The 70932-nt window shown below is 39.0% G+C and overlaps 6 protein-coding genes and 1 long non-coding RNA gene across 8 annotated transcripts; 5 read left to right on the forward strand and 2 right to left on the reverse strand.

Moving 5' to 3' along the window:
• Positions 1-13590: 13590 nt before the first annotated feature.
• On the reverse strand, positions 13591-16046 carry LOC131007693 (G-type lectin S-receptor-like serine/threonine-protein kinase SD1-1). Its single transcript, XM_057934625.1, has 5 exons — positions 15932-16046; positions 15651-15861; positions 15332-15569; positions 15120-15270; positions 13591-15045 (listed from the first exon to the last, which is right to left on the reverse strand). The coding sequence occupies exons 1-5, from the start codon at positions 15998-16000 to the stop codon at positions 14752-14754; spliced, it is 963 nt and encodes a 320-aa protein (XP_057790608.1). The 5' UTR covers positions 16001-16046; the 3' UTR covers positions 13591-14751.
• Positions 16047-16126: 80 nt separating this feature from the next.
• Positions 16127-17641, reverse strand: LOC131007699 (S-locus-specific glycoprotein S6-like). Its single transcript, XM_057934631.1, has one exon. It carries the CDS (start codon positions 17136-17138, stop codon positions 16560-16562), a length of 579 nt encoding a protein of 192 aa, XP_057790614.1. The 5' UTR covers positions 17139-17641; the 3' UTR covers positions 16127-16559.
• Positions 17642-20942: 3301 nt separating this feature from the next.
• On the forward strand, positions 20943-22363 carry LOC131007701 (uncharacterized). 2 transcript variants are annotated; one of them, XM_057934634.1, is made up of 4 exons: positions 20943-21029; positions 21519-21599; positions 21781-21855; positions 21936-22363. In XM_057934634.1, the coding sequence occupies exons 1-4, from the start codon at positions 21002-21004 to the stop codon at positions 22241-22243; spliced, it is 492 nt and encodes a 163-aa protein (XP_057790617.1). In that variant the 5' UTR covers positions 20943-21001; the 3' UTR covers positions 22244-22363. The 2 variants fall into 2 exon arrangements, with proteins under 2 accessions (XP_057790617.1, XP_057790616.1); XM_057934633.1 differs by lacking the exon at positions 20943-21029 and having other exon boundaries at positions 21389-21599.
• A 1435-nt stretch (positions 22364-23798) lies between these two features.
• On the forward strand, positions 23799-24937 carry LOC131007698 (uncharacterized). The gene is made up of 2 exons (XM_057934630.1): positions 23799-24265; positions 24346-24937. The coding sequence occupies exons 1-2, from the start codon at positions 24151-24153 to the stop codon at positions 24831-24833; spliced, it is 603 nt and encodes a 200-aa protein (XP_057790613.1). The 5' UTR covers positions 23799-24150; the 3' UTR covers positions 24834-24937.
• Positions 24938-27977: 3040 nt separating this feature from the next.
• LOC131008215 (uncharacterized) lies at positions 27978-28691 on the forward strand. The gene is made up of 3 exons (XM_057935107.1): positions 27978-28016; positions 28102-28245; positions 28326-28691. The coding sequence occupies exons 1-3, from the start codon at positions 27978-27980 to the stop codon at positions 28689-28691; spliced, it is 549 nt and encodes a 182-aa protein (XP_057791090.1).
• Positions 28692-51641: 22950 nt separating this feature from the next.
• Positions 51642-53193, forward strand: LOC131007717 (uncharacterized). Its single transcript, XR_009096216.1, has 2 exons — positions 51642-52281; positions 52402-53193. It is a non-coding gene; the product is annotated as an uncharacterized LOC131007717 (long non-coding RNA).
• A 4112-nt stretch (positions 53194-57305) lies between these two features.
• Positions 57306-59196, forward strand: LOC131008216 (uncharacterized). Its single transcript, XM_057935108.1, has 5 exons — positions 57306-57702; positions 58006-58040; positions 58120-58188; positions 58719-59089; positions 59193-59196. Exons 1-5 carry the CDS (start codon positions 57306-57308, stop codon positions 59194-59196), a joined length of 876 nt encoding a protein of 291 aa, XP_057791091.1.
• Positions 59197-70932: the final 11736 nt, after the last annotated feature.

A 70932-nucleotide genomic window follows, 5' to 3' on the forward strand; every position in this document is an offset into this window, starting at 1 on the left:
AAATATTAAACACTAAACCCGAAGTACTTGATTGATTGAGTTTAGAAATTCAAATAATTATTACTTTTGATTACACCAATAATTATTTGATCAAATAACTAAAAGTACAAATTCTCATAAATAAAAGTAGCAAATGTCGTGAACAAATGTAATAATTTAGAAACATCAATAATTACTTTACCAAATAGTTAAAAATAAAAATACTAGCGAGTGAAAATAGTACTCCCTCCGTCCTAAATGAAATGTCTTGTTTCTTTTCAGCACAGTTATTTAGAAAAATGTTAATTATATTATTAAGTGGTGTGGTGTAGAGTTAAAAAGGTTGTTAGTCAAAAAGTTGCAGGCAGAGGCTTCAACTATTGTGGCTAAAGTGTCAAAAGATACTGCCATTATTTTCAACTACATTGTCAAAAGTTGCTGCTAAGTTTTCAACTCTTACGGCTCAGTTTCCCTATAAATGGAGCCTTGCAGCAACACAACTAATACACCAAACCAAAGCAGAAAATCTTCTTCTGTTAGTAGAGAGAGCAAGAGTGGGTTTGAGACAAAAGCTTAGTTAGAAGCTTTTGGTGTGAGAAAATTAGATAGTAACTTTCTCGGGGTATAACGGGTTGTGAGTTGAGTGTTGTGAGTGTTGTAAACACTGTATATTTTTCTCCCTTTAAATAGATCTGCAGCAGCTCCGGAGACGTAGGCATAATTGGCCGAACTCCGTTATCAAATTTGTGTCTTTATTATTCCGCATTTATTTCGCTCTCGCATATCTGGTTAGAGGGAAATTGCACATAATTTCCCAACAACTGGTATCAGAGCCACGTTGGTGGCAGATACTTTCTGATATATTTTTCGCTGTTACTATTCACGTGAATAGTGAATTCCGTGAATAGTGAAATTTGTCGGTGGTTCCGGTTTGTCGACAAAAGGTGTTCTAAACACAGGTGGTTAGCTGAAAAAAATCAGAAACGATCCAAGGAGTCCAGATCGAGTGGGAGCGATGGCTGCAGATGAAGGAAAGGTGAAAATCGAAAAGTTCGATGGTGCGGACTTTGGCTTCTGGAAAATGCAGATTGAAGATTATCTGTACCAGAAAAAGTTATATCAACCTCTCTCAGGAAAACAACCAGAGGGCATGAAGGATGAGGACTGGATCCTTCTCGACAGACAAGCCCTCGGAGTAATTCGACTGACGTTATCCCGTAATGTTGCCTTCAACATAGCAAAAGAAAAGACCACGGCGGGTCTTATGACGGCTCTCTCCAGTATGTATGAAAAACCATCGGCCTCAAATAAAGTCCACCTGATGAGGCGATTATTCAACCTACGGATGGCGGAAGGTGCATCGGTGGCTCAACATCTCAATGAACTCAACACAATAACAACCCAATTGAGTTCTGTGGAGATTGAGTTTGATGATGAAGTTCGAGCTTTGATTCTCTTATCATCTCTACCAGACAGTTGGAATGCTACTGTTACAGCAGTTAGCAGTTCATCGGGAAACAACAAATTAAAGTTCAATGATGTTCGGGATCTAGTATTGAGTGAAGAAATTCGGCGGAGGGAATCGGGTGAATCGTCAACCTCTTCGGCTCTACACACCGAGTCTAGAGGAAGAACTTCAGAAAGAAATACAAATCGCAGTAGATCCAAATCTAGAAGAGGCAAATCTAGATCGAGAAAGAAAGATCTTAGCTGCTATAATTGTGGCAAGCCGGGTCACTTCAAGAAGGATTGTCGAGCACTAAAAAGAAATGGTGGTGCTCAAGAATCTGCCAACGTAGCCGAGGAAGCAGGTGATGCTATGATTCTAAGCGTCAACAGCCCAATTGAATCATGGATTTTGGATTCAGGGGCATCATTCCATGCTACCCCATGCCGAGAAATCATGGAGAACTACGTCACTGGTGATTTCGGGAAGGTTCATCTAGCTGACGATGAAGCTTTAAAGATCGTGGGAAAAGGTGATATACGTTTGAAGCTGCCAAATCAGACTACTTGGAAGCTGCAAAATGTAAGACACATTCCCGGTCTTAAAAGGAATTTGATCTCGGTGGGTCAACTTGATGGAGAAGGTTATTGTACAACCTTCTCAGATCATGAATGGAAGATTACCAAAGGAGCACTCATCATTGCTCGTGGCAAGATGAATGGTACTCTCTATGTAACCTCAAACTTAGAGAATATCGTTGCAGTAGCAGACGCTGAAGGGGAATCCAGTTTGTGGCACCAACGGCTTGGCCATATGAGCGAGAAAGGGATGAAGACATTGCTGTCAAAAGGGAAGCTGCCGCATCTGAAGAAAGTAGATGTCGGGCTTTGTGAAGATTGCATCTTTGGCAAACAAAAGAAAGTTAGCTTTGCAAAGATTGGCAAGGAACCCAAGACGGAGAAGTTGGAATTGGTTCATACAGATGTATGGGGACCATCACCAGTTCCATCTCTTTCAGGCTCAGTGTATTACGTCACCTTCATTGATGATTCCACACGGAAGGTGTGGGTTTATTTTCTGAAGAAGAAATCAGAAGTCTTTGATACTTTCAGAAAATGGAAAGCGATGGTGGAAAATGAAACCGGGTTGAAAGTCAAACGGTTGAGGTCTGATAATGGAGGAGAATACAGAGATAGCAGATTCAGAGAATTTTGCGCAGAAAGTGGAATTAAGATGGAGAAAACAATTCCCATGACGCCGCAGCAAAATGGCGTGGCAGAGCGCATGAACAGAACTCTGAATGAACGTGCCAGGAGCATGAGGATACATGCCGGCTTGCCCAAAATGTTGTGGGCTGAAGCTGTCAACACCGCGGCCTACTTGATCAATCGTGGCCCATCAGTCCCGTTGGACGGGAGAATACCAGAGGAAGTTTGGAGCAAAAAAGAGGTAAACCTTTCACATTTAAGAGTGTTTGGTTGTATTTCGTACATACACATTGATTCTGCTCAAAGAAGTAAACTCGATGCAAAATCTAACAAATGTGTTTTTGTTGGATATGGCGGAGACGAGTTTGGCTACCGATTTTGGGACTATGAAAATCGGAAGATCATCCGAAGCAGGGATGTCATATTCAATGAGAATGTGATGTACAAAGACCGGATGACAGCAGAATCAAGAAGCCCAAACAATGATGCTGAAACAAAGGAGGAATTCGTTGAGTTTGAGGAGATTTCTGAAAAAGATGTTCAGGTCAGTCCTGAAGCAGTCGATGGCGAACCAAGCACGCCATTACTAAGACGCTCCTCCAGAGTTCCCAAGCCAACCCAACGCTATTCGCCTTCTTTGCACTATCTGTTGTTAACTGATAGTGGAGAACCAGAGTGTTATGATGAAGCCATGCAAGTGGAGAATTCAGCCAAGTGGGAGTCTGCCATGAAAGATGAGATGGACTCACTCATGTCAAATCAGACATGGGAATTAGTTGAGTTACCACCTGGCAAGAAAGCACTTCATAACAAGTGGGTTTTCAGGATCAAAGAAGAGCATGACGGGAGCAAACGCTACAAAGCGAGATTGGTTGTCAAAGGCTTTCAGCAGAAAGAAGGTGTTGACTACAACGAAATTTTCTCTCCAGTCGTGAAGCTGACTACAATCAGACTGGTGTTGAAAATTGTAGCTGCGGAGAATTTACATCTTGCGCAACTGGATGTAAAAACAGCTTTCCTTCATGGTGACTTGGAGGAGGAAATCTATATGAAGCAACCAGAAGGCTTCATAAAAGCAGACAAGAAAAGCCTGGTGTGCAGGTTGAAGAAGAGCTTGTACAGTTTAAAACAAGCTCCGAGGCAGTGGTACAAGAAATTTGATAGCTTTATGGGTGAAATCGGTTTCACTAGATGCCAAGCAGATCATTGTTGTTATATTAAGAAGTTTGACAATAGCTTCATTATCTTATTGTTATACGTAGATGACATGCTTATTGCAGGTTCAGACATGCAAGAGATTGATAATTTGAAGCATAAATTGTCAAAGCAGTTCGCAATGAAAGATCTGGGTGCTGCGAAGCAAATTTTTGGCATGAGGATCAAGAGGGACACAAAGTCGGGGACTTTGATGTTGTCGCAGGCCGAGTACATCAACAAAGTACTCTCCAGGTTTAACATGCAAGATGCTAAACCAGTAAGTACACCTTTAGGTGTTCATTTCAGGCTTTCCAAGAAACAATCAGCAAAGACGGAGGAAGAACGTGCACATATGGCTAAGGTGCCATATGCCTCAGCAATTGGAAGTCTGATGTATGCCATGGTTTGTACCAGACCAGACATTGCTCAAGCAGTGGGAGCAGTGAGCAGGTACATGAATAATCCAGGCAAGGTTCACTGGGAAGCAGTCAAATGGATCCTCAGATATCTACGGGGTACCACTAACAAAGCACTATGTTTCAAAGGTGGAGATACGACATTGACAGGCTATGTGGATGCTGATTTAGCTGGAAATGTTGATGTCAGAAAGAGCACTACAGGGTATATCTATACTCTGGGTGGAACAGCAGTGAGTTGGGTTTCTCAGCTGCAGAAGATAGTTGCTCTCTCCACAACAGAAGCAGAATATGTTGCTGTCACAGAAGCCAGCAAGGAAATGGTCTGGCTACAAGGTTTCTTGGAGGAATTGGGCAAGAAACAACAAGACAATGTCTTGTATTGTGACAGTCAGAGTGCTATCCATCTAGCAAAAAATCCGTCCTTCCATTCCAGAACGAAGCATATACAGGTGCGGTATCATTTTATCCGGTCACTTCTGGAAGATGGGATTTTGAAACTCGAGAAGATAAGTGGAGCTCAAAATCCAGCAGACATGCTAACGAAGACGGTAACCATTGATAAACTGAGGTTGTGTTCAAATTCAGTTGGTATGCTTGAGTAACAAGACCAGAGGAGCTGTTGCATTGATCGGGGTGTGAAGACAGATTGAAATCAGTCTTCAAGTGGGAGATTGTTAGTCAAAAAGTTGCAGGCAGAGGCTTCAACTATTGTGGCTAAAGTGTCAAAAGATACTGCCATTATTTTCAACTACATTGTCAAAAGTTGCTGCTAAGTTTTCAACTCTTACGGCTCAGTTTCCCTATAAATGGAGCCTTGCAGCAACACAACTAATACACCAAACCAAAGCAGAAAATCTTCTTCTGTTAGTAGAGAGAGCAAGAGTGGGTTTGAGACAAAAGCTTAGTTAGAAGCTTTTGGTGTGAGAAAATTAGATAGTAACTTTCTCGGGGTATAACGGGTTGTGAGTTGAGTGTTGTGAGTGTTGTAAACACTGTATATTTTTCTCCCTTTAAATAGATCTGCAGCAGCTCCGGAGACGTAGGCATAATTGGCCGAACTCCGTTATCAAATTTGTGTCTTTATTATTCCGCATTTATTTCGCTCTCGCATATCTGGTTAGAGGGAAATTGCACATAATTTCCCAACAAAGGTGATGTGGGTCCCAAAAATTGTACTTTTTGAGGATAATTTTTTTTCATAAAAGAAAACAAAATATTTCAAGTGGAACAACCTAAAAAGGAAAACAAGACATTTCATTTAGGACGTAAGGAGCATTACTTTTTTTCACATCAATAATTACTTTTACTTATAAAAATAATTACATTAGCAAATAACTAAAAGTAAAAGTTTTTATCAATAAAAATAAACATTATTAATATTTCAAAAAATATTATATTTCTTTATAATAATTATTATTTTTTATCATAATAATAGTTACTTTTATTACATTCAAATTAGATTATCTCTTTTCGACATGAATAATCAAATTGGAATCGATCGATTTGTAAGTGCTCCTACACATTATCAAAAGAAACAATCAAACCCCATAATTTAAGAAAGACAATTTTGATTAAGTTAAATTCCACATTGCCAATCAAATGGTGCTACACACACGCTCACGCATGAGTATTGAACTTGCAATTTGCATGCCACCCAACCATTAATTAATCTACCACCTACAGTCACCGAAAAAGCAACCAAGCAGCTAAATCCTATCACTCTCAGATTAATAAAACCAAAAATCACCAAACAATAAGCCCAAACATACACGCCGCCTCTCAACCCAGATCTACTGCATCTTTGCCTCCCCAAAATTTGAAAATTTGTCTCTGAGTTAGTATTAAATAGAAAGTGTCGGCGGACTTTGGTCTGGGTTTCCCGCTTTGGCTGGAACTTGAGGGCAGGGCCGGCCCTGACATTCCGGGGGCCCTGGGCGAAAAGGAAAAAAAGGAGCCCCTATAATATTAACTATAAAATGCAATAAACTAGAAATCAATGATGAAATAATTACAAAAATAGCTTAGATCTTCTAGCATTTTGAGAAGCAAAATCATCAATAATTTCTTCAAGATCAAGCTTTTCTTATACCTCATGTTCAATGCACAAAATTGCTAATCCTTTCAACCTTTCTTGAGACATAGTAGAACGTAAATATGAGGAAACATCTTATGAGGAAACAAAAACCCAAAAATATCTTCAAAAATTGTCAATTGTTAAAATCTAGTCTTTAAAGATAAAATAGCAATATCCACGATAACAAGAAAATAATTGATCCTAAAAGACTCCTCATCAGATAATGGAATCTCTTCTTGACAACTTTCATCAAATTGTTTCTTCCTACGAATAATACATTTTGGTGGAAAAATAGGATCAATTTCCATCTTAGATGCAAGCTCCTTAGCTAATGTCAAGGCAGCGTGAGAGTCATTGAGAGAGCGTATTTCTTTTTCCTACCGTTAGACTTAGTATTTACTAACTTAGTGAAATAAAAAAAAAATCTAGTTGGTGGGCTGCACACTTTTTCCTACCGTTAGTAACTTAGCACAATATATATATATATATATATATATATATATATATATATATATATATATATATATATATTTTCTAATTGCTGGGCTGCACAGCTGCACTGTTATGGGCTTAGTAATTTTTTTTTTTTACTAGGGTATTAATACTTGGGCCCAATATTTTGGGGCCCCCACAATTGCCCCACTAAAAACACAGCAAGGCCGGCCCTGCTTGAGGGAGAAGAAGGGGAAGAGAGAGAGAGAGAGAGAGAGAAAGCTAGGGCACAACACAAACCTCCGCCACAACGCAATTGAGCGTTTCAGACGCGCACAGCGGCGGTGCACGGAGGCGATGGCGAGACGCAGCGGCGGCGATTCTTGATTTGGTACAGAAATAGGGCTTTTTCGATTTGGTGCTCTTATCGGACTGGAGCAACTCGCGGCGGCTCCTTAGAACAAAGGCCGGAGCAGAAGGAACAAGGTCGGAGGAGCAGTGCCGTGAGAAGTCGAGCAAGAAGCAGAAGGCCCCTTCTCCACCGCCAAAAATTGAAAACTCCAGTGCGTTTTAAAGCTGAGTCGACTCCGTTGCCTCTGCTTGAATCACCGGCGGGAAATCTCAAGAGATATAGACAGAGGAATGGAGAGAAGGGAGAGAGAGGAAGAAGGAGATTTTTTCGGTGGTGAAGAGAGAAGGCTAGAGCGAGAGGAGAGAAATCGGAAGGAAAAAAGTGATAAAATGAAAAGTAAATCAGAAAAGGCTTTTTATATTTTCTCATTACGAGTCAGGTCGGGTCTCTAATCGGGTCGGCGACCCGGCCACATACAATGCGGTAGACCGCATGCAATAATTTGCATGTAAAGAAGGTGGGTATTACTCCCTCCGTCTTAGAATTAATGACCCGTTTCTTTTCGGCACAGATATTAAGAAGAGTTATATTAGGAGATAAGTTGTATGACCCTTATAGTTAACTAGTTTTAAATATTGTAAATAAAATAACATTCTTCGTACTGCTGCTGCCGCCGGCGCACTCATCACCGGCGAGGCCGGCGCCGCCGCCGCCTCCCCTTCACATCGTCATCTCCCTCCAATACAAATCCATTTACAGATGTGAGTAAAGTATCTACATACAATTAGTCTATACGTTTTCTCTGACCTTGCCAGAGAAATGGGTAGACAGCCGGATGGTGATTTCGCTGCTCTAACTCTGATTTCTCTGGTGATGCATTTCGCTGCTCTGACTCTGATTCCTCTGGACCTGATTTCTCTGGTGATGCATTTCGCTGCTCTGACTCTGATTCCTCTGGCGTCTTGATTTCTCTGCTCTGGCATTCGATTCCTCTGACTGGTAGAATATGCAAGGGTGGTTAGTCTATAGCTGAGGGATCAGTTAGCAAATATGCAAGAGTTAAGGGAGTTCAGTTTTAGGTTAGTTAAAACAGATCCAACGGATCTGTTCCTTCATTCCAGAAGTCGGCGCGCAGCTCAAATCTTCTCAACTGCTATTTTCTCTTGTTTAAATACCTAGATTAGTTGTTGAGTTGTTGCTTAAGATTTTCCATTACTGTAAACTAGTTGAGAGTGAGGATACATAGCAATCTTGATAGATTTGTAGGCTATACACTTCTTCTAGTGTTGAGAGTTCTCAATTGTAATTGTAAAGTTCTTGAGTGTTCATAGTGAAATAGAGTGGATCGTTTCTTCTCCGTGGATGTAGGATTGAAAAATTCGAACCACGTAAATCTCGTTTGTGTTCATTTCTTTTCTGTTCTTGCTGCATTGATCATTCAAGCAATTCCACAACCAGTGGCGCCGCCTGTGGGAAACGAAATATCGACGCACACCAACTGTTTGAGTTTTGAATCGGAGGAAATTTGAATCGGAGGAGTTCTTGATCGGTGGAGGAATAGCCATTCTTTTCACTACTATGACGTGCTGAATCTCAAGACTGGAGATCTACCAAATATCGATTGCTAAATTCGACACCGAGAAATTCACAGGGAAGAATGATTTCTCCCTGTGGAGAATGAAGATGAGGGTCGTTCTCATTCAACAAGGCCTTGATGATGTTCTTACCACAGAGAAGGCACCTAAAGAAGGAGATGGGAAGGTGAAGTTCGCTGAAATGCAAAAGAAGGCTCATAGCACTATCATCCTGCATCTGGGAGATAAAGTGCTGAGAGAGGAGTCAAAAGAAGACACTGTAGCTGCAGTATGGGCTAAACTGGAGAGCCTCTACATGACTAAGTCTCTGGCAAATCGGCTCTTCTTGAAGAAGAAGCTGTATTCATTTAGAGTTTCAGAGGAGAAGAATCTATCTGATCAACTGGATGAATTCAATAAAGCCGTTGATGATTTGGCTGACATTGATGTAAAGCTAGAAGACGAAGACAAAGCAATCCAGCTCCTTAGTGCCCTGCCCAAATCCTATGACAACATGAGGGATGCCATGCTGTATGGGAGGGAGACTGCTATCTCCCTGGATGAAGTCATGAATGCCTTAAAATCTAGGGAGTTGCAAAAGGCATCTGATGGCAGGCAAGAAACCGCAAGTGAAAGCCTCAATGTCAAAGCAAAGTCCAACAAAGGAAAATTCAAGAAGCCTTTCAAAGAAAAGAAGGGAGGATCAGGAAAGAAGGAGGATGATGAGAAAGAAAACAAGAAATGCCACTACTGCAAGAAGCCAGAGCATATCAAGAAAGACTGCTACAGCTGGAAAAGAAAACAAGCTCAAAAAGGCTCAGACACTGCAGACCTTGCTGAAAATTTCCAAGAAGCTGAAGCTTTAAACATCACATCTTCTAAAACTCAGAATAATTGGATATTAGATTCAGGGTGTTCTTTCCATATGTGTCCTAACTTGAATTGGTTTGTTGATTTGCAGATGAAGGACCTGGGATCTGTAGTTTTGGGGAACAACCAAGTCTGCCCTGTCAAAGGCATTGGTGCAATCAAGTTAAAGCTACATGATAATTCTATAAGGCTCCTAACTGAAGTTAGATATATTCCTAGTCTAAAAAGGAATTTGATATCCCTTGGATCTCTACAAATGAAAGGCTATGAGTTTAAATAATGTGTTAATGATATATATGTCTTAAAAGAAGATAAAGTTGTGTTGAAAGGAACCAGAAAACAGACTTTGTATCATTTAGTTGATGAAACTATTGTTGGTGAGTCTGAAATTGCCTCTACTTGTGATATTGAATTGTGGCATGAGAGACTTGGGCATGTTAGTGAAAAATGATTAATTGAACTAAAGAAACAGAGTATACTGAGTTTATTTGCTGATGAAAAAATGAACACTTGTGATGCATGTGAATTAAGTAAAAGCAAGAAACTTCCATATCCTGTTGGCAAACATGTCTCATCTGCACCACTTCAATATGTTCATTGTGATCTGTGGGGTTCATTCAAAACCACCACTATAGGTGGAGGAGTATATTTCATGTCTCTAATAGATGATTTCTCTAGGAAAGTCTGGGTTTACATTTTAAAACACAAGTCAGATGCCTTTGATAAATTTGTTGAGTGGTGTAATGCTGTTGAGAATGAAAAGGGATGTAAGTTGAAATGCTTAAGGACTGACAATGGCTTAGAATTCACCTCTGAAAAATTTCAAGAATATTGTAAAGATAGGGGAATTAAAAGACATAAATCAGTACCTGGAAATCCCCAACAGAATGGGGGTGTAAAGAGAATGAATAGAACTCTCCTTGAGAGAGTTAGGTGTATGCTCTCTAGCTCAGGTTTGCCACCAAAATTTTGGGGAGAAGCAGTCACCACTGCTGCTTATCTTATAAATAGATGCCCTTCTAGTGCTATTGAGTTTAAAACTCCTGAAGAACTGTGGACTGGTAGGGCTGCTGATTACTCAAACTTGAGGAAATTTGGATGCTTAGCATATATGCATGTTAGGCAGGATAAGTTGGAACCCCGAGCATTGAAATGTGTTATGGTGGGATATCCAACAGGGGTTAAAGGGTATAGGCTCTGGTGCATAGAATCTGGAAAGGGAAAACTTCTAGTCAGTAGAGATGTAGTGTTTAAAGAAAACATAATGCCTCTAAAAGAGCAATCTACTACTGAGTATACTAATAAAGGAGTTGAAGTAAACACTGATAAAACTAGTGATAACACACCTATTAATGATGAAATGTCTAGAGTATCAGAAGTGACAGGTATAAAACAGGAGGGAGATGATCAACAAAAGGACAACACTGAGGATCTCAGTGATTATCATCTAGCTCGTGACAGAGCTAGGAGAATTACCAGACCTCCAGCCAGATACTCTGAAGCAGATCAAGTTAGCTTTGCTTTATCAGTAGCTGAAGAGGTAAATTACAGAGAGCCTAAGTCCTATAAAGAAGCAATTCAGTGCTCTGAAAGCAAGCAATGGATCAAAGCTATGGAGGAGGAAATAGAGTCTTTATTGAAGAATAAGACTTGGATCCTGGTGGACAGACCTAAGAACCAGAAATGTGTAACATGTAGATGGTTATACAAGAAAAAGGTGGAGGTTCACAAAGGCATTGAGGTAATCAGGTATAAAGCCAGGTTAGTTGCTAGAGGTTTCTCTCAGCAAGAAGGTATAGATTTTAATGAAATCTTTTCTCCTGTTGTTAAACACTGTTCTATTAGACTTATACTTGCTCTAACTGCACACCTAGATTTAGAATTGCAACAGATGGATGTTAAAACAGCTTTTCTAAATGGTGAGTTAGAGGAAACTATATACATGAATCAACCAGAGGGATTTGAAGTAGCTGGCTGTGAAGGTCAGGTATGTCTCTTGAAAAAGTCTTTGTATGGACTGAAGCAAAGTCCAAGACAGTGGAATAAAAGGTTTGATGAATTCATGATAAGTATAGGTTTCAAGAGAACTTTGTATGATAGATGTGTATACTTGAAAGAAGTTGCTAAGTCTGTGGTTGTTTACTTACTCTTGTATGTTGATAATATGCTTATTGCTAGTAGTTCTAGTACTGAAATTGATAAATTAAAGCAATCATTGAGTGCTGAATTTGATATGAAAGATCTAGGGACTGCTAGAAGAATTCTTGGTATGGATATCAAGAGAGATAGGAAAAATATGAAACTTATGCTTGTTCAATTTGATTACTTGAAGAAAGTATTGTTAAAATTCAATATGAATGAAGCAAAAGTTGCTCAGGTTCCTATAGCTCAACATGTTAAGCTGTCTAGTAGTCAATGTCCTGTTACTAGTGAAGAGCTTAAAGACATGAGTGTTATTCCTTATGCAAATGTGGTAGGAAGCATCATGTATTCTATGCTTTGTACTCGGCCTGATTTGGCTCATGCTGTTAGTCTTGTAAGTAGATTTATGGCAAATCCAGGAAAACCACATTGGCTTGCATTAAAAGGAGTATTAAGATACTTGAAAGCAACTGTTAATAAAGGAATTATGTTTCAAGGTGGAGCTACTGATATAAGTCAAGCTCTAGTTGGCTTTGCTGATTCTGATTATGCAGGAAGTATAGATACAAGGAAGTCTCAATCTGGATATGTATTTACACTTTATGGAACAGCAGTGAGCTGGAAATCTACATTACAATTTGTAGTAGCTCTTTCCACTACAGAAGCCGAATTCATGGCTGTCACAGAAGCAGTGAAAGAAGGTATATGGCTAAGAGGTATGCTATCTGAGTTAGGTATTAATCAACAGGTAGTCTCTATTCTTTGTGATAATCAAAGTGCAATTCATCTTGTTAAACATCAATCTTTTCATGAGAGGTCAAAACATATAGATGTTAGATTTCATTTTGTTAGGGATTTAGTTGACAAAGGTGAAGTTATAATAGAGAAAGTGTCAACTGATGATAATGCTTCAGATATGCTTACCAAATCTTTACCAACTGTTAAGTTCCAAAAGTGTTGTTCTTTGATTGGTATGAGCTCTCTTGAGGAGAGCAAGTTGTTTGTCTAATCTATGCAGGTAGCTCGGTGTATTCTAATTGTATTAGATAAGGTGAAGAATTGTGAGTAAAGTATCTACATACAATTAGTCTATACGTTTTCTTTGACCTCGCCAGAGAAATGGGTAGACAGCGGGATGGTGATTTCGCTGCTCTAACTCTGATTTCTCTGGTGATGCATTTCGCTGCTCTGACTCTGATTCCTCTGGACCTGATTTCTCTGGTGATGCATTTCGCTGCTCTGACTCTGATTCCTCTGGCGTCTTGATTTCTCTGCTCTGGCATTCGATTCCTCTGACTGGTAGAATATGCAAGGGTGGTTAGTCTATAGCTGAGGGATCAGTTAGCAAATATGCAAGAGTTAAGGGAGTTTAGTTTTAGGTTAGTTAAAACAGATCCAACGGATCTGTTCCTTCATTCCAGAAGTCGGCGCGCAGCTCAAATCTTCTCAACTGCTATTTTCTCTTGTTTAAATACCTAGATTAGTTGTTGAGTTGTTGCTTAAGATTTTCCATTACTGTAAACTAGTTGAGAGTGATGATACATAGCAATCTTGATAGATTTGTAGGCTATACACTTCTTCTAGTGTTGAGAGTTCTCAATTGTAATTGTAAAGTTCTTGAGTGTTCATAGTGAAATAGAGTGGATCGTTTCTTCTCCGTGGATGTAGGATTGAAAAATCCGAACCACGTAAATCTTGTTTGTGTTCATTTCTTTTCTGTTCTTGCTGCGTTGATCATTCAAGCAATTCCACAACAACAGACATTTCAAACAACTCCTCCACCACAAATCCATTTACCGACATTTCAAACAACAATAGATCCATCCACAAACCAAAATTAACCACAAAAGAATTTTACAAATCTGAAACCTCCTCCCTCGTCTGTCCATAAGAAAATTTTACAGAACAAAGCTTCATCAAAATTCAAACTTGATCCCTATCTTCACATGAAAAATTATCGGAAAGCTTCATTTCCAAAATCAAATTATGGAAAAGACATCTCAATGTTGCAAAACTAAAAGGAAAATCCCCTATAGAAGCTTCAAATCTGGAGAAGAGTAGAGAGAAAGAGGCGGCACCGCTTCTATGACGCGGAAGAGTTGAGCCGCGCTGCCGCGCCTTCGCCTTCGCTGCTGCTACTGCTATGAGTCCGGCGAGCAGTCATCTCTTGCTTTCGTCGCGCCTTCGCCGGAGGGTGGAAGGAGGAGATCGAAGGCGACACGAGGGCGGCGAAGGTGGGAGCGCGGAGGCGGCACACCAGTGGAGGAAATGGGAGGCTGGAGGCGAGCAAACTAGCGGGAGGGCTGAGGCCGGAGGCGACACGAGGGCGGCGAAGGTGCAAGCGCAAAGGTGATACGTGCCCGGCGGGAGGATGGAGAGGGAGAGAGAGAGTGTTGAGACGTTTTTTTTGGTTTAGGGTTTAGGAGTGATTTGGCTTTAATTAACAATTTGTCCTTTTTCTTGAATCAATTAGTGTAGCTAATTACACTCTTATTATTTCTAAAATAGGAAATAGGCCATTATATATGGGACAACCCAAAAAGGAAAACATGCCATTATTTATGGGACGGGGGGAGTAATAAAGAAAGAATGAATGCATGAATGCAGGAAACGGTTCTGATCGGATGAGCAGCCGGCGCAAAGAGAGAGATGGGTAGATGATGTTGTAAGGGAGAGAACAGAGTGGCCATTTTTTAAAGTTTGATATAAGGGATAATTTTATACTTTTATACAAAAAATGGCCAATTTTTATTTCATAGGCTATTTTTTAAATTTACAATAGGAAATAGGCTAGTTCTATATATTACCTCTAATTAATAAATACATTACTGCCCTTAATTAAATATATATAAAAATAGGGACATAATAGGTAAACCAAATTTTATAATAAATTAATTAAAAGCTCATTTGACCATTGAAAAACATTCATGGGAAACAAAATGAGAATGAGATTTGAATGTCATTTCCACAACAATTGTCCAATTGGAAATAATTAGATGACTATCTTCAATTTTATTTTTCTAGCGGAGCTAAGAGATCAAAGTATGTGAAACCAACTTATCTAGCTTCCAAATCAGTGATCGTGAGTGTTTCTTGACATGTACTTGTTCTGCAATTCCGACTCGGACTCCTTTCGATGAAAAATCCAGGTTCCTTAGGTTCTTGTATTATTGCTCCATCACTTCCTAACATGGAAACCACAGATGATATGGCTGGCCTATCTTCTGCAAATTTTTGAACACACAATAACCCCATGTGTATGCATCTCTTCACTTGAGATTCGATAAATGTATCGCTCAAGCATTCATCCATTAGCTCCACAATGTTGTTTTCCTTCCACAACAACCATGCCTGCAAAAATATATTCATTAGCTTCTCAAATATAGAATGGTTACTGTGCATAAGTAGAGCCTATAGAATTTTACATGGCCCAATAGGTTATGAGAGTGATCGCAGTGGTCGAAGCCTCTGTTCTTCTTTCCACTCACAATCTCTAACAGTATGACTCCCAAGGCAAAGGTGTCAGATTTCACCGAATACTTCCCATCAATAGCGTATTCTGGAGCCATATAGCCACTGCAGATACATACTCATTAGTAGAAGGTAACTAAAGGAAATTTAATAGAAGAAAGCTTACTATGTCCCAACAACTCTTCTTGTGGTAGCAACAGATTGTCCCTCTCCAAAAATTCTTGCTAACCCGAAGTCTGAGATTTTGGGATTCAAATCTCCATCTAATAGAATATTGCTCGTCTTTAGATCCCTATGGATAATCTTTAATCTGGAGTCCTGATGGAGATACAACAGTCCCCTTGCGATTCCCATGATTATGTCAAAGCGTTTTGGCCATGTCAAAACTGTCCTTCCATTTTGATCTGCATGTAATGAGAGTAGCTTGAGATATGGCTGAATGGTTTACTAATGAAACAATGAGAAATATACATGTTAGCAAGTACCAAAAACAAAGTAGTTGAGGCTTTTATTCTGCAGGTATTCATAGATGAGTATTCTTTCCTCTCCTTCAATGCAGCATCCCAAAAGTTTGACGAGGTTCCTGTGCTGAAGTTTGGCTATCAGGATTACTTCATTCTTGAATTCTTTGATGCCTTGTTGTGAAGTTGTTGACAATCTTTTGACGGCAATTTCTTCTCCAGCAGACAAGTTCCCCTGTTATTACTAGAATTTAAGAGATAACTAAATTTCATGATCACCTACTAATTCTGATGCAGTAGGTCACCTTGTAAACAGGGCCAAAACCTCCTTCTCCAATCAAGTTGTCCCAAGAAAAACCTTGGGTTGCAGCCATAATAGTTGCAAACTTGAATAATGGTAATTCCAGATCTTCACTGTTAGCTGTAAACAAACAAGGCAAAACACTAAAACCTCAGGTTCAGACCACTTTATAAAAGTGAGCATTGATACCTGTTTTCTTTCGTCGTGTTATCAAAAGTATTACTCCCGTGATAAGGCCTGCTAAAAGAATTCCACATGTAAGTAATATCACTATTAGTTTTGTATGCCTTCTCCTTCTCTTTTTCTTCTTCTCCTCATTCTTGTCTGACTTGGTGGTATCACCTACATATAACAGACAATAAACAACAACAAAAAAGAAGAGGAATATTCAAGATTGAAAAAATAAACTTGCCTAGTACTGAAATTGGTAATCGAATATACAAGTTCTGGTTTTCATCAGCTTCAGAAATGTGTCTGATGTCGATGAGATCCCCGAGCCACATCACGCAGCCACTACCTCCATCAGTAACATACGGATTAGCAACCGCGGTGCAGCTGCAGTTTTTGAGGCACTGGGCTTTACATTCTCCGAGGCTCATGCTAGTATTTATCCAGAACTTGAGCATATCAGGCTATTTCAGTCCTTCAACTTTCAGAAAATCATCCCCGCCCTCGCAATTCAACGCCTCAACTCTCCTGCACCCACCATACCAGTGTTGACGCTCCCAATCATTCTGGGACACGGGTTTGAATCCCGAAAAACACTCGCACCTCTGCACCTTCTCGATCCTGCAGATTGCATAGGGACCGCAATGGCCATATTCGCCACACTTGTCTTGTGGAAATGACATGACGTGAGTCCACATAACTCCTTTCGAGTTCATAGTAAGCCGCTGGAGTTCACCGGATGCGTCTAGCTTCGACCTCACGACAATGGAGCTTTCATAAGACCTAGTCATAGATATCAACCTGTCTCCCCTAAACTCAAACTTAGCTTTGAAAATTGTGTTGTCGGAAGGTGGCGAGCTGCTAAAGCGAATCCCGTTCCACTGTCCACTTCGGAACACTTTGTTCTCCCCTCTGTAAGCCACCAGCTCCGGCATGCCCTGATTTACGATCCTGAAAACAATATCGCCAGGCGAAGGATCGTCGGAGTTTCTCCATGATGTCAAATATGCCTCTCTGCCGCCATCATCCGCCACCAGTTTCATTCCTGGCAACCATGAGTCTCCTGGATAATCAAAGCTCTGCCATATGTAGCGCCGCGTCGTCTCGTCTCCTGTAGAAGTGGATTTGATGCCACGCCTGATGGATTTCCAGACCAGATAATGCTTCCACCTCTGCTTATCACAACACTTCCATTTCCAGAAATAGCCAACACCACTCCTTGTGAAATAGTGATGGGATTGTTTCTGTTTGCTACCCAAACTACAACATCTGGTGTGCTTTTGTACCGTATTCCCAAGAACACATTTCTGGATTTTCCAGGGCTGAAAAAATGCAACTCGAAAATTTGGTTTTCACTAACCAAAGTCTGCCCAATGCCAATTGTTTGGTTCGGGAGAAGTGTATCTATTGAAAAAGTGATTCTTAGAAACATGATTAACAAAGACAGCAAATAGATGATCTTGGTGAACATCACATTCGCCATATTGTTCAAAAATGAAAAGAAATTAAAACGGAGGAGCTCAAGAGCCGTAAGCATCATAACAAAAAAATCATGTTTGGTTTCAGTTCTTCCTTGAAAGTTGAATACATTGTATTTATAGAGGTAAAAGTAAAAAATAGTACAACTAGAGTGGTGGATGACTGGATGTTATATTTGTTTATGCACAAGTCTTGAAAAATTGCAGAAAAGTTCAACAATTTTGCAGCTGTAAACGTTGCTACTTTCAATGAATGAAGAAGACATGAAACAATATAATACGAGGAATTGGAGATGAGCTTTTTGAATTTTATATTCAGCTACGTCTATTTTGGAGGCTGCATGCCATTCGAGCCATGGTCCAAAACAAGCAAAAACTCAAAATTCTCTCTTTATGTCGCCGGTTCTCTCCTAGTTCTCCCGTCTGTCCTTGCTCCTCTCTTCCCTCATTCACGTTCTACAGGCTGTGGGGGAGGTATTTCAAATTAATATTGACTCAAAATTAGTTAAACAAATGACAAAGCTAAAACCCAAACAAAAATATGTAAAGATTTCCACCTCGTTCATGACTGGAATATACAAGTGCTCATGACGAAATCTCATTTATAGTATGATGTGATAATATACAAGTGCTCGGCCAATCTATATTTTGTGTCAAATAGTATTGATAATATTGTCTGTTTTCGAAGCGTACTAAATAGATTATATCCCCATGTTAACTAGGACTCCAACAAATTAAGTGAGCGAGCGTAATTCTAAATTAAGGTAAAGAATATTACTCTCAACACGGCTATCATAGCATTTAACTCAATTCCGACTTCATATATGCTCACATTTTAATTAATTTGAGTACAAAATCTTGCAACACAAAAATGCACAAACTTGATCCAATTTAATCATGGCTCGTTTGGTACGCGGTATGGGATAAAGTGTGGGATATGTGTAACTGGGATGTCTTTTACTATATATCATATTAATAACATGTTTGGTAGAAAGTAAAAAAATATCTGTAAAATATAATATTTGTTTGATATGATGTATTAAGATTATATAAAGTTAATAATAGCTATAATTAAGATTTGTATTACGTATACCATCTCCGTAAGTGGTATACAAAATACCTCAAATCAGTATAATACTTTCGGGCTTTTATAAGGGCCGTGTGTTTCGTATTACTTCTTACCAAATAAAATATTAGGATGTCATACGTATATTATACACCCTAATCATCCGTATCAAACGAGCCCTCAACTCTCTAGTAAACAAGATTAATTGGTCTAGCGATAGGTGGTTAATGCCCAAGGCCTGAGGTCCTAGGTTCGAGTCATTCGTGGTGCACTAGGAAATCATAACAATTAAGCATCAAACAATATATATATAGGGGTGCACTCCAGTGAGATTGCTATTTTTCATGAGATTATGAGTACAATGAATAAGGCAATATAAAGTGTTGAACAAGGTAGTATATATTGATGAATAATGATATTAAAAAAATTGGTAAAATTTTCGCTCCCGCCAGGATTCGAACCTGGTAAAAATTTTCACCCTCTAAGTAAATATCAGTCATAGGATACATAAAATCAACACTCACAAATCAATCTAAGATCTCACCACATTAGGGGATCTCATTGGAGCGCTCCCATATATATATATATATAGAGAGAGAGAGGTTCAACAGAGAATGCTAAATATCTAGAGAATAGAGAATTCGTAAAAATAAAAACGAACAGATCTACAATTTTGACGAACAAATCAATGTACCGTATGAACAAGCATTTTGACCTGGGTTCGAGTCCTGATGTGGGCGAGATTTTCACCCTTTTTACTAAATACATCTGTTCGTTAGTTATGTTGATCTGTTCGTAAAATGTATAGATTTGTTCAGAACGAAATATATAATAATTCTCTGTTGAACTTGACCATATATATATATATATATATATATATATATATATATATATATATATATATATATATATATAGGGGAGGGCTAGAATAAAAACACTCTTAAGTGTATAAAATATAAACGTGTTTTAATGTACGAATTTTATCCAACAGGGTTACGAATTCATCCAGCAGGGTTACGAATCAACTGTAGATCTTGATGATCTAAGGGCTGAAAATCATTTATATTTTATACACTTAAGAGTGTTTTTATTCTAGCCCTCCCCTATATATATATAAGGGTTAGGTTCAATGAAAAAGACCTAAATGTAAGAAAGAAGATAGAAGTAATCTCATACGTTGATCTTATCTAATCTAACGGACATGATTTATTCACGTCATGTTCAACGAATTTTTTCGTTGAACATATACAATATTTTTGGGGGTTCTGGGTTTCGACCCCCATATGTTCAACGAAAAAATCCATTGAACATGGTGTGAATAAATTATGTCCGTTAGATTAGATAAGATCAACGGATGAGATCACTTCTCTCTTCTTTCTTACATTTAGGCCTTCTTCATTGAACCTTGGTCTATATATATATAGGGGTGGGTTAACGTAAGAGCATATCTTAAAATAGGAAATAAGAGCAATTTTTAATGTATGGATTTTATGTAGAACACGTATGAATTCGCTGTATAATTAAAGGTATGAATTGTGAAAATTAATTTTTTGCTACCTTTGGGATTCGAACTCAAGACCATAAATCCATCCAACAGGATTACGAATCAACCGTAGATCTTAATGATCTAAGGGCTGAAAATGATTCTTATTTTATATCTTAAGAAATGCTCTTATTTTAGCCCTTCCCTATTTATATATATATATATATATATATTTTCAGCCCTTAGATCATTAAGATCTACCGTTGATTCGTAATCCTGTTGGATGGATTTATAGTCCTAAGTTCGAATCCCAAAGGTAGCAAAAAATTATTTTTCACAATTCATACCTTTATACAACGAATTCATGCGTGTTCTACTTAAAATCCATGAATTAAAAATTGCTCTTATTTCTTATTTTAAGATGTGCTCTCACGGTAGCCCACCCCTATATATATATATATATATATATATATATATATATATATATATATATATATATATATAGGGTCACACTTAGCAAAAAAGTACTCCTTATATATATAGGGTCACACTCAACAAAAAAGTACTCCTTAGATGAAGAAAGAAGAATAGATCCTAACCACTCGGTTCATCAGATCTGACGGCTAAGATTTATCAACTAATTACTGCTTAATTAATTATATGATATCGGAATGAGTGTATATGCAAGAGTAAAGGATATAGATGTAAAATACATTGTTTCGTTATTTAGGAAATTTCATCAGATCCCGAATTTTTCTCAGTTCTTATTGAATATGATAATCGAGATGGATTTCTACGAATTATTGACACATCCCAATTCATCTGCTATTATAATCTCATATCTGTTTCACCATCCGGTTCGTTTTCACGGTAGGAAGGATGGATCCCAAAAAGCTTAAAGCTCCAGGTTCGATGAATTTTTTCCAAATTAATCGATTGATTGTGGGTTTTTTGTTGTATGATTTCAATTTACTTTTGTTTGCAGTATTGGAAATTGCTTTTTTCTTTTTTCTTTTTTGCAGTTTGTAATTCGAGTAGATGTTTAGTTTGTTAATTTACTTTGATATTATCATGGTCGTCACCTATATAGTAGTTCATGTGCCATCTTCGACGAATTTATGGCATACGCATAACTGGATATTATATTGAATTATATGACTATAAAAAACATGGCTTGAAAAATGTTATAGATTGTAGTATTGATAATATTATTCCAGATTCTCTGAACCTTTAACTATACTTGTAAGCCAACCAATGCTTTTTGTCTTTTGGTAGCAGTTTCAATAGTGAAGCAAGAGAGCGACTGCGTTATTATCGTACCCGATAACCTATCGTATATTTGTATATCTTATGCGTAAACAAGTATTTATATATCTTGTTTTATGTGTTTTAATAGATTCACCAATGGAGAAGCTCCGCTCTCCTGCCAAGAAGCGGACCAAAGCTATGCACCCACGAGTTTCTGTTAGTGATAAAGGTATTCACCAAATAACGTTTAAAATATTGTCGCATAAAATTTGTTGAATTATCTGACTAAAATCTTCTAGTATCCAGGCACCTGTCGTTACTTTATCTTATGTTGTATACGCTGTTCATGTACCTATGTGGTAAATAATGTATGTATTACACAAATATTGAATGCCATATTGGTTACACAGGGAAGTCTAAAACTAGCATGGTTGCTACTTTTAGTGGGTCATCTTCCGTGGGTGCGAAGAGGAATTTGAATAAGGGTACGCTACAATAAACTGTTTGCAAATTGTGACATATATATTCATATAGCTTATACCTATTACATTTGTGATTATATTAGATATGTTCCAGTTTGTTCCCAGAAATCCATCAATTAATCTTGTTGACTTGACAAATTCAAACGAACGTAGTTGCTCCACTGATGTGATAAAACCACCTGTTATGAAGGTGAACTCCCGAAGGAACAATAAAGGTCCAAAATTCAATACAAGAACCACTCCAGCTGCTTTTCATGATTCACTACGCAAGTTAAACGAAGCTCAAAAGAATGCTGTTAGAGAGATTGGCTTCGGAAGGATATTGGACTTGAAATTGAAGGATCTGCCTCGTCATTTAGCTTATTGGATACTAAATAAGTTCAATTCTTAGACTTGTGAGCTTGAAATCGATCCTAGAAGGCGTGTTAGAATCACTACTAACGATGTGTACCGAGTATTCAGATTTCCTAGCGGTAAACAAACTATAAAGATTTTTGGGAAACAAGCTAATAGTGACCTATTTGAGACTAGTGGTTCTCATTTTTCGGAGTGGATAACAGAGACAAAATAAAGATAGGGCTTTTGTTGCATGAGATGATTCGTAATCCTGTTGGATGGATTAAGATCAGTAAGATCATTTTCAGCCCTTAGATCATTAGATCATTAAGATCTAACTTTTGATCATTAAGATCTACCGTTGATTAGTAATCCTGTTGGATGGATTTATGGTCCTGAGTTCGAATCCCAAAGGTAGCACAAAATTATTTTTCACAATTCATACCTTTATACAACGAATTCATGCGTGTTCTACTTAAAATCCATGAATTAAAAATTGCTCTTATTTCTTATTTTAAGATGTGCTCTCACGGTAGCCCACCCCTATATATATATATATATATATATATATATATATATATATATATATATAGAGAGAGAGAGGTTCAAGAAAGAACCATAAATAAAAGAAGACCGGAGAACCATTTTCAGCCATTCGATCATCAAGATCTACGGTGGATGCATCATCTTGTTGGATGAATGCAGATCCTGGGTTCGAATCCTGAAGGGAGCATTTTTTTAAAATTTTTTTAGTGCATTAATTTTAACAGCAAATGCATTAATTTTTACAGTGGATGCATTAGATTTGATGGTTCTCCCGTTCTCACAAATAATGTAGTTCTCTCTAGAACCACACCCACACTTAGCAAAAAAGTACTCCTTATATCTATAGGGTCACACTCAACAAAAAAGACTCCTTAGATGAAGAAAGAAGAAGAGATCCTAACCACTCGGTTCATCAGATCTGACGGCTAAGATTTATCAACTAATTACTGCTTAATTAATTATATGATATCGGAATGAGTGTATATGAATGAGTAAAGGATATAGATGTAAAATACATTGTTTCGTTATTTAGGAAATTTCATCAGATCCTGAATTTTTCTCAGTTCTCATTGAATATGATAATCGAGATGGATTTCTACGAATTATTGACACATCCCAATTCATCTGCTATTATAATCTCATATCTGTTTCACCATCCGGTTCGTTTTCACGGTAGGAAGGATGGATCCCAAAAAGCTTAAAGCTGTTCGATGATTTTTTTCCAAATTAATCGATTGATTGTGGGTTTTTTGCTGTATGATTTCAATTTACTTTTGTTTGCAGTATTGGAAATTGCTTTTTTCTTTTTTCTTTTTTGCAGTTTGTAATTCGAGTAGATGTTTAGTTTGTTAATTTACTTTGATATTATCATGGTCGTCACCTATTTAGTAGTTCCTGTGCCATCTTCGACGAATTTATGGCATACGCATAACTGGATATTATATTGAATTATATGACTATAAAAAACATGGCTTGAAAAATGTTATAGATTGTAGTATTGGTAATATTATTCCAGATTCTCTGAACCTTTAACTATACTTGTAAGCCAACCAATGCTTTTTGTCTTTTGGTAGCAGTTTCAATAGTGAAGCAAGAGAGCGACTGCGTTATTATCGTACCCGATAACCTATCGTATATTTGTATATCTTATGCGTAAACAAGTATTTATATATCTTGTTTTATGTGTTTTAATAGATTCACCAATGGAGAAGCTCCGCTCTCCTGCCAAGAAGCGGACCAAAGCTATGCACCCACGAGTTTCTGTTAGTGATAAAGGTATTCACCAAATAACGTTTAAAATATTGTCGCATAAAATTTGTTGAATTATCTGACTAAAATCTTCTAGTATCCAGGCACCTGTCGTTACTTTATCTTATGTTGTATACGCTGTTCATGTACCTATGTGGTAAATAATGTATGTATTACATAAATATTGAATGCCATATTGGTTACACAAGGAAGTCTAAAACTAGCATGGTTGCTACTTTTAGTGGGTCATCTTCCGTGGGTGCGAAGAGGAATTTGAATAAGGGTACGCTACAATAAACTGTTTGCAAATTGTGACATATATATTCATATAGCTTATACCTATTACATTTGTGATTATATTAGATATGTTCCAGTTTGTTCCCAGAAATCCATCAATTAATCTTGTTGACTTGACAAATTCAAACGAACGTAGTTGCTCCACTGATGTGATAAAACCACCTGTTATGAAGGTGAACTCCCGAAGGAACAATAAAGGTCCAAAATTCAATACAAGAACCACTCCAGCTGCTTTTCATGATTCACTACGCAAGTTAAACGAAGCTCAAAAGAATGCTGTTAGAGAGATTGGCTTCGGAAGGATATTGGACTTGAAATTGAAGGATCTGCCTCGTCATTTAGCTTATTGGATACTAAATAAGTTCAATCCTCAGACTTGTGAGCTTGAAATCGATCCTAGAAGGCGTGTTAGAATCACTACTAACGATGTGTACCGAGTATTCAGATTTCCTAGCGGTAAACAAACTATAAAGATTTTTGGGAAACAAGCTAATAGTGACCTATTTGAGACTAGTGGTTCTCATTTTTCGGAGTGGATAACAGAGACAAAATAAAGATAAGGCTTTTGTTGCATGAGATGATCAGTTGCAAGTGTGGGGGAACGTGGTTCAAACGAAATTTCATGATTGCAATGGCGTTCTCCCTTTTTGAGAGTTGTCCTAGTTAGGGATGGCAATCGGGTACGACAGGTACGGATAGTGACTATCCATACCCATACCCACGAACTAAATGGATAGTGGTTTTTAACCACGAAACTATCCATGGATATCAAATGGTATCCAAACCCACTACCCGCTACCCGTCGAGTATCCACGAAGCCGCTATCCGGCGGGTATCCATCACCTTCTATTCACCGGATACCTACTATCCGTCGGATACCCGCCGGATACTCACAAAATAAAATTTAAATATAAATTTACTACAAATTTAATAGAAAAAAAAAATCGACACAAATAACATATTCAAATCCATATGTTGAAATCCACAAAGAACAATGTTTAAATTCAAATTCATCAACTAAAATATAAAATCCAACAAAATTCTATAATTGCTCAACAAAATTCAAATTTAAATTAGACTATTAGGATTTGGGCCTTAGTTCAGTTTCTGTTTGGGCTTATTTTAAGATATAATATGCTAGTCGATAATCTCAAAATATATATTCAAAGCCCATATTTTATGGAATTTTTTGTGGATATTTGACGGGTAATTCAAGGATAATTGACGGGTCATTGGCGGGTATTTTTCGCGGGTAAATGGGTTTCGCGGGTATGGATAGTAAGTATCCAAACCCATACCCACGAACTAAATGGATAGTGAATTGCAACCACGAAACTATCCATGGATATCAAATGGTATCCAAACCCACCCTAATAGGTTCGGGTTTTCGCGGATATCCGTTACCCGCGGGTAGATTGCCATCCCTAGTCCTAGTGGTACTGTGCACCCATTCATATTAGGTTGTCTTTCGGATTTACGTTCGTTAAGAAACTGGAACTGGGGTGAATACATGATTTATAGCTTAAAGCATCATTCAGGAATTTGGAAGGGCGATATCAATAAAGTATATGTTGGACCCTCGCTTTTCGTAATTGTAAGTATAGTTGTTGTTATTACATTCATGGTGCATAATCTATATTATTAATATAATTGCTTAATATATATATATATATATATTTTTATCTGGTAGTTGTGTTACGTTGATCGTCTGAGTTTTGATGAAATGGAAGTTAAGAGGGACTTCCCAATACATAAGAACTGGTCCAGCAAAGCTTTGAGAAAATGACAAAAAATCGAGCTGGACCCACCTAATGTTGCGAGCGGCAACCTACTGGAACCAATACAGCTGCCCGTTGGATATCCTAAAGACGTTTCTGAGTTTGATATATCAGATGATGAGAGAATTTTGACTTCCAAAATACTTCAACAGGCAACTGAAATTTCAGAAATGATGAAGAGGCTATGTCTTGATGTTGATATTGCATCAGTTGGTGTGAAGAAATCACCGTCATTCCAAAAGATTGTAGGTGACGCGTCCAAACTAACAGGAATAAGTATTGAAATTATAATACCAAAGTACAAGCCTTCATCGTATGTTATTGAAATTGATGATGATCCAATAGACTATACAGAAGAGTTTTTTGCTATGGTTGATGCGTGTTCTGTTGAAAAGTGCACTGAAACTAAAGGAAAGAAACCTATATCCTGTGATATTCCCAGCTTCAACCTTATGATAGCAGATGAGTACTGGCCAGGTGACTCAAATCAAAAGGGACTTGACATTCTGGAGGTAAACACCACACAATAAATTATATAGAAATCCATACATATTCTTATCATATAATAATACATATGGGTGATGTTTGTGTGTTTCATATTTCAAACAGGAGTGTCAGTCTCCAGTTATGGGTTTAGTTAGCGACGATAGACCAACCAGCAGTCATGCACAGGTTTGCGATGTTTGGAGTTGTAGTTACTATTTATTACGTTGGTCGAAAAACAAATTTATCCAATGAATGTCTCGAACCAGGGCTATGTAGGTGCGTCGAAAGGAGTGTTCATCCCGGGATTTGATGAAAAGGTTAACACACATATGGTGTAAATATTGATGGTTATCCGTTAGTTCTCTATCTGCTGAATAATATATACTCCCTCCGTCCCATAAGCTTAGGCTGATTGGGATTTTCACAAAGATTAAGAAAAATCATTGGAAATGAAAATATACAAGTAAATTCCCTAGTATGCCCATATTTATTATTTAATGATGTATTAAAGTGGGAGTAAATTAAAGAATTAAATAGGGATGTAATAGTAAATGACTAAAAAAACATTACTTTTTATAGAAACAAGCCTATATAAATGGGACATTCAAAAAAGGAAAACAAGCCTAAGCTTATGGGACGGAGGGAGTATATATTTCACTGTACAGACTAATTCAGTTGTTGCGGAGCGTGAGCCATTGATGAATCTTGACAATAATGTATTTTATTTTTTTGTATATTGTGTGTTGCAATATACGTGACTTAAAGTTTGTAAATTGAAAGTGTTTTAATATTATACACTAAGTATTGTTAGTTTTCACCTCTTTTAGGTAAATATTGTTAATCGCAACCAACGCCCAGCAAAGGCAAAGAGGTTCCTAAATCTGAAAGCTTCGAACTTCAGAACAAACCGTTTTCAAGTGGGGATTTGCACAAGGTTGAAATTGGGAATACAAGAAAGGCAAATTGGGATGTATGTCTTGCATAAGGAAGCTGGTGAAGAGTACGTAAATTGAACGTGATATATTTGTTTTATATTTATATACGGAAAAAAAATTGTATGGTAACTTGTTTGTGTACATTGTTATTTGAAAACATGTAGGTTCAACAGACTTTTTTCTTTTAAAGATGTTGAACTTAGACGTTATGAACTAATGTCTCTGCGAAGAGGTCAACCTGTTCACCTATCTGTTATAAACGCATGGTGTCTAATTTTGAACGGTGACGAACCTGTCCGTTCTGATAAGACTCCAGCACGTTTTTTTGCATCGGCCGACATATATGTGAGTTTTTTATTGTACGATTATTTGGATGATTCAACTAATCCTTCTTCTTAATCCGTGTGTTTTATGTTGAATATATAACTAGTCTGACTGCATATCACCAAAGGGTCAATCGTATGAAGACTTGAAAAAGTCCTTCTTTTTGTCTATGAATATGGAGTATGAACGTAGGCCGCTCCATATGGTAGACATGGTAAGTAGTGTGTGTATTTTATTTTTCGGTCCACACTAAATCAAACGAAGTAAAGTATATTAAATAAGACCTACTATGTCTGTAGTTTTTCTTCCCAATCATGGTGGATGGTATGTATCATGCCGTTACTATTGATACAAAGAGGGAGAGAATCTTCGTTTTGGATAGTATGCTTGATGTGGGCACAGCTGATGAAATTCAAAAGTATGATGATTTGTGCAGCATGCTTGTAAGTTCCAAACTCTTATTGCTTAGAAGTATTACATGTACTTCTATAATTAATAATTGTAACATCCATATTTTTTGTAGCGTCGTCTTTTAGCTGATTACTTATCATATGAGCGTGAAGAACAAAAGGCAAAGATAGTATCCAAAACAAAAATTCATCTGCTTAGGTTGAAATGGGCAGATAGAATGAACAAGGAGGACACGGGAGTTTATATGATGCGTCACTTGGAGACTTTCATGGGTGATTGTTCGGCATCTTGGAAGTGTATGTCAGCTTTGTCGCGAACACGTCAACTTCGAGTGATGAGGGTGCGATATTGTGCAACACTAATCGCTTGGGAAAGAAATGAGATTGGGGGAATGTTAGGACTTACAGCAGCTGATCATTATAAAGAGATTTGCAAGGATGAAAACTTGAACATCAACTTGACGTTAATTGGTTCGTAATATTATTTGATAGATCATTTTACTCTATTGTTTTGGCTTTTACTATGACGTTTCCGATGGGAATATTGCAGCTCAAATTATTTATTTTAGTGATTATTATTCTACAGAAATTCGTTATTCTCAATCCAAATATTGAAATTACTCAATTGTCATTGAGCATGAGATTATATAACTAACTAACATCACACTCATGTCTATAATACTAAATCTGAATATTGATGAAGTTTGCAACATAAATATCGATTCATGGAGGCATCTCTTATTTATAAGTGTTCATCATTTTTCTTTTCCCGAATAAATTCATCAAGCATGAGCTGATAAAATTGAAGCAATAAATATGAATATGCTCCTGTGTAAAATATTATAGATTAAAATTGCTCTCCTCTTAGATATGTTAATCTTACGATAAACGTAAACCTCCAAGAAAAAATAATATGTTCCATCCAGTACTATATAACTGGATTCTTGTGAACTTATTTTCCGAACATCGGCCGAAATTATATGAAGACAAATGAACTATTAAATTTCCCAACAAATTTAATGTGTTTCATTCAATAACCTTGCACTGAATGTATTGAACTTACAAAACCAACAAACGGACTTATTTGAAGAGAAATGATGAGTTCGATATTAAACCCAATGAATCTACCTGTTAAAACTGGTAATTTTTCATCCAAGCATTATCATTTAGCAATCTAATAATTTTGAAAATCATTTCCAACATACATAGATAGCATAAATATAGATATTATGAACTTTACTACTCACATAATAACCTTCTGCCGTCAATGAGCATTTTGCCTATAACTTAAAGCTGCATACAAATGAATACGTTCCAGTTATTATATTCCATATATTTACGTACTATAACTCATTTAATGGATTTATGAAATTAAAATATATAGCGCGTACTTATCGAACTCGCGGAGAATATTCCAATAAAAAAATAAAATAAAGTCATATACAGTTAATAATCTAACACTTACTAAGAAGCTTCCACTATTTAGGCATCCATCCATTATTTTCATGTTCCTCATATCCGAAAAATTGGCATATGAAATGAGCATTCCTTTATAAAATACATTTAGTCAGTTCAGTAAAACCATAAATGAACAACATATGACTTCACTCATATGTTTGTAGCTTGTTTGGTTGGACAATTCCTTGAATCATGAGGCCCCTTTGTTTGACATTTCCTGCATAGCCTCATTGGTTTTTTTGCAAGGAGTATCGCCTTTTGCTGGTCGGATTTACGTCATCCGCCAACACCTGAACTTTTCGTCCTCGAGATGTCTAGCGGCGTAACTGATGGCGAGTCAGTCGAAGCTGCGCCATAAAATTCCTCGAACCTCCTTTTTTTTGCTACTAATGTTTGTTCCATGCAGTCAGTGTTGGAGAATTTGTTCTTAAGTTCCATTAGGTCAGCGAAAAATTGGTTCTTCAAGTCCTCGTTGAGACGGATATGAGGAATAATCTCACCAACAATCTTGAAATAACGGAACTCCTCATTCGATGAATCCTGGGAATACTCATTGTGTAGCTCGGATTGTGCTTCACCAGGGCACAATAAGCTAAACTTGCACCAACGCAATGAAATATACTTCTGAGGAATCTTATCACATTGAGAGTTTATAATCACAAGAAACACATGCCTGCATAGGTAGCCTTTTCTGTTGAACAGGTTACAAGTACAAGTCAAGTCATCCTCGGATTGTGTCTGTCGAACGATGAATTCGCCACTCATGTTATCAGCTACCAAATAACAACCAAATAACAGTTGTTGTCTCCAGAATACATCTTACAAAGGCTACACCCACGGATAGACATCTTTATCTCCTCTTGAACTTCCTTGAAGATTGCATTTGTATACACAGTCGAAGCATGATCTTCAATAGGCAGATTTGTGACCATCCTTGGTCTGCGAGTCTCGTCAGCGTGGGTGGTCTCGAAGTAGGAATTACGTTGAGCATCAAGCGCACTACCGTAATTTGTATAAAGAAGCACGAGATCAGCGTTCTTGTTAATGAAACGCTTGAAAAACTATTCTCGCTCTCCGAACAGGAAGTGGTCTGGAATAATCCACTCATGGATACATTTCTAAAATAGGCAGGGACCCAAAACATACGGTCTTCAAACATATCAGAGAACCATCTGTTGTCGGACAACTCGTATTCATCAATCATATTGTTCCAGTTTTCCTCGAACGCATCTGGATCTTCATGATCTGACCAGATGATATTTTCAAACTTTGATTTGTAATCTTGGTCATCTCTCAACCTTAAAGGTAATTTTTTGGCCACCTTCATACTAATATGCCACATGCAATACCTATGCCGTGCATCTTTCCAAGACGATGAAACTGCTCTCTTCAACCCAGGGTCTTGATCTGTTATTATTAGTCGAGGTGCACGCCCCATGATTTGAACAAATTTATCCAATACCCATGAGTATGATTCTGTGTCCTCTTTTGAGATTAAAGCTGCTCCAAATGAGATACATTTTCCATGATTGTCTCTTCCTGTAAATGGAGTGAAAATCAACTTATACCTGCAAGCATAGATTAAGAGTAAGGAATACTAAATTTAGTGGACTGCATTCTAATGAACTAGCTACTCGAACTTGTCTAAAATTGAATGAAGAAACTGCTAATCTCAATGCAGTATACCTGTTAGTGTTGTAGGTTACATCGAACGATATTGCTTCTCCAAACGATTTGAAATTTTTGATCGAGATCTCATCTACCTATATCAGACGACGCAGTTTTTGATCCTCGTCCTCGTCATAAAAGAATTTGAATCCTCTCCCTAAGCCCTGCTTGTTTGATAGTGCTTCCAGCAACATATGTGCGTCAGAACCTTTGTTGTAGACCTTCAAATCCCTAACATAGTTCTTGAAATCTGTGCTAGTGCATCCAACACCTTTATAACTTCCCACCATCTCCCTAACCATACGAAATGTATGCATTGGGCCAATATTAGCCTTTATGCCGGACATAATTAGCATTTTTTAGATCTCACCGACGTTTCTGTTGGCTGGCATAAAGTGTTGGGAGGGACCAGGTACCATCGAATGTGAGTGACCTTCGTTGAAAGTACGAATATAGTAACCACCAGTAGTAACTTGAAAAATTGCACGTGCCATGCAGTTCGCCTTGCAGGATGTGGTCCTTCTTTTCTTTGTATGCGGATTGATACGCGACGCATCGGCGTAAGCCCATACTCCTTGTCTATTACACAAAGCATATATAGTGCATTCGTACTGTTCCATCCTTTGCTCGTTCTTTGGTGCCCATGCGAACTTCAAATCCACACGCTTTTGCGTATAACTTGTAGAATTTTACACCATCATGCAGGTTAGCAAACATCTGGCCAGTATGTGGTATACGTGAGTCCTCAACTCTGGGAAAACACAATTTGGCAATCGATGAGCTGCTGTCATCTGACATCAAAGTCAAGATTATTTTGGTGATATATGTTTGTGTGAATACTATATATTAAAACATTAAGTGCATTCAAATAAACAGATATCTATGAACTGTTGGCCAGTCTTCGCCAGAAACTAAGAATATTAAAATTTATGATCACCAATTGTTAAAGTAAACATATTGTAATAATGTACATATCATTATTTTTGAAATTAATTGAACAGAAATACCATAAAATACATATACACATGGGATTAAAATATCAATAACCTAAATATAAAAATACTTCTTTTTCCGTACCTGCAATAATAAATTAATAGTCAGCTAAATGTTTATTAATTTTCTCCTTGTTAATGTTTATGAACTCACTGTTAATCTCATTCACTGAGTTCTTTTCGTAGTGTGTTTTCTACAATTCTATCAAACAAACTTCACGACCCACTAATGACCCTATAAAGAGAACTGTTAACTTCAATACCTCTTCTCATTGGTGCCGACTGGTGAGCTTCCTACCAAGGTGTTGAACAACTAATGTCAATACTATTGGATTGCATTCCACTGAACTAACTAAACGAACTCATATAAATATATAAAGAAAAGATTCAATGCAAAATTTAACATTTTTTGATGTAAGTCTATACAGTAATACCTTCAAAATCCATTGTCTGTTCCATCGATGATTGCATAATACTCTGAAAATTTGTAATTGATCTGAAGAAGTTGTCGAATATTTCTTTACATTGATATGCTCTCCAACTAGGTTATCTGGCTAGATTTGGTGAAAGATGCGTTTCTTGCCAATAAAATGTAACTGAATCATTGAATATGTCTCTTAACATTAATCTGATTTGATAAGCACTAATTCAGGAAACAAACGGATATCATAATTAACAAAATTACATTGATGTCCTTCAGTTAATAATAAAGAGACAATTTTGATATTGAATATGGACCGATGGATTGCTTCAAATGGATGGCCAAGATCACTTCTTTCTTCTCTCCTACATTTAGTCACTTTTCATTGAACCATTGCCTATATATATAGTTGGCTAAAATAAAAACAGTATTTTTTGTATAAAATAGGAACCGATCTCACCCATTGATCTGTCTAGATCCTATAGTCAGATTTAATCCTAATTTGTAGCCTATATTCACACGTTTAAATGCTTAGAGGATATTCATGTCATTTTAATTAACCACTATCGGTTACCATATCTTTTTTAATTAGTCACATATTATTGCCATATCAAATCAAATCTTCATACCTTAAAGAAAAACCTAAACGGCTGGAGTATCTTCAATTCTGGAACGCAGTTCTTCAATTTTCATATACGCACATGCAAAAAACTTTAAGTATCATTAATCATATCATGGCTTGAAGTTTCACATGGAGTTGTCTGGTACGTTCATTTTTCCAGTTTAGTGTTATAGTCGTCGATGTCTACTTATTCATTATCGATTATAATTATTATGTCAATTTCAAACTCATGAACCATTATATAACACAACACGAACTTATTTTTAGTAATTCTGGCAATGTGAGTATCATGTACCATGATTTTCACTGTATTTTATTTCATACATCTTGAGTATGCAATTCACGATAGATTAACTGATTCAGAATTCCTCGAATTTTAATGGATTAGATTTCTCATTAATTCATACATAAAATAGTATCAATTTAATTCATACACACTGAATTAGGAATTCACGATGGATGTAAAAAAGTATTCCTTTGTATGTGAAGTACATCTATTGTACCCAAAGTATTGAATGTATTGATTATAGTCATGATGAATCTAGGCAATGAATGTTAATATTTTCTTTATGTTTTTATTGTATTATGAATTTTCACCATTTAACACTTTATTGCTGTGATGCATAATATGTTACAGTTTCTGTAGATGTAAGTCTCCAAGATTTGAATGGTCCTTCTCTTCAAGTCGTTCAAGGTATCACTGTACCAGTTGCGGGCCTTTTGCTCCCACATCTTCTTCACATCACGTTCATCCTCAGGCGCCCAAACATATTCTTTCTGTTGAAAAAAATGGTGAAATTAATATATAACATTTTAACAATATATAATGATAAATTTATATGTACTAGAAATTCAATTACCTTGAATTCCTCCCAGTACGCGTTCTTCACCGCTGGCGGAGTCAACTTCCAACTATACCCGTCTGGATTGTGAATCCTCTTAAATGCTCCCGAGCAGTTGGCTGAGATGCCTGGTGGCTCCATCAACTCACTGTGGATTATTCCAATATTAAAAGTAATATAAGAAATTATTTGTTATACAAAAAATATTATTTAAATTAAAATACTTACCCACTAGCTATCCTCGTAAGGAGAAACGTCCCTCCGTCGCCCCTAGGCCGATCCCTCATGATCTCGGCAACTGAGGGGCCTCTGGGCCTTCTGGCCCATGAACTAGTGGCCTGGGGAGTGGAACCCTCAGGAGTCGTAGAAATGTGCGGGCCGAAATTTGAAGAGGTCTGTCCCCCCTGCTTAGACCCACGAAAACCTCTACAAAAAGACATTTTACTTGTTTCAAATTGATTCACATAAGCATAGACCCAATAATGCAAAACGATCAAAATATCATAAATTAATTAAAATTTACTTAATCTAATAACTTTAATCTAACAATTTTAATCTAACAAAATAATACTCCATCCGTCCCATTAAAGTTGGCCACATTTTCTTTTTGATATGTCCCATTATTGTTGGCCACTTTCTTAAAATAGAAACATTTAATATAATTAAGCCCAATTAATTAATTTAATTTAATTTTCGAGCAACCTGATAGACCGAGTATACGCACCATGCATAATATGGAAGCTAAGAGCTGGGCTGCTGAAATGGAGATGGGGGACACCCCATCGCCAGACTTTTAATCCCCTCTGATGAATTTGCTCGTTTGGAACGTCCGGGGCCTCACGGACGAGTCTAAACGGCTACTTAAGGAGCACTGTCGCTCCTTTTCTCCGCAGGTTTTGGGTATTATTGAGCCCAAGTCGAAGTTTCATAAAATACAGATGTCTTTCTGGCGCTCTCTGAATGTCACTCCTCGGCATCAGAACTGTAGATTGCCGCGCCGATCTAATATCTGGCTGTTGGCACAGCCTTCGGTTGCCACTTCTGTCGTCTTCTCCTCTGATCAGGTTATTGTTGCTGATTGTTCTTGGCAGAACCTTAACTTCAAAGTAGCGATTATTCATGGGGCCAATGATGTGGTCCTTAGAAGAAATCTTTGGGCGGACCTTCTTAACTATATTGATGGGAACACGGTCTTTATTGGTGATTTTAACGCTGTTAAAGGCGCTCATGAGCTTCTTAGTGGAGCTCTCCCTTCGAGAAGATCTTGTGAGGATTTTTGCAGATTCATTGATGATACTGGCTTTCTGGAACCCTCCACCTCGGGTTTACAATTCTCTTGGTCTGGGAGAAGGTTTCTTCCCAGTCACGTGGAAACGCTTTTGGATAGAGCTCTTGTCTCGTCGTCCTTTGATATTCTTTGGGATTCGGTCAACACCCACGTGTTGCCAAGGCTTACGTCGGATCACTCGGCCATCGTGCTGCAATGCAAACCCCGGTTGGCGCCTGGAAAACGGCCGTTTCATTTTCAGAACATGTGGGTGGAAAATTCGGGTTTCCTTGCTTTGGTGCGAGATTCCTGGGGTGTCGCCGCTAATACTCCTTGCCCTATTTACAAAGTGATGTTAAAGCTGAAAAGGTTAAAGAGTGCTCTCAGGGATTGGAATAAATACACTTTTGGCCACTTGTATGCTAAACTAACTGACGCCCAGGAGGAACTTGCCGCGGTTCAAGCTCGAATCTCTAGGGATGGTTACACGGATGCTAGCTTTGATGAGGAGGTTAATAAGCAAGCGGTCATTAATATGATGCTCACCAGAAAAAACGTGCAGCTCCAGCAGAGAAGTCGTATAAAGTGGCTCCAAGACGGGGATAGAAACACGGCTTATTTCCATAAGGCGATTCGTCATCAGAATTCTGGATTGGTTATTAGTCATCTCAACATTGCTGGCGCCGTTGTGTATGAGCAGTCGGCTATTGAACGTCACATTGTGGAGCATTTTACTGACCTTTTCTCGCAAGGGGTTTCTAATATTGTGGATATTGTTGATATTGAGGCTAATATTGATTTGCAGGTCAGTGAGGCTCATAATAGGGATCTGATTGAGATTCCTTCTGACGAGGAAATTTCGGCGGCTGTTCGCACCATGGAGGCGAGCAGCGCCCCGGGTCCTGATGGGTTCTCAGGGGTGTTTTACCACCGATGTTGGGATATCATTAAGGAGGACATCGTCAGGGCGGTTCGTTATTTTTTTTTGAATTCCTATCTTCCTAATGGTTGCAATGCCAATACTCTGGTTTTGATTCCTAAAGTGGAGGCGGTGGCCTCGGTTTCGGACCTCAGACCGATCATTCTTTCGAACTTCTTCTTCAAGATTATCTCCAAAGTTATGGCGGTCAGGCTCAACAGAGTTGCTTCTGATATTGTTTCTCAAAATCAATTTGGCTTTATCAGTGGTCGGTCTATCCACGATTGCATCATGCTGGGATCTGAAGGTTTTAATTGCATGAATCGCACCAATCGCAGCGTTAACATGGCTTGCAAGATTGATATCAAGAAAGCGTTTGACACCATGAGCTGGGACTTCATTCTCAAAGTCTTTCGCGTTTTGGGCTTCCATGAAAGATTTATACACTGGATTTCCATTATCTTTAGTTCTGCTAGAATTTCTATTTTATACAATGGTCATCTCAGTAGTTATTTTGCTTGCACCAGAGGGGTTAGACAAGGAGATCCCCTTTCTCCCATTATTTTTAGCATCGCTGAGGACTTGCTTAGCCATCTGATTTTGAATTGTGTTGCTGCGCAGTGCCTTACTCCGATGAGTTTCAGTAGATCTATGTTGTTTCCTACGCACTTACTTTATGCGGATGATATTCTTATCTTCTGCAGGGCAACCATTCGTAACGCCAAAATGATAAAGCACATTCTGGAGTACTATGGTGAGCTTTCTGGGCAGGTTTGCAGCTTGGAGAAATCACGTACTTATTTTGCAAAAGGGGTCTCTTCTTCCTTGAAACGCGGCGTTAATCGCGTCTTGGGTTTCACTCATGGGAGTGATCGTGTTAACTATTTGGGGGCGCCGCTGTTTGTGGGAAAACCGAGGGGGTCTCATCTCATGAGCATCAAGGACAGGATTGTTCATAAATTTTCCAGATGGGCTGGCCTGCATCTTTCAATGGCCGGGCGCATATGCTTGGTGAATTCGGTCATCCGGAGTTCTTTAACTCACACTATGATGGTCTACAGCTGGCCGAAATCGCTTCTCCATGAGATTGATCGTAAATGCAGGAATTTTATTTGGACTGGGAATACTGAGCAGCGGCCTTCTTGCTCGGTTAAATGGAGCAGATGCTGCGCTAGTAAGGAAGATGGTGGTCTGGGGATTCGCTCGTTTACTCTAATGAAGAAGGGTTATCTTATGAAGATTGCGTGGAACATGATCAAAGGAAATTCTTTTGCTCACAAGGTGCTACGTTCTCGTTATCTTACTGCTCATGGCTATGCCAAAGAGCATGTGGCTAACTCTTCGGTCTGGATTGGTTTGAAACATGAGATTAATGCTCTTGTTGATGACTCTTATGCGGTGGTGGGGAATGGTACGTCTACTCTTTTCTGGCATGATGATTGGCTGGGATACAGGATCCGCGACAGAGTTGGTATCCCTACTTTTTTATGGAATTTTCTGCAGCAACCTATTTCTGATTATTTTTTTGATGGCTGTTGGCATTTCTCGGCTAATTTTGTTGAAAACTTTCCGGCGATTGTTTGTGATATTCTTCTCATTCCTTTGGGGAATGTGCCTGATGAGCGTTTCTGGAAGCCTTCGCTGCGCGGAGATGTCACCTCCTCTTTGGCTTTCGCTAATATTTCGAATAGATATCCCAAAGTCGTTTGGGGGAAGTGGATTTGGGATATGGTGGTGCCTATACGTCGCTCTCTTGTTTGCTGGCGTCTCATTCATAGCAGGCTTCCCACGATGGATTGCCTGATCAGACAGGGACTTACTGCTCCTAATGCTTGCTATCTTTGCCTCATGGATTCGGAGTCTATTACTCATACTTTTTGGGCTTGTACCAGGGTGACGCCGATCTGGGCGACGTTCCTGGATTGGTTCCGTCAATTTCATTTGCTTGATTGCCCTGATATTCACAGCTTCTTGGTTATGGCGTGGAACACTTCTTTTAGCTCTTTACTGCAGCGTCTTTGGAAGATCGGTATTCTCAGTGTTATTTGGATGATTTGGACTAGCAGGAATGCATGCATATTTGAGGATCAGATGTTTAATGCAACTAAAGTCCTTAGTTTCGTCAAGACTGCTTTTAAGGAAGCGGAGGCTTCGCATTCGAAACTTGGATTTATGGCGAACGAGTGGAGCGATTATCTCACCTTACGGTCCATTGGGGTTTCTTCGCGGCCAGCACCTCCTCCTGATTACGTCTCGGTCCATTGGTGGCCGCCGAACGTCGGCTGGATCAAAGTAAACATGGACGGCTCTGCGTCTGGTTCCCCGGGCATAATTGCTGGCGGCGGGGTGTTCAGAGATCATGCTGCAATGGTCCAAGGTTGTTTTCATACTAAGGGCGGCTCGGGATTTGCTTTTGAAGCTGAGCTACTCGCGGCTATTACAGCCATTGCGATCGCTTACAACCGTGGTTGGCGTAAGCTTTGGCTCGAGGCGGATTCTTCGTACGTGGTGGGTCTTCTTCAGCAGCGCACGATGGAGGTTCCTTGGCGTTTCATCAATTATTGGAAAGAAACGTTAGCTCGTTTGCAGGAGATCACTTTTCGTGTCTCACATATTTATCGAGAAGGTAATGCAGTGGCGGACATTATGGCAAATCATGCTAGACAAGAGGGGTGGTGGAATAATGGTATTGATGCCATCGAGGACGCGGTCATCCGAGACATGGCTTGTCATAGTCACACTCGACGCATCTAGTTCCGACCGTCGGGGCTGCTTGCTGGTTTTGAGCCCGTGGATGCTTTGGTTTTTTGACGTTTTGCGTGTTTTTTCTCGGTTGAGATGCTGCTGGATTCATGAGGGGGGGGGGGCTGGCTGGACAGCTAGCTACTTCGAGGGGACTCTCGGTTTTTTAGTTCTCGGCGACGGCGTCTCACCGGCCGGAACTATTTGCTTTGTCTTGGTCTGTGCGGTAATTTCGGCGGCGGAGTATAACCGGCCGTTCATTTACCACTTTATTTTGGGGTCTTGTTTTGTGGTTAGCTCGCGGCGACGGCATATAACCGGCCGTGTTGCTGACTTTCGGTTCTTTTGTTTGTTTGAGCTAGCGGCGACGGCGTCTAACCGGCCGCGTGGCTCCTTTTTGCTGTGGGGCAATTTGGCGACGGCGTCTCACCGGCCTTTTGCCCCGGCTCGTTTATCTTTCTTCTGTGGGACGAGAGCCGGGTTGGTTTGGGGACGATGGTTAGGCCGGAGTTCCGGAAACTTACCCTGCCGCTCTCTCTCACTCTTGCTCTTCTGGTTGTTTAGACGGGTACTCTTTTTCCTTTTTACGGTTTTTCCCATGTGGTTTTCCGTAAAAAAGTTTTAACGAGGCTCGGCCCTTAGACTGCGTTCCTGTGCTTTCAAGGGTTTCTTAGGTTTTTCTTTTTTATATAATATCGCATTTTATTATTATTAAACCCTCTTTAAATAAAAACACACACACAAACACACACATAGCCGCACACACTCACACACATTGTTCTCTCTTTCGGCAGGGGAGCTACCGCCGTCGATGGTGGCGCCGCCCGACGGGGCTGGCGTCTGCCGCCTCCATCTCCCCTCTCCTTACGTCTCTCTCTCTCTAGACCCCTCTCTCTCTTACTCCCTCTTTCTAGTTCGTCCTCTCTATTGCCGGAACAGGACGCCGGCTGCTCCCTCTGGACTCTGGACTCTGGCCTCTCTCGGCGGTGTTGACGAATCCGCTGCGTGGCGACACATCTTATCCAGCCACGCAATTATGGGGGCTAGGGTTAAGGCTGCGATCGAAGGGCACCGGCGACGCTTCTCCCTCTCCTATTTTTTTATTTTTTTTTAACACCCAAAATTCTTGGTTTGCATGTTGACAGACGAATTTGGTTTGAATTGATTTTTTGGTGAAAATTGGATTAAGGAAATTGGAACAGAAAATGGTTTTGGAATAGGAAATTGGTGAAAATTGGAACAGGAAATTGGAAATTGGAACAGGAAATTGCATGTTGACCGCCGGCGACCCCTTTGCCGGAGAAGAAGTCGCTGGAGAAGAAGGTGAATGGCAGCCAACAATCATCCCCTCATCTCTTAATTAACTCATTAACACACTCAATTAAAACATAACAATGAATTTCTTAATCTCCGTACCGAAAAGAATGTGGCCGACAATAATAGGACGGAGGGAGTAGTAAATGAATAAATAAAATGGCGAGAGCGAGAGCATACGGTAATGGTCAGCGGCGGAGCGGTGTCAGGGCAGCGGCGGCGACGACGGGCTGAAATGAGAGAGAGAGAGAGTGGGTCAGAGAGAGAGGGATGGAGAGAGAGAGACGAAAGGGATGGGAGAGACTTACCTGGACGGTAGCGGCGACGAGTAGCGACGGCGGCAACGGCGACGGCGAGAGGGAGAGAGGGGGCTGGGCGGCACGAATGTGCTGTTAGGACACATTCTGCCCGATTTTCATGTGTCACCAGCGGCACCCGGTAGTTTTTAACAAATAATAATTAAAATTTTTATTTATAACAACGACGGCGGTCTTGTTCACCGGCGGCAGCTGCCGTCGGTAGTTACCGGTGACACTCATGTCGTCGGTATAGGCCCATGTTTCGTGCCGTCGGTAAGTAATCGGTGATTAGCGAGGGCAAGATTGCCCTCGGTAATTTTAGTAGGTATTTGGCGAATTTTTTGTAGTGAGAGTGACGGTAAATATACGATCGAATTTAAAATAATAAAAACTTAATATTATTGTAATTTTTTAAAAAAAAGGAAAATATTATGAAAAATTACAATCAATTTTAAAATATTCTCAATAATTTAAAAATAAGAATAAAATAAAATTAATTAAAAATAATTAAATATTTATATATGTGTGTATATAAAAAAATATTAACGACCGAATTTTATTTGTCGTTAAAAAACAAAATAAATAAATAAATAAATAAACAATATTAATGACCGAATTTTCGGTGGTTAAAACTAAAAAAAAATTAATTAAAACTAAAAAAATAATATTAACGACCGAATTTTCAGTGGTTAAAAAAACAATATTAACGACCAAAAAATAATATTAACGACCGAAAAATTCGGATTTAAAAAAGTAATTAAAAAATAAAAAAATATTAACGACCGAGAACTCGCTCATTAAAAAATAAAAAAAATAAAAAAATATTAACGACCGAATTTTCGGTCTTTAAAATAATAAATTAATATAAAAATAATTAACAACCGAAATTTCGGTCGTTAAAAAGTTAAAAAAAAATATCGGTCGTACATCGGTCGTCAGGGCCGCTAAATTAAGGACCGAAAATTTCGGTCGTTAATTTTGATCATTATACGTGTGTTTTCTGTAGTGTAGGAAATGTAGTCGATGGTTTTGAATTTATTTGCTTAATTGCCGATTTCTCGCATTTTTAGGCGTCACGGTTTAATTTTTGACGCATGCTTCGACCCTATAACTTTGTAATACATGATATATTAAGTATATGAATTAGTATTAGATCTAATTTCTTGCTTTTTTAGGTTTTATTTTATTTTTTACTTTTGACCATGGTTCGAGTGGCAGTCGAGCATGAAAACAATGGCTAAACAATGAATTAATTTAAGTATTTGTATCTATAAAGAGCTAATCCACCCTCTAAAAGTGTAGATTAGAATTGACTACCTGAATATATATAAACCTGAAAAACTTCATCTCCAATTCTTCGTATTAGGATTTGACTAAAGTAATTATTATTCATGTCTTCTTCATTCATTGAAAGTAGCAACATTTACAACTGTAAAATTGTTGAACTTTTCTCCAACTATTCAAGACTTATGCAAAAACAAATATAACATCCACTACTCTGGTTGTACTTTTCCATCTATTAATAAACTATTTTTTTAACTTTAAAGGAAGAATTGAAAGTAAACATGAAGAATGGCGAATGTGATGTTCACCAAGATCCTCTATAAGTTGTCTCTGTTAATCATGTTTCTTAGAGTCACTATTTCTGTAGATACACATCTCCCGAACGAAACAATTGGCATTGGGCAGACTTTGGTTGGTGAAAATCAAATTTTGGAGTTGCATTTTTTCAGAAATGTGTTTTACCTTTGTCATTTGTTTAACTAACTTTCAGTCAATATTAATTTCAAACATGACATCAGCCTCACCCTTATCCCGAAAATCCCGCCCGGAAAGAAATTTTATTCTAGTACTAAAATAATCTTATGCGTCTCACAATTTTATGTGTGTCACTATATCCATGCTTATATCTATTTTAAAAATAATTTTTATAAAAATAAAATTTATTATAATATTATGAATTATCAAAAAATTAAAAATTTTAAAAAGTACTTCCTCCGTCGCAAATGAAATGTCTTGTTTCTTTTCGGCATGATTATTTAGGAAAATATTAATTATATTATTAAGTGGTGTGGTGTAGAGTTGAAAAGATGATGTGGGTCCCAAAAATTGTATTTTTTGAGGATAATTTTTTCCATGAAAGGAAATAAGACATCTCAAGTGGAATAACTCAAAAAGGAACACAAGACATTTCATTTGGGACGAAGGGAGTATATACTATGACTTTGAATTTATCAACCTATTATTAGTTTATAAAAGTGAAATTAAATGATAGAAAATAATTATATATACTCTAGAATCTAGATTTATCAAGGTGCACAAAATTCGTGCATGAGGAAATTAAAACCCCCAAGGACCCATAGTTGCTAAGTTATAAGCTAAAGGTGACATTTAACTAGCAACACTTCTATTTAATAGAAGTATCCTACAAAATCAGATTAATAAGTAAATAAAAGAAGGCTAATGATGCATATCAAACCCTTGTCCCCTAAAAGAAGGCAGACCCCTAAATGACTGCGCACCACCCTTCCTTCGCCTTCCAGCCACCACCACCATCCACAGCCTGTAGAACGTGAATGAGGGAAGAGGGGACAAAGGGAGAGAACCGGCAACATAAAGATAGAATTTTGAGTTTTCGCTTCGAGGGTATCTTTGGCTTTTTTTTTTTTGGACCACTGCTTCAATGGCCATAGTCGAGCATGAAAACAATAGAATAGCATGTTCATAGGTAAACAATGGATGAATCTTATTATTGTTATCTACCAAGATTAATCCTTAGACTGCGTTTACTTTGATGGATAAATTTATCCATGGAAAATGAAGGATAACAAAAATTTATGCCTTGAAATCTCTCATTTCTTTTTCAACATTTGACACAAAAAAAGATGATCATCAAATTTTCTTCCTTATTTTCACTTCAATGGATAAATTTATCCATTAAAATAAACGCAGCTTTAAAAGTAGACGCCCTCTACAGTGTAAATAGAATTGACTATATAATTGAAAAACCTCATCTCCAATTCCTCGTATTAGGATTTGACTAAAGTACATAATTATTGTTTCATGTCTTCTTCGTTCATATATTCAATGTACTAGACTGCATGTAGTTGTTGAACTTGTCTCCAACTTTTCAACTTTAAAATTGTTGAACTTGTCTCCAATTTTTCAAGACTTATGCTAAAACAAACATGAAATTTTTGTACTATTTTTTACTCTAGTTGTTAATACATTGTATTCAACTTTAAGAACTAAAACCAAACATGAATTTTTTGTTATGATCTCCATTACATTGTATTCAACTTTAAGAACTAAATTTTTTTGTTATGATCTCCATATATTTGAATTTCTTAAATGGATGGTCAAGATTGATTTTCAACTGAAATTATTGTTATGCATTTTTTACGTGTAAACTTTTTCTCTATTATTATGATTTTTTACGGAAAAACAATGCTTTTTATATATATTATAATACTGCTTCGTTCTCCAACCCTATTTTTGTTATATATCTAAAGAGTTATAATATTTATCATGTATATTATATCCAATCCATTTCATTTTAATAGGCATCAAGGTCCAAGAGACGATAATTTAAAATAAAACATATAAGAAACATGCAAGTTAACTTTTTTTTTTTATGATATATTTGACAAAACAAGTATGAGAGAGAAAGCTTAATTTAAATTAATAAATTATGAGAGAATTTTTTGAGTTGGTGTGTGGTAGTTGGTCTATAATTAGTGAAATAATTATTTGTGGGTCAAAATGATATATTGTGTAAATAATGAGTAATTATGTTGAGGTGCTTGGTACGTACTCATTCCATCCAATAAAAGTGTGCATCACTTTTTGTGGCACGAGTTTTAATAAATATTACGTGAGTGTATTATCAGTAGAGGAAGTGACCTACTTTTATAATAGTGGCATGGGCCCACGCTAAAAAACATCTTCATTACCTTTTTTTTTTCTTTTTTTTCACATGCATGGACATGAGGCATAAAAAATATCAGGCGTCCTAGAATTTATCGAGCATCTAGATTGCGCACAACTCGACTTCACCAAATTTAATTACACCCTCTAGCTAAAAAATCAACCAACTAGAAAGTGGGGAACCAACTGTAATGAAAAATTTCGTATAAGTCCAATCGACTAAATTAATAGGCCCAATGAGTCATCCCAATCAAACACATCTAACTAATAGATGATTCTATTCATAGCCCCTATTTTACTCTGTGTAGCTCACTGTTTAAAATTATAATAATAAATAATTATTAATTTACTGTCTTACCCTATAACCTATAGCCCTAAATTAAACAACTCATAGCCCCCAACAATCTAATTCATTCTTCTGTGTTTTATCTTGAGAGAATTTATTCTTTTTTGGTTAATTTGCGTTTTGATTTTTCGTTTAAATTTTTTATTTGGATTGAGAGATGAGAAATCTAGAATCCTTGCATTCCTGACATAACGATTGAGATTATACTCTCTGAAATTCTCGTGGCCATCGGTGGTGGCGAACTCATAGCCGGAGAAGAACGTGGAAACCACCAAAGTATTAATGCAGATGTCCAAGAAATTAGCATCCAACAATGGGTTTCTGTTTGCCTAATTTATAATCTAACTCACATGGTTAATTATATAATGAAAAAGTGCAATGATTAATTAGTTACTTCGTATGTGGAGAATATGGCATGCTGCGTCCATTTGATGTCTAAGGCAGAAATGATGACATCTGTGATGGATTGGCTGAGCTTGATGTTCTGCAACTTCTCTTTCAGTAAACTGTGGAGGTGCTTCTTACGATTTCAATAATTTTTCAAATGAAAAACTTTACATCCCCAATTTAGGGCTATAAGTTACAGGATAAAATAGTAAAGTCATAATTATTTATAATTATTATTTTGAATTGGGGCTATAAAGAGTAAAATGGGGGCTATGAATAGAATCACCCTTTCATATTAACGAGCTCCCACATATGGGCCTAAGGCATGGGACATGCATTACATTCAGGTCCAACCCTAAAAAAGGGCAGCTACTTGGGGGATAAGGCAAGGAGAAGCGTTAGAGAGCTCTTCCCAAAACTTCAGAGTAGTTAGAGTTTAATTAACGTGCAACCCTAGTCGTTACATGATCTTAATATAAAAAAAATTCTTCTAGGTCAAATATACAATCATATTCACATCCACTCTATCACGTTCTCTGCATTCCCTCTAATTCTTCATTCTCCGCTTACTCTTGACAAGTCCACGCTCCATGCATGCTCTGATCGGCCTAGCACCACTCTCAAGCTTCGGCCAAGCTCCACCGGAGTGCACCACCCTTCCTTCTCCTTCTACTGTCGACGACATAAAGAGAGAATTTTTGAGTTTTTGCTTCAAGTGTATTTTTTAAAGTTTTTGGATCATTGCTGAAATGGCAGCCATGATCGAGCATGAAAAATAATAGAATAACATATTTGTTGGTAAACAATGATTTATTGGGTTTAATTGAAAGTGTTGCTGATCAGTTCCCTAGGTTTCTTCTAGGGTTTCCGTTCTCTAGGTTTTTTCTAGGGTTTCCGTCACTTATCTGAGTTCTTCCGTCTAGGGTTTATCTCTATCGTGTGTCAACGGCGTCGCCGTTCTCTCTCTCCGCTCCTCCTGTCTTCCGCCCTTCCTTCGTCATCCATTTTCCCATCTGTTTTTTTGTTTGCTCTTTTGAGTTTTCCTTTCTTCTGTGTGTTTTAGGTTGATCTTTGTGGTTTTGTTTGTGGTGTTTTGTGATCTGCAGGTATGGAGTTCGCAGGATCTTCAAGGAATTTTGAGTTTGGGACCGAGCCGGAAGAGCGTACTGATCAGGAGGCTGAGATTATTGATATCTCCAGCACCATTGTTAGTGAGAGTCCGCCGACCAAGACCACTTCGTTTGACCTTGTGGGTCGCCTGGTCTGTACCAAACTTTCCAACAGTTTCCATCTCCTAGAAATCATGAAAAAGTCTTGGAAAATGGAGGCGGAATTTTAAGCACGTGAATGGCGAAAGAACTTGTTCTTGTTTACTTTCGCAAGCAATGAAGATAGGGAATGGGTTTTGAGTCGGCAGCCATTGCATTTTGATGACCACCTTTTTGCCATTCCGAAACTTGATGAATCGATCCAACCATGCATCCAATATTTAGATTACTAAGAGCAGCTTTTGGGTGAGAGCTTATGATCTACCGATGAGATGTATGAACAACCCACTATTCTCAAGAATATCGCCTCTAAAATCGGCGAGGTCGAAGATATTGATTTGCAAGCAAATTTCGCTGGGTGTTTTGCATGTTTCAAAATCAGTATGGATATCTCCACTCCTCTATTGAGAGGTCTGACTATCTTCTTCGAGGGACAGAAGCTTTGGATCCCTCTGATAACACTCATGTTTCCATGGTTTTTTTTGTTCATATGATGTTAATTTTATAGGAAATTGAGTGTTTGATGATTGTTTTGTGCTTAAATTGCTTTATCTTGTGAAATATGTTACTTGCTTGAACTTTGGTGATTTTTACAGAACTATGGAGTTCGAATTTGGACTGTTGGTCTTAATGAAAGTTGTAGTTCATCTCGATACGAGTTCGTGAGCGCAAACGGTTTATAAATCCGAGTTCGGACGAGAAAGATATGGCCGAAACAAAAAAGTCGCGCGCAGCAGTGAATAGTGCCCGACGGGAATTTTCGAATTTTCGGGATTTTGTGGGATTTTCGGATTTTATCAGTATTTTCGAGCTCTGTACTGTATTTATCCCCTGTGTCTATATATAGGTCTTCTTTTGACCTATTCAGGGTTCACAACTTTATTTTTTCAGTTCCTAGCTTTTATTTTTCAATTTCATAGCTTTAGAATTTATTTCTTTCCAGTTGTTACTGCTTGGATTGGATTTCCACAAGATTGAAGATTCAAGCTGCCACAATTATTCTACTTTCAGTTTTTATACAATTCGGTTTTTATAATTGCGTTCTTTTTAATTGTGTTTCTGTTTTATTTTAGTATGTCTAGCTAGTTTCCTTTAGCTGATTCTAGGGTTTGTAAATAGTTAATTGAATTTATGTGATTTATTTGTTAATACATTTGTGCCTTACAGTTTATGATTCATAATTCCCGGTGCTTGTTTTCTTGTGAATTATCTGGCCAATAGTTTGCATGTGTAGCTATTCAGTTTGAGACCTAGCGGAGATAACTGTTTAGCGGATTCAGGAATGTATGATATAATTTTAATCTTGAGACCTAGCGGAGATAGATGGATCATAGAGAGCTATTCTTAGGAGCTATTGAGAGTTAGTAGATTTTCTTGAGACCTAACGGAGATAGAGAATATACTAATCTGCGATCGTTGCTGCTCTAGCGAGAGTGATTGTTTAATTAAGTGATCTCTCATCATAACTGGATTAAACTGGTACATAGGATTAATAGATTTATTGCGTCGATTTAGTTAATGAATTTACTACCCTAGGATCAGTTGTCTTTAATATTTGATTTTTCTACGTGCTTTTATTTATTGCTATTTGCGTTTTAGTTTAAGTCAATCAATCTCTACTTTCGTTTGCCTGTCTACTGTTTAAGTTTGTTTAGGAGATAGCTAGAGTGATTTCGGTTTTTCAGTCCCTGTGGATACGATACTCGATTACTTGTTGCTTGCTACAATTACCTGTGTTAGTTGCAGTCATTTTTGTTGCTAAGAAATTAGTGATCAACTTTTTGGCGCTGTTGCCGGGGACTGATTAGAAGTTTCTTTAATATCTTCGATAGGACTTAGTAGTACTTCAGGCTTTTATTTTTATTTTTTTTTCTAATTCTCATTTTTTTTTCAAGCACTGTATACGATGGCTACTGATGAACAAATTCGTGTTCTACAGGAGCAACTGCAACAGCTATTGGATGCTCAAGCTGCTAAAGAAGCTCAGAATCAGCCTCCGATTGCAGAGATGTTCGTTCCTCAATATATTTACCATGAACCTCCACGAGTCAATGTCAATAATTTTGAGCTGAAGACTGGTTTAATTACAATGGTCCAACAGAATCAGTATGGAGGGCACGTTATAGAGGACCCTAATGCGCACCTGGCGCATTTTCTGGAGCTATGCAGCACGGTACAGATGAATGGTGTTCCCGATGATATTATCCGTCTTCGTCTTTTCCCTTTCTCGCTGCGGGATAAGGCAAAGTCGTGGTATCATACACTGCAGCTGGGAGAGAATACCATGTGGGAGGATTTGGCTCATGCATTCCTACGCAAGTTTCATCCGCCTGGCCTTACGTTGAAATTGAAGATGGACATCGTGCAGTTTCAACAGTTTGAAGGAGAAAAGCTAGCGAAAACTTGGGAGCGGTATCAGAAAAAGCTCAGAAAGTGCCCAAGCCATGGGTTCGATGAAGGCACACTCGTGATAATGTTCTACAATGCCTGCGGGGAGCGTACACGGATGCATATGGATACAGCTGCAGGTGGCTCTCTACTCCAGAAAAGCAGTTCTGAAGCATGGAGCATTATTGATAGTATGGCTTCTACGAGCTACCAATGGCCATCGGAGATAATACAATTGGAAAAAGTTGCAGCTGCTTCCAGTTCTGATCCTATGGCAGCGATGGTTACACAGCAGGCAGCGATGGCTACACTGCAGGCAGCGATTGCTACGCAGCTGGCAGAGCTGACTACTAAAATTAGTGAGTTGAATGTTAGACGTCCTGAGCAAGCTGTGAAAGACCCGTCAGGCATGGAAGACATTAATTTTATTAACGGCAGTAACTATGGGAATTTCCAGCGAGAACAACCAGGAATGTATAGCAGAGGACAGCAATATCAGCCGGGTCAGCAGCAGTTCCAGCTAGGAGGACGCCCGCATCCGAATCTATCTTGTGGAAACCCAAACAATGCTTTGCAGCCTCCACCTGGGTTTTCTGTGTCTAGTGGAGGAGTTATCAATGAGCCGAAGAAGGGATCGCTTGAGGATATGATGCAGCAGGTTTTGACAGAGGTGTCTAGCATGAAGACAACTGTTAATACAAGGATGACAAATTTGGAGTCTCAAGTGGGTCATATTGGAAATAATTTTTCAGCACTCTCCAAACAAGTGCAGATGTTGGAGACTCAAGTTGGTCAGATGGCCAACCAAGCAGCTGCGCAGAACAAGCCAAGCCAATTTCCTAGCAACACTCAGTTCAATCCGAAGAGCCAACATCAACAGCCTCGGCAAAATCAGCAATGTCATTCCATCCGGGTGGCTGATAATTCAGTTGAGGATGAAGGTATTTTTGTTTCTCCCTCTCTTCCATTCCCGAGGCCAAGATTAGATGAGCAAAGCTCCAAATTTTTGGAGACATTTAAGAAGTTGGCAGTGAATATTCCTTCCGTGGAGATCTTGAGAAACAAGCTAAATGAGGTGCAAATTGTGAAGGCTGTGATGGAAAAGAAGAGTGCATTCAATGAATTTGAGGAGGTGCTCGCAGTGAAGGAGTATCAGTTGCCTCCAAAGAGAGAAGATCCGGGCAGCTTCAATATTCCTGTGAAGATTGGAAAGTCATTGTTTGAGAAAGTGATGTGTGACACCGGAGCAAGCATAAATGTCATGCCTCTCAAAGTTTATAGGAAGTTGCAGCTGGGGGATTTGAAGCCAACCCACAAGAAAATTCAGCTTATTGATAAGTCTTGCTCTAAACCTCTAGGAGTTGCGGAAGATGTGCTTGTGAAGGTGAGTGATTTTTTCTTCCCAGTCGACTTTGTAGTGTTGGATATTCCGGAGGATCCAAACATGTCTTTGCTGTTAGGGAGACCTTTCCTTGCCACATGTAGAGAAAAGCTAGATATGCAAAGGGGGACAATGACATTGGGAGCCTATGGGGAAACTGTGATTTTCAAGAAACCTCCACCAAAGGAAGTTCCCCAAAATGAAGTGATTAATTTGGCTGATAGTTTTCTAGCAAATTCGGAAGATGAAGAGGTTGAGAAGAATGAGCTGCCCAAGTATGAAGCCAAGAAAAAAACTCCAAAGCCAAAAGAAGTTCTGAATTTTGAGATGTGTTTATTTTTGGAGCATGATGGGAGGTCATTGAAAACCCATACCCCCAAGAAGAAGAAAGTGAAATTCCGGATTTTTCGGAACAAGAATGAGAAGGGGGCAATGCTTGTGGAGGATGTCCGGGCCAAGAGAAGTGTTTTTGTGGATAGGGCACCCAAGAGTAGAAATGCTTTCCAATGGTTAGAGTGTTGTTTCCGACCTCCATGAGCCATGAGGTATCGTCGAGCTCTAGACGTTAAATTAAGCACTTGTTGGGAGGTAACCCATCTGTTTTTCTTTATTTTGTTTCTCTTTCTTTTAGTTTCGTTTTGTTTCTTTTTGTTCCTTTATTTTATTTTGGGGTTTTAGTGCAGTGTTGAACTTGGAAGATGCGGGAACTCGCGCTTTGTTCATACCACCACCATGGAGCATGTGTTTCTATGAGTAGTGACACACATATCATCATCCCTCCAAACTTATTTTCAAACTTACGTTCTGTAATAAGTTTGGGGGAGGGGGGTGAGAGTAGATATGTGTATCACTTTTATCTTTTTGTTAGCTTTATTGTTTTATCCTGCTTGGTTGGTGATGTGTGTTGTTTGTTTTTGAGTTGTTTAATGCTTCATTAGATTTCTGGTAAGATGCCAATGATGATTTCTGTGAAAAAATTTAGAGTTTGATTTTCTTTGATGATTTGAGCATAATTGGAACTAATCTATATATTATATAAAGAAGCAGTTTAACGGCAAAAAATATTTAGCGTCAAATTTCTAACAGAATCTTACTAATTATTTAACGGCGGTTAACAGTAGTTTCAACTCACATATAATTAACTACATCCCACTAACCCATAAAAAAGATAACTATAAAAATTAAACAGGTATCTATATTTATATCTCTTTCCCACGAATTCACACCTTCTCTCTCCCACGAATTCATTAAAATAAAAAAAAATTCCAAAATTTGTAACTCTTTTCATCAACCTCTGCCACACATTCTCTCCCCCACGAATTCATTAAAATAAAAAATTTCCAAAATTTGAAACTCTCTTCTTCAACCTCTGCCGAGGAAATTTCTTCGACAGTAAGAAACTTCTCCACCAATCTGGGTAAATTTCTTCATTTTTTCCCCAAAAAACGCGATAGGTTTGGGAAATTTCCCTAACAATGTCGATGAAGTCCTCACAGGCCGCTGCCGCAGCAACAATAGCTCAAAAGCCATAGAGGCAGAAGCAACACGCAATCGAGCCACACGAAAAAATGAATTGCATAAATCCTCTCATTCTTAATTTTGCTATCCGAGCAAATCGTGGCGACGGTGAAGAAGGCCGAATCGTTCAAGCTTTAGTGCTTCGAGGTCGGAAAGCATGTGGAGCGCGTGCGCCAGATGCTTCACTCGCTCCCTCGCAATCTCTCTCATGCCCTAAGGTTGCTGCCGACGTTGAAGCTCGCCGCCGCGGATCTTCAGCAGGGGTTATGTGGACGAAAGTCTCAGAAGATTAATTTGTCATCGCTCTGCCGTGCGCTCTTTCAACCTGATTTTTTTTCTATTTATTTATTTGCTTCGATTTATATTTAAGAGTAATTAATTGCAAATACTGATGTGTTTGAATTTAAGTGATTGTTATTCTATTTTGCAGTCAAACTGTTTTAGGCGTAAAGAAAAAATAAGAAGACTTAATATAAGAAGATTTAAGTAATCGATGTTGGTGGAATTCGCAGCAGGAAGAAAAAATGGCAGTGACACCGCGTATAGAGTTGGCGAAGATGAGCGTGGAGCACCTGAGGTGGTTGAAAGAGTAGGTCAATCTACTCCAAAACAGTCTCACCAACATCCGCTCCACCAATGCCCGCCTCGAGATCGCCTCTGCCACCCTCCATGACGTCTTCATCCTCCCAAGCTAGGGAAGAAGATGTTGGTGCCACTGATGATATCGCTTACGTGATGGGAAAGCTGGATGATGCGGAGAAGTTTTTGGTGAACCTCAGCAGCGGCTATTTCATTGAGAAATTAATGGTAGAAGGCAAAGATTATTGCGAGTGTAAAATTGTTTTGCCTAAGTCGAATTATGACCAACTTCTTGAGGTGGCTGCAAAAAGAGAAGCATAGCAGGGGCGATTTTACAAGTAAAGTTGAAGCATTCGGCCCCTCCCACAATAGTTGTGTTTTGGATATAACATCTTGGTACTCGCTAAATTTGCATATGTTTTGCTTCAGTAACAAGAAAAGGATTATAGAGGAGCAGAGAGAGTTTTTTAAATTCTTTCTCTTGATCCACTGCACTATGCTGATGAATATCGATGTTTGGGGATGTTAGTTTGAGATCGTGTTATGCCATTGATATGTATAATTCTCAAAATTCCAATTAAAAATTAAAACATTGTAATTGATGTCTCATTTCATAGTTGATATGTTCTCGCTTGATGCTTCAGATGTTGATGTACCTTTAATTTTTGTTTTGACTAATCTACATTTTTTACTTTGAAAAGGTTGTATTGGGTTACTAAGAAAGAAGGTGAACATATGGCAGTGAACTCATGAAAGCTAATGCTTGGCATCATAGTGCAGATGCTATCTAATTAGTAGTTGCTTTCATTTGAGTTGGTAAATATTTTGCTTTACATTTATTTTATTTTTAAAATTGGCCATTCAAGTCTAATGTATGTTTTGGTTCAAGTTTTATGCGAGCAAACCTTTTGAATTAGAATTTGAATGCTCATGCCTTATTTTTTTATTGGAAAGAGAATTATGCAATCCATCTAGCTTAATTTTACAAGAATATCATAATAATCGGCAATCCATTTTGCAGTCAAATTAAATTAATTTTCTTTGTCTAACTTCATTTTACAAGAATATATCGTAATAGACAGCGATCCATTTTTCGGTCAAATTAAATTAGTATTTCTTTATCTTTAGGCGTAAAGAATAATTAATATTAGAATTAACTCTCCAAAACTCCAAGACAAAACGCAGAAGACATAAGTGACTTAAATCAATTTCGATGGAGCATTTTTGCAGGACAATAGCTTTAAAATTATATATATATATATATATATATATATAATTATTTTATTTTTTAACTTATCTATTCTAGGGCTGGCAATTTTCGACACGACACGAAATTAATAGGTTAGTAACACGCACGATATGGTTCGGGTCCTTATCGGGTCGACCTGATAATTTCGTGTCGGGTTTGGGTAACCCGATAGAATTAATTTTTTATTTTTAATTTTTTATTCCTGATTTCTTTCTATGCTTTAGTTTAGCCTTTATTAAATATTTACTTGTATTTTTTTTATTATTTTGGGCAAATCAGATCAGGTTGTTATCAGATCAGCTCCAAATTCGTGTTGTTATCGGGTTATAATCAGATCGTGTCGCTATCGTGTTGTGTCAACACGCTTTGAATCGTGTTGTTATCGGGTTCGTGTCGGGTTCGGGTTTAGATAAATCATGTCGGGTTCGAGCATTCCCTTAATAGGTCGTGTTCGAATTTGGCCTTATCAAGTCGGGTCGATATCAGGTCGACCCGATAACGATCCGACCCGCACGATTTGCTAGCCCTAATCTATTCTCTCCTCTTTGTGTGGGTGGGTGTGGCAGCCAACTGCGGCTACTCAAACCACTATTGAAAAAGGCCATCAATTTGTGCTTATTTTGTTGAATCTTTTGCTAAATTATTCTAAAAATTACTGTTTCTCGACTTTGTTAAAGAAAGGCTCCAAGATCATACCACTGCTGCATGAACTCGATTTTGGCATTTGTGGAAAACTAAATTAAATTTATGCACTTTTGTTGCTAAATATTTATCTGACATGACTTGTAATATATAAAGGAGTTTTTTCCTTTCAACATTTTATGTTTTCAAATTCGGATTTTCATTAAGTAATTGATGCGGATTAAACATATTTGCATTTGGTTGTGTTTAAATTTATATTTATTTATTTATTTATTGAAACATATCGTTTAATTCGATGCTCGCCGTGCATCGCACGGGAGGACACACTAGTTTGCATAATTCTAGAGTGATTTTGACCTTAACTTTTAGACGTTGAATAAACCTGTGAGATTTTGAGCTATAACTGTTTATCATACACATTTTATTCTTTGTTGTGAGTTTGTCATGCATGTGGTGATCTTCTAGAACTTGCCATGGTTTCTGTGTCAAGGTTGCTGTTGTGCCCAGGATTATGAGATGATTTTAGGCCATCTTTTGTTAGCCACAATTTTTCCCAAACACTGTCCTTGAAAAATTTATCCTTTCGTCGGAACAATTTTTCTCTGCAACTTTGGAAATATTGAAAAAAATTTCTCACAGTGAAGGCTGTGGAGAGTTGTTAGTTGATGCAGAAAAATCGTGAAGACAACATGGTATAAATAGACAAGATGTGAACCATGTGAGAAGATGAAAAGTTTTTCGAAAACTGTGCCTAAAAATATTTTTGAAGAAAAATTCACGTCCGCCGTCACTGCGAGGGACTGAAACTTCAAAAAGTTGAGAGACATCATTGCATTCTGTCATGTCAATGAGCTTTTCAAGAAATTTTATCACAGAGGCAAAAGGTTGGAAAGATTTTTGGTAATAGATCAGGACAAGTTCCATTAAAACAGATTTTCCCTTTTATAAATTTTTTTCCTTCTCAGATATTCCATTTTCCAACAATCAGTTAAAGTTTTTGAAAGAAACTGATCAGTTAGAGAAAAGTTTTTGAACTAAAAACACAAAACTCTAAACTGAAATAACTGATTTTAAAAGTAAGCTTTTTAAAATACTTACTGATCAACTGAACATTGTAGTCAGTTGATACCACTTGATCCTGGTTGATTCATCAGGATGTCTTCTTCTTTAGATGAGCGTTCAGACTTCATTGCTTTCCACGTCGTAGAATCAGTTGTTGGTGATATCAGTCAGTATGACTGTTTGAGAAGGTCTTTAAACACAGCATCACTCTTCAAGGTTGATGAGGCCGATCTTTCCACATAGATCATTGAACCTCTCTTCTGGAAGAGCCTTGGTCAGCAGATCCGCTCTCTGAACAGCAGTGGGAATCCATTCGACAGAGATATTTTTATTTTCGACATGATCACGGATGAAGTGATGTCGAATAGCAATATGCTTAACTCTGGTGTGATGAACTGGATTCTGGGAGATTGCAATAGCACTGGAGCTGTCGCAATAGATAGGAACTTCATTTTCGTCGATCCTATAGTCCTTTAATTGATGGACTAACCACAGGATTTGTGAGCAGCAGCTTCCGGCAGCAACATATTCAGCTTCAGTTGTAGAGGTGGCGACTGAAGTCTGCTTCTTTGAAAACAAGGGTATCATCAAAACAAGGGTTAGGATATTCCACAAGGTTCCCAACAGACATTATTGAGAGTATGGCTACCACGGGTTATCAATGGTCATCAGAAAGAGTTCAATTGAAGAAGGTCGCAGCTGCTCCCAATTCTAATCCTATGGCATTATTTTCTACTCAGTTGGCAGAGCTGAGTGCGACAGTCACTACTTTGTCCGTTGGCAATCCCAAGTCAACTGTGAGAGACTCTTCAGGCATGGAAGACACCAATTACATCCATGGAAGAAATTATGGGAATTTTCAGCATGGGCAGTATGGCGGGAATCCATCTTACCATCCCAACAATAGGAATCACCCAAAATTTTCCTATTCCAATCCTAACAATGTTGTGCAACCTCCGCCGGGTTTATCCATTTCTAGTGGGGGAGTCATCCAAGAGCAAAAGAATGAGTCGATGGAAGATATGATGAAGCAGATTTTGGCAGAGGTGTCTGGGATGAAGACAACTGTGAATGCAAGGATGACCACTATGGAGACTCAAGCGGGTCAGCTGGGAAATAATTATTTAGCACTGTCCAAGCAAATGCAAATGATGGAGAATCAAATTGGTCATATGGCCAACCACGCAGCTGCGCTGAACACACCGAGCAAATTTCCTAGCAACACTGACATCAATTCTAAAAATCAATGTAATGCTATTCACTTGAGGAGTGGAACTGAATATCAGAATCATCCAGAGCTGCAACAAGATAAAAGAAAAGATGCAGTGATTGAAGAGGAGGATGATGATTTGGAGAAGATAGCAGCTAATCAGTCGCCTACTCCTAAGGCGAGTTCGAGCATGCCTATTCCTGCTGCTGCTAAGGAGTCTGTTCCCGCTCCTATATTTCCCAGACCATAGTACAAGCCTGTAGCGCCTTTCCCACGTCGCCTGGAAAAGCCGAAGATGGACGAGAAGATGGCCAAGTTTATGGAGATGTTTTCAAAGCTTCATATCAACATTCTATTACTTGATGCATTAAGAGATATGTCAGGCTATGCCAAGTTTCTCAAGGAGGCAGCCTCCAACAAGAAGAAGTTGGGGAAATATGAGACGATTAATCTTTCCGAGGAATGCAGTGATGTGCTACAAAGAAAGCTACCATTGAAGCAGAAGGATCCTGGCAGCTTCACCATCGCTTGTGTCATTGGAGGATAGAATTTCTCTCGCAGTCTTTGTGATTTAGGGGCAAGCATCAATTTGATGCCCCTCTCTATTTTCAATCGTTCGGAGATTGGAGACATCAAGCCTACTTCCATTTCTTTGCAGATGGATGATCGTTCGTTGACTTATTCGAAGGGGGTTGTGGAGGATGTTCTGGTGTACGTGGAGCGGTTTATTTTTCCTGCAGATTTCGTGGTGTTGGACATGCCTAAGGAAAAGAATACTCCATTGATTTTAGGGCATCTCTTTCTAGCTACTGCCCGTGCTTTGATTGATGTGCAAGATGGAGATCTCACTTTCCAAGTCAATGATGAAAATATGACTCTTTCTATCTATGATGCTATGAAGAAGCCACCCGAGTCGCAGATTGAGGATTGTAGCTTGATTGAGACTTTAGCAGAGTTTCCTGCAGCTATAGAAGATCCCCTGGAGAAGGGCATCACACAGTCCTTATATCCTTAATCTGAGCATGATGAGGCGTGTGATGAGATTTTGGATTACATTGCTGAGCTGGAGGCCGTTGAGAGCCGTCCCATTGAGCCTGTTCCATTTTTGGATATTCACGAGCCTATTGATGGGGGGAAGCAAGCCGGTGGAGAAGGAAGTTGATACGTCTACGCCAACTGCAGCTGCACCTAAGCTAGAGCTGAAGCCGCTGCCCGAGCACTTGAGGCATCAGTTTTTGGATTAGGATGAGACTTTTCCTGTTATTGTGTCTGCTTATTTATCTCCGTTGCAGCTGAAAAAGTTGATGCGGGTTTTGAGGAAGTTCAAGTCTGCTATAGGATGGTCTATTTCTGACATCAAAAGAATTAGTCCTTCTATTTGCATGCATCGTATTTTGTTGGAGCAGGAATACAAGCCTAAGGTGAAGCTACAAAGACGTTTGAATCCGGCTATGCAAGAGGTTGGGAGAAATAAGGTGCTCAAGTGGTTGGATGCAGGCATTATTTATGCCATCTCTGATAGTGAGTGGGTGAGCCTGACTCAAGTTGTCTCCAAGAATGGAGGCATGACTGTGGTGAGAGTTGAGAGAGATGAGTTGATAGCTACAAGGCTAGTCACAGGATGACGCGTGTGCATTGATTATCGAGCCTTGAATGCAGCCACACGTAAGGATTACTTTCTGGATGGTTGACCGTTTATTGATCAGATGCTTGACCGTTAGGCAGGATATGAGTTCTATTGTTTTTTGGATGGGTACTCGGGCTACAATCAAATCATGATAGCCCTGGAGGATCAGCATAAGACCGCGTTCACTTGTCCCTATGGCATCTCTGCTTTTAGGAGAATTTCTTTTGGTCTATGCAATGCTCCTGCTACTTTCTAGCGTTGTATGATGGCGATTTTCCATGGCTTTATCAAGAATATTATGGAGGTATTTATGGATGACTTTTCCATTTTGGCTCCTCATTTGATAATTGTTTGGAAAGTCTGGCTCAAGTGTTGCAGCGTTGTGAGGAGACGTCTCTAGTGCTCAATTGGGAGAAGTGCCACTTCATGGTTCGTGAGGGAATTATTTTGGGGCACAAGGTTTCTGCCCAAGGTTTAGAGGTGGATAGAGCCAAGATTGTTGCCATTGAGAAGTTGCCACCTCCTACATCGGTGAAGTCTGTGCGGAGTTTTCTTGGGCATGCAGGAATTTATCGGAGTTTCATCAATGATTTCTCAAAGCTTTCCAAGCTACTTTGCGCTTTACTTGAGAAGGATGTGAAGTTTGTCTTCACCGATGAGTACCTTGTCTCCTTTGAGAAGTTGAAAGCTGCATTGATTTCTACACCTGTTTTGATATCACTTGATTGGAGTGCCCCGTTTGAGTTGATGTGCGATGCTAGCGATTAGGCAGTGGGAGCTGTGTTGGGACAAAAGATAGATAAATTATTCAAGGTCATTTGCTACGCTAGTAAAACCTTGGATTCTGCTCAGATGAACTTGACGAAGCCGTCGTTTGAGCTTCGTGCAAATAAATTATCCTGTGCCCACAACTAGACTAGCTAGTGGTAAGTCCAGAGTCGAATCCACAGGGAACTGAGCAGTAACTTCTCCTGCAAGGGTGTCACTAAAAAGGTTTTATATCCTGCAATGTTCTGACCAAAACATGCTTATGGGCAGAACGGGTATCCAACCTAAACTGAAATAACAAGGTAGATAAATCAAATAACAAAATAATTCTGACTTGGGTTTGAATCACTAAACATGAACTGACACTCGATCATTGGTACAAAGATTAATCACTATATTCGCATACCAGTGGTTATAGGCATAAGAATTGTTGTGCCCCTATTGTCACTTGTCACGCACACAAAAACCCCTTGCCCAATCTATCCTTTCAGTTTATGATCCCTTAGAAGGGTCAGCTAATGGAAATCAACTACCCCGGGCAACATCCACGCTCTCTGCGATGGCCTATCGCTAGTTGTGCTTTGTCCAGAATGCTTTAAGATTGAGATAGACTCACTTGACTCTTACGCCGATATTTCACAGCAGTCACGGCTCCAACACTCGTTGTACTATTTTGGAGGTCGATGGCAACTCGCCTTTTGCCCAAAGTATTACTTGTGGCCAGAACTTCCTAGTTAACTAGTGATCAATTAATTAACCAAGTTGTTACAACCTTTTTGGAATCAAACCTAGTGTATCAGGAATATGCTCATACAGTTGTTATGCCCAAATTAGACCTCTCGAGTTAAGTGTTCATGCTTAGATCATCTTGCCCAAATCAGAATATAAAACTTAGCCGAGCATAAAGTAAATAACACAAGCAAAAGATATAAAGGAAAACATAACTGAAATTGAAATTGCTTAAAGGAAAATAGAAGTACCTACGGCCAAAAGTGCCGTGCAAAACATAAAACGAAAAAGTACTAGATTATGCCCACAGCCCGGGCTAGCTTCCACTTCACAAAATACTGCACACCGAATGGTTTTTCAGCACCCCCAACTTTAGAAGCTCTTCGGGTATTTATAGGAGTGATTAGGGCAACGTAAGGCCCAGCCCATGATGTTGCGGCCGGATCCATGCAAGCATGGAGATGCTTATCCCTTTCAGACCTAATCTTCATGAAGATATGTTTCCTTTTGGATAAGGCGGTGGTTTGGCCTCATCGGTCTCTTTTGGATAGCTGCCGCCTTCGGCCCATATCGAACTCCCACTTACAGTCCTCCCTCGCGTGGCACTTATGGGCATAAGGGATGGTTTTGCCTCCAAATCCCCTTTGCTTCCGGCTCATACCTCTTTCACGAGAGGTGACAACATGTTCGACCCCTGGAGCACCTCTTGCCCACAAGCTGGTCCTGCCACTGAACTACGCCCTCCCAGGCGACCAAACAACACAAACACAAGGAGAAAGACTCGATCTAGACCTAAAAAAAAACACAAAAACAGAGCACAAACTTGGGCTCATCACACGCACACACTTTAAACACGATTGTCCTCAAGCGTGCATGCATGATTTTGCCCAAGCGCAGACACGGACGAAACAGACACACAAAGAAAAACGAAAATACACAGCATGCTATACTTTCTCAGTCCAACAGCGAAATGAAGATTAAAAGAAGCAATTAGCAGTATGATCAAACAACCAAAAAATGCCATCAGTTGAGTCAAGATCGGGTTCTGGGCATAAGGATGTTCCTCCCCTTTCACTCTTTCTCTCAAGTGTTTGGGCTCGTGTTTACACTCCGGACATCTTGTTTGGGTTCTGACCATAAGCTTGCCTATCTTCTATTGTCTTCCCCTTTAGTCAAAGCCTTAAGTGCATCTCATTAGGTCTTTCATTGGTTGTAATGTGGCTTAAGGCATAAGGTGAGAAATTTTTGGTACTAGGCTAAGGTCACTCTGAACTTCGTTCTGGGCATATAACTTCCCAGATTTAAAACCCTTGCCTATTCTTCCGGGCCTAAGCACATTCTTCCCTTTATTCTTCCTCTTTTTTTTTTTTTCTTTTTCTATCTTTTTTTTTTCTTTCTGGACTTTTTCTTTACTTTGGGATTAGATGTCCCAATTTGCAATTTTTGCACTAGTCTTGCCCATAGGATCCACTACACTATCTTCCTTTCTTTTGCCCTTAAGTTCAGTTTGACAGGGACGGCTCAAATCTAGGCAAAATTTATAAGTGAATTCAAATGAATTATTAAGCTCAAAAGGGCTTACAAGTGATAGATGTAGGGTTGGTCAGTTTGGCTCATGTGGGCTAAACAAAAGAATTGCCTAAATCATTTAACACACCTAGGCTATGTACACAGGGTTCGACTAAGAATCAAGGCAAGTTCTAGCATTACCCTAAATCAAGATGTCAATTTTCACACAAGAAAGAAAAAAACTGTTATGGGCATAAAACAACATATTTCAAAGCTCAAATCCTCACATGGTATGTCCAAAATCTCCATCCATCGTCCTCAACTACATACGGCACAAAGTTTGTAAACTTCTACTCATAAAATTGAACTATTAAATCATCACAACTGGAGTAACCTCGGTTGTACAGCATGCTTGACACAAAACTTTTAAAACACTAAAAAGATACCGGGTCTTCCCTTCCACTCACACACTTTGCCTTAAGGCAAAGGGTGTGAGAACAAGGATTACCCAGTACAACAACAAAAGATGCCTTGGCCCCCCTTACACACATACTTTGCTTTGGGTAAAGTGGGTGTGTGGAGGGGGTCAAGGAAAACAACAGACACAAACAAAACAAACGAGACAAGCAAACAAAAGAAAACACAGAAAAATGGCCATTGCTTTGGGCGCCTGCACCAAGTGTGTTGCCTTTTGGGCAAAACACCGGTGCAGACAGAAGGTTACCCTTCCCGCAGCTTTGGCCAGACAGACTCGACAAACAAACGAAACAAAACGCACAGAGACAAAAAAAAAAAAAAAAACTAACAACCTAGGGAGGGTGAAAATTCAAGGGGCAGGTGCAGGTGGATACCTGAACCCTTGGTGCTTGAAGAAGGCCAGAAGGGCCTTTTGGGTTGCTGCCAGTGCAACCTGGGTCTCCACGATCATGTTCTCGATCCTGTCCAGCTGACTTCCCTCTTCCTCTGACTCTGACTCCTCCACCTTCTCTTTTCCTTTGCCCACAGCAGGGCTTTGGCCTTCGGCCGCTGAAACTTCCCTCTCGTCTGGGTTGGTAAATTTGGGCACACCACGATCCATCCTAACGTCCTTCATGCGGATCAGAGCTTCAATGTTCAACTTCTCTGCCTCAATTTTGGTGTTCCCCTCCTCGATCTCAATCTCGTTCACCTGGGCAAATGCGGTGGTGAACTGGATGCAGGAGAGCCTCTGATTAGGCTTGCTGATGATGGAGTCGATATGCTCGATCAGAAAAGCTCCAAAGTTGAGCTTCACCCCGCTATGCATTGCCCAAATGATGTAGAGATCCTTTTTGGACGTTGCATTCCCGCTGTGAATTTTGCCAAAGAGGGAGTACGAGAGGATGCGGTGGCAAACACTCAGGGCTGAGTCGTGAATCCTATGCCCTTTGACCTTTTGGGTCCTGAACTGTCCTCCATCGCCGATCTCTGCCCACATGACATCCCACTCCTGTGCAGTGAATGTGGGAATTCCTCTCTTTGCGTCTCTGTACTCCTTCTTCTGCATGTCCTTCAGCTTCACCATTCCCAGATTGAGGTTGAGCTCATTCACGGACATATCCCTGGTTTCTCCCTTCATGGAGAAGCTCATGCCCAGAGGCCCGCAGGTTGGGTTGATGTCCACCTGCATCGAGTCGAACACTTCTCTGACCACCTCCTCATATGCGTGCCCTGGACACTTGAGAAACGCCTTCCAGCCAATGTTTTCGAAATATTCCTTCACTTTGTCCACTATGCCAAAAGGCTCCAGTGCGTCCATATCCGGGTTCTTGGGCACAGCGATCCCTTTCACTGTCTTCTTCCTGCTCCTCGGTGCTGACGTCGACTCTCCCTTGATCATTCGGATCGGGGTCGGGGCCATCACTTTCCTCCTCCTTTTCCTCGGAGTTTCCTCTTGTTCTTCGCCGGACTCCCCCTGCTCACTCTGCATCACTGAACCCGAAGGTTCATTTCTTTCGTTGGATGATCCTTCGGCCGGCGTGGCCGATTTCTCGGCCGCCGGCTTCTTCCTCTTTGGAGCGGTGGGGGTCTGCTTCTTCTTGGATGGCTCTTCCTCGCCATTTTTCATCATTTCTGGGGTGGCCTTGTCTTCTCATTCGGCTGCATGCTGGTTGCCAGTCCCGAGCGTGGGGACGTCTATCTCCGCCGTGAGTTGTTCGATGACATTTTCATCCACCGGCGAGGGGCTCTCGGCTTGCGGTAGGGTTTTGGATGAAGGAGTTGGTGTGGTTTCCATCGGGAGTGGTTTCCGACGTGGGGTTTTCTTTGAAGTTTTGGATTTCAACGGTGTGGGGCTTTCTCCGGTGAGATCGATCTCTGTGCCTTGGGGTATGCCTCGGAGTTTATTTTTGGGTCTGGTGGATACCATGGTGGTTGGGTGGTGGTTTTGTATGCTAAGGGCCGAGAAAAGGGGGGTGGTGATTATGGAAAGTTGGAAGGTTAGGGTAGTGACGTCGTAGGTAGAGGTTTTAGGGTTTTGGGGGGTGTAGGGCTGACAACTGTCACTTGATGTGACGTGCGTCAGGCGGTTTCAGCCGCATTTTGCCCGAGAGCCCCTTTCTGCCTTGGAATCAACACTCTTTCATTCAACTGCTTGTGCCCATAACTGCTTCCCCTAGATCTGCAAAATAATTCAAATTCCCGCGAAGGCGGGAAACTCAAACGCGCCCACTGCTGTGGGCATAACCAAGTTCCTAGGCACACAAAAAGAAAACGAAACAAACTAAAAGAAATAAACGAAATGAAAATACCAGGTTACCTCCTGGCCAGTGCCCTATTTATCGTCCCGAGCATGACGTGATACCTTTCGATCAACCCAGGGTGTTTGTGGCTGGGTCGAGATCCAGTTCTTCCCTAGCGTTGGGTTTATGCCCATAATAAGCCTTCAACCTTTGTCCATTCACCTTGAACACTCTTTCAGACTTTGGATTCTTGATCTCGACGGCCCCATTTGGGAATTGGGTTTGCACTTCAAATGGGCCGGTCCATTTGGTACTCAACTTGCCTTGTGGAAATTTGAACCTTGTTTGGTACAGGAGAACCTTTTGCCCAAAACTGAATTGCTTATTTATGATCAAGGCATCGTGGCTTTTCTTCATTCTTTCCTTGTAGAGGACAGCATTGTCGTATGCCTCTCTCCTAATTTCTTTGAGCTCTTGGATCTCTAGCTTTCTTGCTTACCCTGCATTGTCCCAGTCATAATTCACTTTATTCACTGCCCAGAAGGACTTATGCTCCAACTCCACCGGTAGATGGCACCTCTTGCCATACACCATCCGATATGGTGACATCCCGAATGGAGTCTTGTATGCAGTGCGATATGCCCATAAGGCATCTTCCAACTTAAGACTCTAGTCCTTCCCTGTAGGGCCAACAGTCTTTCGCAAAATCGTTTTGATAATGCGATTTGAGAGTTCGGCCTGTCTATTGGCTTGTGGGTGGTAGGCTGTTGAGACCCGATGTTGGACACCATACTTTTTGAACAGGTTCTCGACCGAAAAATTGTAGAAGTGAGATCCTTGGTCGCTGATGATTGCTCTGGGCACACCAAACCTGCAAAAGATGTTAGTCTTCAAAAAAATCACCACGACCTTTGAGTCATTCGTCGGGGATGCTTTTGCCTCCACCCACTTGGAGACATAATCCACCAAAAGTAGGATGTACAAGTTTCCTCTCGAACTGGGAAGGGGTCCCATGAAGTCCATCCCCCAAATATCAAATATCTCTACGGGCATAATGGGCATTTTATTCCTCCTGGTTATGTTCCCTTCTCGTTGGCATTGTGGGCAGTTCTTGCAGATCGTGTAGCTGTCCTTAAAAATTGTCGGCCAATAAAACCCACATTCCAAAACCTTGGCTGCTGTCCTCTTATGCCCAAAATGTCCCCCACACTCCTTTGAATGACAGAATTCTAGGATGCTTCCTTGCTCTTCTTGTGGGATACATCTTCGTAACACTTGGTCCCCGCATTGTTTCCACATATACGGTTCGTCCTAAATGTATTCCCTGCTGTCTTTGGCCAATTTCTTATTCTGGGCAAAAGTGTATCCAGGGGGTACATATCCAGAACATAGGTAATTGCACAAGTCTGCGTACCATGGGTCTTCTCTTCTTCCTTGGGCATAGAACAGTTGTCCATCCGGGAACATCTCCTTGATTGGTTCCCCTTCTTCCTTCCTTACGATCCTGCTTAGATGATCAGCCATTTGGTTCTGTGCTCCAGCCCTGTCCTTTATTTCCACGTCGAATTCTTGTAGAAGAAGGACCCATCGAATCAATCTGGGCTTAGACTCCTTTTTGGCCAAAAGGTACTTCAGGGCCGCATGATCGGTGTAGACCGTGGTCTTTCCCCCAAGCAGGTAGGACCTGAATTTTTCGAAGGCGAACACCACTGCCAACATCTCCTTCTCAGTTGTGGAATAATTGATTTGGGCTCCATTCAGTGTCTTTGAGGCATAGTAAATGACGTAACTTTCCTTTCCCCGCTTTTGCCCAAGAACTGCCCCTATGGCATATCCACTGGCGTCGCACATCACCTCAAAGGGCATACCCCAGTCAGGGGGTTGTATTATGGGTGCGGAGATCAGATTGTTCTTCAAAATCTGGAAAGCCTCCTTGCAATCCTCAGCAAAAATCCACTCCACTTCATTCTGTAGCAGCCTTGTCATGGGTTGAGCAATTTTTGCAAAGTCCTTGACAAACCTCCTGTAAAATCCAGCATGCCCAAGGAATCCTCGTAACTGCTTGATGTTCGTTGGGTAAGTGATAACACTCATGTTTCCATGGTTTTTAGTGTTCTTATGATGTTAATTTTATAGGAAATTGAGTGTTGGATGATTGTTTTGTGCTTAAATTGTTTTATCTTGTGAAATATGTTACTTGCTCGTACTTTGATGAATTTTACAGAAATATGAAGTTCGAATTTGGACTGTTGATCTTAATGAAAGTTGTAGTTCGTCTCGATATGAGTTCGTAGGCGCAAACGGTTCGCAAATCCGAGTTCGGACGAGGAAGATATGGCCGAAACAAGAAAGTCGCGCACAACAGTGAATAGTGCCCGACGGGAATTTCCGAATTTTCGGGATTTTGCGGAATTTTCGGATTTTATCAGTATTTTCGAGCTCTACATTGTATTTATCTCCTGTGCCTATATATAGGTCCTTTCCCTGACCTATTAGACACATCTTTTCACATCTCTTTACCTCTTTTCATATTTTTCAGTTTTAGACTTAGATTTTAATGCTTTCATAGATTAGATTTCTTTTCCTGCAAGATTCAAGATTCAAGCTGTTCATCCCGAATTTCTTCCGGGTTTTATCTATTTCATTTATTTTAATTGCTTTCTTTTTATTTATGCTTTTTATTTTATTTTAGTATGTCTGGCTAGTTCTTTATCTGATTCTAGGGTTTGTAAATAGTTGATTGAATTTATGTGATTAATTTGTTAATACATTTTTGCCTTCCAGTTTATGATTCATAATTTCTGGTGCTTGAATTCTTGTGAATTATCTGATCAATAGTTTGCATGTTTAGCTATTCGGTTTGAGACCTAGCGGAGATAACTGTTTAGCGGATTCAGGAATGTATGATATGATTTTAACCTTGAGACCTAGCGGAGATAGGTGGATCATAGGGAGCTATTCTTAGGAGCTATTGGGAGTTAGTAGATTTTCTTGAGACCTAACGGAGATAGAGAATTTACTAATCTACGATCGTTGCTGCTCTAGCGAGAGTGATTGATTAAATAAGTGATCTCTCATCATAACTGGATTAAACTGGTAATTAGGATTAATAGGTTGATTATGTGAATTTGATTAATGAATTTATATCCCTAGGATCAGTCGTTTTATTTATCTATTTTTTTTTATTTGATTTTATTTGTTTTGTCTTGAGTTTAGTTTTTATTCTCCTTCATATTTTTGGTTGCCTGAATATTGTTATAGGAATTATTAGGATTACTTAGAGTAATTTCATTTATCAGTCCATGTGGATACGATACTCGGTTACTGATTAATTGCTACAATTGCACCGTGGTAGTTGCGGTATTTGTTGCTAAGAAATTAGTGATCAACTTTTTGGCGCCGTTGCCGGGGACTGATTAGAAATTTACTTTAATATTCCTGATAGGACTTAGGCATTATTTCAGGCTTTTCTTTTCTTTAATTTTTTTTTTCATGGCTCCTGATTTTTGACTGATGTGTCCCTCAGAGTATAGGCGTATAGTGGAAGATCTGGAAAGACTGCTCGAAGAATCGGACAGGCGTGCACAACATCAGTCTTATTCAAAGCTGCAGGATGCCGAGGAGAAAGATGAGGAGATTGAGAAAATAGCAGATGATGAGCCCCCTACTCCTAAGGAGGATTTTAGCATCCCTCATATTTCTGCTGCTATAGAGCATGTTTCTATCCCTGCTCCTCCCAGGTCCAACTACAAGCTTGCTGCTCCATTCCCCTGCTGCTTGGCCAAGCCACGTAACGATGAAAAAATGGCCAAGTTCATGGAGATATCTTTGAAGCAGAATGATCCTGATAGCTTTATCGTTGCTTGTGTGATTGGTTGGCATATCTTTTTAGAGGTGTTATGGGATTTAGAGGTTTATCTTCTTTTGATGCCTCTCTTTGTTTTTCATCGTGTGGGGATAGGATGAGCCATGAGGTATCGTCGAGCTCTAGACGTTAAATTAAGCACTTGTTGGGAGGTAACCCAACTGTTTTTCTTTGTTTTGTTTTTCTTTCTTTTAGTTTCTTTTTGTTTTGTTGTTTTCTTTGGGAGTTTAGTGCAGTGTTGAGCTTGGAATATGAGGGAACTCGCGCTTTGTTCATACCACCACCATAGAGCATATTTTTCTGTGAGTAGTGACACACATATCATCATCCCTCCAAACTTATTTTCGAACTTATGTTCTGTAATAAGTTTGGGGGAGGGGGGGTGAGAGTAGATATGTGTATCACTTTTATTATTTTTGTTGGCTTTATTGTTTTATCCTGCTTGGTTGGTGGTGTGTGTTTGTTTTGTTTTTGAGTTGATTAATGCTCCATTAGATTTCTGGTGAGATGCCAATGATGATTTCTGTGAAAAAAAATTTTGGAGTTTGATTTTCTTTGATGATTTAAGCATAATTGGAACTAATTTGCATAATTCTAGAGTGATTTTGACCTTGACTTTTGGACGTTGAATAAACCTGTGAGATTTTGAGCCATAACTGTTTATCATACACAGTTTATTCTTTGTTGTGAGTTTTGTCATTGCATGTGGTGATCTTCTAGAACTTGCCATGGTTTCTGTGTTGAGGTTGCTGTTGTGCCCAGGATTATGAGATGATTTTAGGCCATCTTTTGTTAGCCACAATTTTTCCCAAACACTATCCTTGAAAAAAAAAATTATCCTTTGTTATCCTCTTTGAGCCTATTTAGTTTTTATTCTTTAGCCGGATGATAGGGGGTGATGAAGTATATGGGGATCTTCGTGTGGTGAATATTCATAGTGGGTTGTGAAAAAGAAGGGATGGTATTGAGCTACTATTTACTCTTATAAGCTCTAGAAAGTTGTGAAAAGAAAAAAAAAATAATTATTGAGAAAAAAAAAGAAAAAAAGAAAAGAAAAAAAAAAAGGTATATAGTCGAGTGTATACTGAGATATTTGCTAGAAAATCGACTTTGTTTGTTGGAAATAAATGGAGAGCATAAAAGAGTATTTAGTTTTGTTTTGTGATGATTAAATCCCTTGGTTGGAGTTGATTATGGTGACATAGTTGGTGGAAGATGGAATTTATTCCATACTTGCTTTGTGAAGTTATAAGGTTGGTGTTCTTAATTTATTTGAGTCACTTAGCCTATATTTCCCTACCTTAACCAATGTCCCTACATTATAATCCAAAGAAAAAGACCTTTCTGATCTTAGTCCTGGCACACTTTTAGCGATGGAGATTGTAGACGATTGGCAAGCTTATGGTAAGAGATCTGCATTGCATTGAATTCGATGAGAGTATACACGTCCCGTTCCATCAAATTGAGAGTTGAGTGATACACATACCTTGTGAGATTCAATTGTTTGGAATGTCAAGGTTGATTTTGCTATAGGTTGTGTTTATTGGTGAATTTTGTGCTTGATTATTGAAGATTTGAGAATTCCATTATCCTTTATTTTTCGGAGGCATCGATGAGTTGGATTTCTTACCCATTCGTGATATTGATTGTGTTCTTCTCATTATTCGAGGACGAACAATGGCTTAAGTTTGGGGGAGTTGATAACACTCATGTTTCCATGGTTTTTAGTGTTCTTATGATGTTAATTTTATAGGAAATTGAGTGTTGGATGATTGTTTTGTGCTTAAATTGTTTTATCTTGTGAAATATGTTACTTGCTCGTACTTTGATGAATTTTACAGAAATATGAAGTTCGAATTTGGACTGTTGATCTTAATGAAAGTTGTAGTTCGTCTCGATATGAGTTCGTAGGCGCAAACGGTTCGCAAATCCGAGTTCGGACGAGGAAGATATGGCCGAAACAAGAAAGTCGCGCACAACAGTGAATAGTGCCCGACGGGAATTTCCGAATTTTCGGGATTTTGCGGAATTTTCGGATTTTATCAGTATTTTCGAGCTCTACATTGTATTTATCTCCTGTGCCTATATATAGGTCCTTTCCCTGACCTATTAGACACATCTTTTCACATCTCTTTACCTCTTTTCATATTTTTCAGTTTTAGACTTAGATTTTAATGCTTTCATAGATTAGATTTCTTTTCCTGCAAGATTCAAGATTCAAGCTGTTCATCCCGAATTTCTTCCGGGTTTTATCTATTTCATTTATTTTAATTGCTTTCTTTTTATTTATGCTTTTTATTTTATTTTAGTATGTCTGGCTAGTTCTTTATCTGATTCTAGGGTTTGTAAATAGTTGATTGAATTTATGTGATTAATTTGTTAATACATTTTTGCCTTCCAGTTTATGATTCATAATTTCTGGTGCTTGAATTCTTGTGAATTATCTTATCAATAGTTTGCATGTTTAGCTATTCGGTTTGAGACCTAGCGGAGATAACTGTTTAGCGGATTCAGGAATGTATGATATGATTTTAACCTTGAGACCTAGCGGAGATAGGTGGATCATAGGGAGCTATTCTTAGGAGCTATTGGGAGTTAGTAGATTTTCTTGAGACCTAACGGAGATAGAGAATTTACTAATCTACGATCGTTGCTGCTCTAGCGAGAGTGATTGATTAAATAAGTGATCTCTCATCATAACTGGATTAAACTGGTAATTAGGATTAATAGGTTGATTATGTGAATTTGATTAATGAATTTATATCCCTAGGATCAGTCGTTTTATTTATCTATTTTTTTTTATTTGATTTTATTTGTTTTGTCTTGAGTTTAGTTTTTATTCTCCTTCATATTTTTGGTTGCCTGAATATTGTTATAGGAATTATTAGGATTACTTAGAGTAATTTCATTTATCAGTCCATGTGGATACGATACTCGGTTACTGATTAATTGCTACAATTGCACCGTGGTAGTTGCGGTATTTGTTGCTAAGAAATTAGTGATCAGTAAGGTAGCTTGGCTA

This window comes from Salvia miltiorrhiza, chromosome 2 (assembly GCF_028751815.1).
Source record: "Salvia miltiorrhiza cultivar Shanhuang (shh) chromosome 2, IMPLAD_Smil_shh, whole genome shotgun sequence".
Lineage (NCBI taxonomy): Eukaryota > Viridiplantae > Streptophyta > Magnoliopsida > Lamiales > Lamiaceae > Salvia > Salvia miltiorrhiza.

Bases quoted from the DNA above. Each gene is read 5' to 3' on its own strand.
- LOC131007693 (XM_057934625.1), bottom strand. From the start codon at position 16,000: ATGGCTGCAACCCAAGGTTTTTCTTGGGACAACTTGATTGGAGAAGGA. The intron at 15,570-15,650 runs GTACTTGCTAAC...CATTACATGCAG, and splicing joins CCTCAACTACTTTGTTTTTG to ATCAAAATGGAAGGACAGTT. The intron at 15,046-15,119 runs GTAAAATTCTAT...ATATTTTTGCAG, and splicing joins CTCATAACCTATTGGGCCAT to GCATGGTTGTTGTGGAAGGA.
- LOC131007699 (XM_057934631.1), bottom strand. From the start codon at position 17,138: ATGAAACTGGTGGCGGATGATGGCGGCAGAGAGGCATATTTGACATCA.
- LOC131007701 (XM_057934633.1), top strand. From the start codon at position 21,473: ATGCGTAAACAAGTATTTATATATCTTGTTTTATGTGTTTTAATAGAT. The intron at 21,600-21,780 runs GTATTCACCAAA...TTGGTTACACAG, and splicing joins AGTTTCTGTTAGTGATAAAG to GGAAGTCTAAAACTAGCATG. The intron at 21,856-21,935 runs GTACGCTACAAT...TGATTATATTAG, and splicing joins GAAGAGGAATTTGAATAAGG to ATATGTTCCAGTTTGTTCCC.
- LOC131007698 (XM_057934630.1), top strand. From the start codon at position 24,151: ATGTATTACATAAATATTGAATGCCATATTGGTTACACAAGGAAGTCT. The intron at 24,266-24,345 runs GTACGCTACAAT...TGATTATATTAG, and splicing joins GAAGAGGAATTTGAATAAGG to ATATGTTCCAGTTTGTTCCC.
- LOC131008215 (XM_057935107.1), top strand. From the start codon at position 27,978: ATGGAGTATGAACGTAGGCCGCTCCATATGGTAGACATG. The intron at 28,017-28,101 runs GTAAGTAGTGTG...CTATGTCTGTAG, and splicing joins CGCTCCATATGGTAGACATG to TTTTTCTTCCCAATCATGGT. The intron at 28,246-28,325 runs GTAAGTTCCAAA...TATTTTTTGTAG, and splicing joins ATGATTTGTGCAGCATGCTT to CGTCGTCTTTTAGCTGATTA.
- LOC131008216 (XM_057935108.1), top strand. From the start codon at position 57,306: ATGCCCCTCTCTATTTTCAATCGTTCGGAGATTGGAGACATCAAGCCT. The intron at 57,703-58,005 runs GCATCACACAGT...TCTCCGTTGCAG, and splicing joins AGAAGATCCCCTGGAGAAGG to CTGAAAAAGTTGATGCGGGT. The intron at 58,189-58,718 runs GTGCTCAAGTGG...CAAGTGTTGCAG, and splicing joins AAGAGGTTGGGAGAAATAAG to CGTTGTGAGGAGACGTCTCT.